This window comes from Muntiacus reevesi, chromosome 3 (genome assembly GCF_963930625.1).
Source record: "Muntiacus reevesi chromosome 3, mMunRee1.1, whole genome shotgun sequence".
NCBI classification, from domain to species: domain Eukaryota; kingdom Metazoa; phylum Chordata; class Mammalia; order Artiodactyla; family Cervidae; genus Muntiacus; species Muntiacus reevesi.
In genome coordinates, this window is record NC_089251.1 from 269651588 (window position 1) to 269723676 (window position 72089).

At 46.6% G+C, this 72089-nt stretch overlaps 1 long non-coding RNA gene and 1 other non-coding gene across 2 annotated transcripts; both read right to left on the reverse strand.

Annotated features, from left to right (window-relative positions):
• Nucleotides 1–19370: 19370 nt before the first annotated feature.
• LOC136163555 (uncharacterized) lies at nucleotides 19371–32227 on the reverse strand. Its single transcript, XR_010662265.1, has 3 exons — nucleotides 31905–32227; nucleotides 30236–30403; nucleotides 19371–19581 (listed from the first exon to the last, which is right to left on the reverse strand). It is a non-coding gene; the product is annotated as an uncharacterized lncRNA (long non-coding RNA).
• On the reverse strand, nucleotides 19438–19544 carry LOC136165590 (U6 spliceosomal RNA). Its single transcript, XR_010662598.1, has one exon. It is a non-coding gene; the product is annotated as a U6 spliceosomal RNA (small nuclear RNA).
• Nucleotides 32228–72089: the final 39862 nt, after the last annotated feature.

Consider the following 72089-nt stretch of genomic DNA (forward strand, 5'->3'; position numbering starts at 1 on the left):
CCTAATCAAATAACTAGTGTCCTTCTAAGAAGTCAGCCAAATGGAGGAAGAGACACACGGGGAGAAGGCTGTTTGATGGCAAAGGCAAAGATTGGTGTCGTTCACCTGCAGCCAAGGAACACCAAAGACTGCTGGCCAGCCACCAAAATTGAGGAAGAGGCAAGTGAGGATTGCTCTACAGATTTCAGGGGAAACACAGTCGTGTCAAAGACTTGATATCAGATGTAGAGGCTCCAAAACTGTGAGACAATAAATACCCATTGTTTTAAGCTACCCAGTTCATGGCAATTTGTTACAGCGGCCTTAAAATCTAATACACCCCACTCTCTCCTTGTGTGTGTGTGTGTGTGTGTGTGTGTGTGTGTGTGTGTGTGTGTGTGTGTGTGTGTGTGTGTGAGGACGTGAAGTAAAGAAAAGAGACTGTCAGGGCTTGAAGAAGAGGAAAGAGATGGGGATGGGCTGCCCACTCCTGTATTCTTTCTGGCAAAACCCCATGGGCAAGGGAACGTGATGGGCAATAGCCCATGGGGGTACCAAAGAGTCTGAGATGTCTGCTAAATGATGATTTAGCAGGCACACATGCATGCAAAATATCATTTAAGCCTGTGGCGCTGATATGCAGCTAGTGATGCATTACTGGAGTGGGTTGCAATGACCTCCTCCAAGGGATCTTTCAACCCAGGGATCAAACCCAGGTCTCTTGCATTACAGGCGGATTCTTTACCATCTGAGCCACCCAGGAAGCACTCAGTTCAGTTCAATTCAGTTGCTCAGTCATGTCCGAATCTTTGCTACCCCATGGACTGCAGCCCACCAGGTTCCTCCGTCCATGGGATTTTCCAGATGAGAGTATTGGAGTGGGGTGCCATCACCTTCTCTGTCCAGTGCTAAAGGTGTTCCTAATCTAGTGAAAAAGGACGGGGATGAACGAGTGATTTCCACAATTCTTGTTTGTTACCTGCACGCCACCTTCGCTCTCTTGCCCCTTTGATTTTTATAACTGAAAACATACCTCTTCCAGGAAGTCCTTACTCTCACACAATTTGGTTAGTTCTTTTCTAATACCTCGCCTTACCTCTTTAAGCTTTATTTCATTCATTGTAAATTCAACAAGTACTATTTGAGTTTCATTTATATTCTAGATATGTGTCTAGGTTATAGCAATAAGAAATATAAACTCATGGGACTTCTATTTTAGGGGAGAGTATAAAACAAACAAACAAAAAAAACAAACTTCAAACAATCAACGAAATAAGTTTCATAGTGGTGAGGGATGGGAAGAGGAAAAAACCACCAAAAGTTATGTTGGGTGAGGGATGGTAATTAGCGATCTCTCTCCAGAGATGACACTTGATCTGAGGCCTTACTGACCACTGGGGCCAGAAGCTATGAGAATCATCCAGGCAGAGCGTTCTAGACAGAAGAACAGCAAATGCAGCAAACCTCTCATTCTTGAGGTGGGAGTGAGACCAGCACATAAAGGACAGAAAGACTAGGTGATGTGGACACCTGGGGAGGATATGTGGGGGGGGTGCAGGGTGGGACAGGAGCAGTTTAGGGGGGACATTGAGGCCATGGTAAGAAACTGGATTTTTACCTCATGGCAGCCCCTCCATCTTGCTGACACTGCCAGAACTCCTCCTCAAACACTTCTAGCTCCTGACTGCCTCGCTGGACATGCTGATTCCACTGTCTTGAAGACACTTGCTCTTGTTCTTTACACATCTAGCTTCTCATCTTTCAGGTTTCAGTTTAAATGTCACCTCAGAAAGGCCATCCTTCCTAAACTAAGTATCCCACCTGCCCTTTCATTAGTCTCCATCATTGCACCTGATCATTTCTTTATGGGCACTGAACATATTTTTCAATTATATATTCATTGCTTCTTCACCATTCAGTTCACTAAACTGAACTCCATCAGGGAGGGAAGATGTTTCACTTACTAGTGAATACTCCATGCCTAGCACCATGCCTGGCATGAATGATCACTCAATATGTGTTTGCTGTTTTTAGGAATGTCGAGTTTGTCAGCACTTAAGTAGCCAGGGGTATACTCCATTGTTTTACACTGGTTTTTAAAAATAAATGCAAATCATTTCTTGTTTATATACCCTCTGCTAGATTATAAATAAGAACTTTGGCAGAGAGAGAGAGAGAGGAAGAGAATGAGATGAAGAGTAGGTGAGGGGTAGTGGGCAAAGATTGTATTTTGCATATATTTGAAGGGCTGGGAGGTGGAAGGCTTCGATTTAGTGAAGCACCTGTTACATGTGTCCTGCGTTTGGCTTAATGGTCACTACAGCCTTGCTAGGTAGTTATCCTTAGTTTTATACATAGCAAACTTGAGAGAGATTAAGTAACTTGCCTAAGGTCCTACATTAAGAGACAGTGCCAACCATAAAGTTCATGCCCTTCCCTTCGAGAGAAACTGGATTTTGAGATGGGTTTGTTTGGTGATTTGATTCTGTGTCATTAGCAGGCTTTTATTAGCCATTTCAGCCACTGCCATTTAAGAATCCCAATCATACTGCTGTTCTTGTATAGGATCTCAGCAAACGGCCTGATGTGAAATTGCTGTCATTTTTTTTTTTCTTTTGGACTCTGGCAGGGTTCATTTGACCATTCCCTCTTCATGTCTTTTTAAAATTTGTATTTCTTTTTATTAATAATGTGTACACATTTGATCAAAGGAAAAGAGGAGATACAGAAAAATGGGTGCATTTCCTAAATGCTAGCTGCATCCCCTTGGTTAGGCTTGTTATTTTATGACTCTTTCATCTAGGTCCCAAGTGATACTTTAGACATCAAAGACAGTTCTCTGGCAAAGAGTGACAGCCTCATCACAACAATCACTTCTCCCATTTGCTCATCAAAATCATACACCATCATTTCCCTCCAAACAATATAGCTGGGGGAAACGATGAGAAAGGATAGGGCTGCTATCCTGTATCCAGGGCCATTCAGGCTTTATATGAAGGCATTCAGTTTTTTTAATATCATTAACTCATGATAGCATACACCTGTCAATCAAACCCAGTTAGTTCATAAGCAAACCAAATAGTAGGTGGGAATACATACTTCAAAAGATTCTTCGATCTTCTATCCCCACTGTAGTAGGACTCCTTCTTGGAATAAATTCTGGAATCAAGGCAATGTCTTTGGTTTCTGTGGGATGCTCTCCTCATGGTTACCATCTGTTGTTGGTTGAATGTAATGTCTCTGTTTTTTAATATGCTGTCTAGCTTGGTCATAATTTTCATCCAAGGAGTAAGCATCTTTTAATTTCTTGGCTGTAGTCACCATCTGCAGTGATTTTGGAGCCCAGAAAGATAAAGTCTACCACTGATTCCACTGTTTCCCCATCTATTTGACATGAAATCATGGGACCGGATGCCATGAACTTTGTTTTCTGAGTGTTGAGCATTAAGCCACCTTTTTCACTCTCCTCTTTCACTTTCATCAAGAGGCTCTTTAGTTCTTCTTCACTTTCTGCCACAAGGAGGGTGTCATCTGCATATCTGATGTTATTGATATTTCTCCCAGGAATCTGGATTCCAGCTTATGCTTCATCCAGCCCAGGGTTTCTCATGATGTACTCTGCATATAAGTTAAATAAGGAGGGTGACAAGATACAGCCTTGACGTACTCCTATTCCTATTTGGAACCAGTCTGTTGTTCCATGTCCAGTTCTAACTGTTGCTTCCTGACCTGCATACAGGTTTCTCAACAGGCAAGTCAAGTGGTCTGGCATTCCCGTCTCTTTCAGAATTTTCCAGTTTGTTGTGGTCCACACTGTCAGAGGCTTTGGCATAGTCAGTAGAGCAGAAATAGATGTTTTTCTGGAACCCTCTTGCTTTTGTGACGATCCAGCAGATGTTGGCAATTTGATCTCTGGTTCCTCTGCCGTTTCTAAAACCAGCTTGAACATCTGGAAGTTCATGGTTCACATATTGTTGAAGCCTGGCTTGGAGAATTTTGAGCAGTACTTTACTAGTGTGTGAGATGAGTGCAATTGTGCAGTACTTTGAGCATTCTTTGGCATTGCCTTTCTTAAGGATTGGAATGAAAACTGACCTTCTTCAGTCCTGTGGCCACTCAATTTGCTGGCCTACTGAGTGCAACACTTTGACAGCATCATCTTTTAGGATTTGAAGTAGCTCAGCTGGAATTCCATCACCTCCACTAGCTCTGTTCATAGTGATGCTTCCTAAGGCCCACTTGACTTCACATTCCAGGATGTCTGGCTCTAGGTGAGTGAGCACACCAAGGTGGTTATCTGTGTTGTGAAGATCTTTTTTTGTACAATTCTTCTGTGTATTCTCGCCACCTCTTCTTAACATCTTCTGCTTCTGTTAGGTAAATACCATTTCTGTCCTTTATTGAGCCCATCTTTGCAAGAAATATTCCCTTGGTATCTCTGATTTTCTTGAAGTCATCTCTAGTCTTTCCCATTCTATTGTTTCCCTCTGTTTCTGTGCACTGATCATTGAGGAAGACTGCCTTATCTCTCTTTGCTATTCTTTGGAACTCTGCATTCAAATTGGTGTATCTTTCCTTTTCTTGTTTCCTTGTGGCTTCTCTTCTTTCCTCAGCTATTTGTAAAGCCTCCTCAGACAGCTATTTTGCCTTTTTGCATTTCTTTTTCTTGGGGATGGTCTTGATCCCTGTCTTCTGTACAATGTCATGAACCTCCGTCCATAGTTCATGAGGCACTCTGTCTGTCAGATCTAGTTCCTTAAATCTATTTCTCACTTCCACTGTATAGTCACAAGGGATTTGACTTAGATCAACAAAAATTTACAACAAAAGTCACTGTTGTAAAACTGATATCACCCAACACATTAATAGAGCTACATAGAAGAAAAATATTATCATGCCGAAGGTGATGAAAAGACGCCTTAAAAACTCAATGCCCATTCTTACTGAAAATACTGGATATAAAAGCACACTTTTTAAACACAATATATTTCAGACCCACAATAAGCCAACACCACCCGATGAGGAAATACTAGATATACTATATTACTAGAGTCAGGGAAAGCCCCATTTTTACCACTGTTACTCATTTTTATCAGTCAACACAGAGAATGAAATTAGAAAGGAATACTACTGGTAGGGGTACAATTAAATAACTAGAATATCCAAAAGAACCAACTAAATATTACTACAACAAGATAATCTAGTAGTTTAGTCAAGTACAAATCATAAAGAAATCTTTCCTTTATATGTACAAAGAGAAACCAGATAAACGATAAAATGAAAGAAAAGATCTTATCTATAATTTTTTAAAAAACAGGTATAAACTGAATAAAGAGTTCAAAACATGTATGAGAAAAACTATGGAACACTTCTGAGAGACACAAAGGTAGATTTCAACAAATGGAAAGACATATCTTGCTTCTGTACTAAAGATTCAGTAGCATAATGATGTTCTTTCTCCCTGAGTTAATTTTACATGGTCCCCAAATAAATACTATATAAATTTTTTTTTTATTTTGTTTGCTACAGCTAGACAACTGGAAAGAAAAAACAAGCAAAAAAAAGGGAAAATATGAAGGGAAGAGCAAGAGTATTCCTATGACATATTAAATAATTGCTGCAAAGCCATTATAAGTAAAAGAGTACGAAGTCAAATGTACTGTATCAGTAAGCTAATTTCTTAGCTCTTATCATTATACTATGGATATATAAGATGTTAACATTAGGAGAAACTAACTGAAGGGTACATAGGAACTCTCTTATTTTTCTCTTTTATAAGTACAAAGTCATTTAAAAATAAAAAGACTTTAAAAAGCTATGATACTGGCAGATCAACCAAGGGAACACATTTTTTTAAATTCCAGAAGTATATGAAAAGTTAGTCATAGTAAAGGTAGCATCTCAAAGACATGTAAGAAGATGAACTTGAAATAAGCGGCAAGCATATGACCCAGCAATCCCACTTCTGGGCATACACACCGAGGAAACCAGATCTGAAAGAGACACGTGCACCCCAATGTTCATCGCAGCACTGTTTATAATAGCCAGGACATGGAAGCAACCTAGATGCCCATCAGCAGACGAACGGATAAGGAAGCTGTGGTCCATATACACCATGGAATATTATTCAGCCATTAAAAGGAATTCATTTGAATCAGTTCTACTGAGATGGATGAAATTGGAGCCCATTATACAGAATGAAGTAAGACAGAGAGATAAAGAACATTACAGCATACTAACACATATATATGGAATTTAGAAAGATGGTAATGATAACCCTATACGCAAAACAGAAAAAGAGACACAGATGTACAGAACAGACTTTTGGACTCTGTGGGAGAAGGCGAGGGTGGGATGTTTCGAGAGAACAGCATCTACACATGTATATTATCTATGGTGAAAGAGATCACCAGCCCAGGTTGCATGCATGAGACAAGTGCTCGGGGCTGGTGCACTGGGAAGACCCAGAGGGATCGGGTGGAGAGGGAGGTGGGAGGGGGGATCGAGATGGGGAACACATGTGTATCCATGGCTGATTCATGTCAATGTATGACAAAACCCACTACAATACTGTAAAGTAATTAGCCTCCAACTAATAAAAATAAATGAAAAATAAATAAATAAATAAGTGGCAAGGGCAGCCATGAGGAAGCATAAGACGGCACCTATCTCTCAAACTGCACATTAGGGTAAGTTATAGAAGAAACAGGGGTTCAAGTGCTAACAACATCACATGGCATTTAAATTACAGAAGAGAGTTGTGTTTGTAATTAAAAATACTTAAATGGAACATACCCTCTTCCAAGGAGGCTATTATAGAGCAACGAACATTTTAATTTCAACTTATTTGTGAAAGGGTAAGGCACATGGAAGGCTTGTTGGACCTCTGAAATGATTATGTCTATTACTACAATAGGGTTAATAAATCAAGTTCTTAGGTTATATCAAACAAATGGGACAGGTTTTTACTGGGAAAAAAGCATAACTACTTTTAATTAAACAGGATACATCCATGAAGTGGAATATTACACTGGCATTAAAAATGAGGTTGATGTATAAACAAACAAAAAGAAGAGAGAAAACAAGAGAGTACAGATCACTACGTCTCATACGGTTCATCCTGTTTTAGTAAAAAATAAAAGGGTTGTAAAAAGATAAAAATGTCATTGAGAAAAAGTACACTGACTGCCTCTGGAAAGGTCTCAGCTCTGCTGAGAAGATGCCTTCCTTTTCATTGTATACGTTTTTGTAAAGTTTGAAGCTCAGAGCAAAAGGTTAGTTTCTTTAAAAGATTGAATATTAGAGACAGACAAGATCCCAAATATATAAAGTGAACACAGTTTAAAGGTGGGGGGAATTGACTCAAGAAAGAAATAGATAATCTTAATAGTTCTACAACTACTGAAAGCTAGAGGAGTTTAAATGTTTCCCCTTTCCTCTGTCCAACACACACAAAAATACCAGATTCAAATGGCTTTATAAACACCTTCTACCAAACATTTGAGAAATGCATCATTCCAACCTTAACAAAATTAAATTATGTCATAGAAGATAATTAGATACAATTGTATTATGTAATTCATGTGGCATTAAGTGAAAATGCAGAATTATCAAATTATTAATACACAAATATCTATAACTAGATAACATATATTATAAATATTTTGTTAAATTATATAAATTATGATAGTTGTATAATTTATATAATCTAATAATTATATAAATTTATTAAATGACAGTGATCATAATAATTATGAATTAAAGTTAAATACATACTGTATTTGTAATATGATACTATCTAGCCAACTAGCCTTGTCTTTTTTTAAATGAACTATGTATGTGCACAGAGAAGACTGAAAGATCACTAAAATGTCAAGGGTCTTCCCTGGGTGTAGAAATGATAAAAATCGTGATTTTTCTAAATTTTATAACACTTCTACCAACTAACACACATTATTTCTGTATTTTTTCCTCCAAAAGTTAAGTACCTCTAGTTTGGACACAATTTGAAATCATCACATTTGAAGGAGAAGAAAAGTAAGGGAGCCAAAGGCAGATTCAGGTACATATATAAATTGTGGGGGAGCCTTTCTTAATACAAATTAATTCAAAATTGCTAGTGCTACTGCAAAAGGGCACAGGAACTCCAATTAAAGATTACTATTCACATACATAGAAAACTGACGCTCAAAGAAATTTCAAGGTTAATTCAGGTCCACCCACAGTGAAGTGGCAAGCCAGTGTTGGTCAAATCCTCATGAGCAGATCATGCTAGACCACCTACCTAGATATACGTACAGTAGGTGCTCTGTATCCTTGGGTTCTCCATTCAACCACTGTGGATTCAACCAGCCACGGGTCAAAACTATACAGAAAAGATCTGGGGAAAGTTCCAAAAGACAAAACTTGCATTTGCCAAGCAGCCTGGCAACTACTTACATAGCACTTACAAGGTTATTATAACAAACCTAGAGACGACTTAAAGTATAATGGGAGGGATATATGTAGACTATATGTAAATACTATACTGTTTTATATTAATAAAAGGGACTTGAGCATCTCTGGGTTTTGATATCCTCCAAGGTCTCAGAACCAACCACTCACAGTTACTAAACGATGACTGTGTTATCTCCCAGAGCAGCTTGTTTCTCCTTCAGAGTCTCATGATTCCTAAAAAGTTACGTGTTCAGTTTGCATTCCCACCAACAGTGTAAGAGGGTTCCCTTTCCTCCACACTCTCTCCAGCACTTATTGCCTGCAGACTCTTGGATAGCACCCATTCTGACTAGCGTGACATGGTACCTCATTGTGGTTTTGATTTGCATTTCTCTGATAATGAGTGATGTTGAGCATCTTTTCATGTGTCTGTTAGCCATCTGTATGTCTTCTTTGGAGAAATGTCTGTTTAGTTCTTTGGCCCATTTATTGATTGGGTCTTTTATTGTTCTGGAACTGAGCTGCAGGAGTTGCTTGTATGTTTTTGAGATTAATTCTTTGCGAGTTGCTTTGTTTGCTATTATTTTCTCGCATTCTGAAGGCTGTCTTTTCACTGTTGGTGGGAATGCAAACTAGTACAGCCACCGTGGAGAACAGTGTGGAGATTCCTTAAAAAACTGGAAATAGAACTGCCATATGACCGAGCAATCCCACTGCTAGGCATACACACCAAGGAAACCAGAATTGAAGGAGACATATGTACTCCAATGTTCATCGCAGCACTGTTTACAATAGCCAGGACATGGAAGCAACCTAGCTGTCCATCGGCAGACGAACGGATAAGAAAGCTGTGGTACATATATACAGTGGAATGTTACTCAGCCATTAAAAAGAATGCATTTGAATCAGTTCTAATGAGGTGGATGAAACTGGAGCCTATTTATACAGAGTGAAGATAGAAAAACACCAATACAGTGTACTAACGCATATACATGGAATTTAGAAAGACGGTAACGATGACCCTATCTATATGCGAGACAGCCAAAGAGACACATGCGTGAAGAACAGACTTTTGGACTCTGGGGGAGAAGGCGAGGGTGGGATGATTTGAGAGAATAGCATTGAAATATGTATATTATCATATGTGAAACAGATCACCCGGACAGGCTTGATGCATGAGGCACGGTGCTCAGGGCTGGTGCACTGGGATGACCCAGAGGGATGGGATGGGGAGGGAGGTGGGAGGGGGGTTCAGGATGGGGGACACATGTACACCCATGACTGATTCATGTCAATGTGCTGCAAAACACACTACAACACTGTAAAGTAATTAGCTTCCAATTGAAATAAATTAATTAATTACCAAAAGAAGTTACGTGTTCAGTTATTATCATCCTAGCACCTAGCGCTGCTCAATAAGCATTTATTGAGTGAATACATTTCTTAAATAATCAGAATAAGTGAAAACAAAAAATCTCAAACAGCTTAGACAGTATCAATAAATTCTCTTGACCCACAACTTTTTATCAATGAGTAACCACAGCTTTCTCTGGAAGATATCTAGAACAAAATCTCTTTAAATGCAAGAGGCATTTCCACATTTTTATGTTCAGTTAGTTAAATAACTAAAACTAAAGATAAACAGTTTCGGGTTGTCTTATGGAGTATGGCTAATCTATCAGGCGTCACTATCAAGGTAATCCTTGAAGGTAGGCATACAAGTAAAGGTAAAAGAAATTTAAAAACTGGAATGACTCAAAAATTAACTCTGTCAGAGTTAATTCTGCTTCACTGCTCTTATATGATATTAAAGACGTCAAACATGTATGCCCTGGTGTTACGGTAGTGAATACGCTATATTACATGGTAAGAAGGACTTGGCAGATGTAACTAAAGTTATTAATTAGCAGACTTTAAAAAAAAGGAGACAAGATTCACTGTCACTCGTTTGGCACTTTCTCTGCATGCCATATGGTAGCCTGCAACCCTAAAGAAGGAACACACTCTAAAGAATGAGCTTACATGGGGAAGATGAGCCCCAGAGCACTGTGACCCTTGCCCTAAAGCTCAGAACAATGGCAAAGTTTGTTTTGGCTCTGTTTGGCTGACATTTATCCAATGCTGGCATTGAAAATATCTGCTTTAGTTAAGACCAGTATGGATGCAATAAAGAACCATGTAGTGACATGAGAAAAAAGATCTTCATAACCCACATAATCACGATGGTGTGATCACTCACCTAGAGCCAGACATCCTGGAGTCCGAAGTCAAATGGGCCTGAGGAAGTCTCACTATGAACAAAGCTAGTGGAGGTGATGGAATTCCAGTTGAGCTGTTCCAAATCCTAAGAGATGATGCTTGCTGTCAAAGTGCAGCACTCAGTATGCCAGCAAATTTGGAAAACTCAGCAGTGGCCACAGGACTGGAAAGGGTCAGTTTTCATTCCAACCCCAAAGAAAGGCAATGCCAAAGAATGCTCAAACGACCACACAATTGCACTCATCTCACACGCTAGTAAAGTAATGCTCAAAATTCTCCAAGCCAGGCTTCAGCAATACGTGAACCGTGAACTTCCAGATGTTCAAGCTGGTTTTAGAAAAGGCAGAGGAACCAGAGATCAAATTGCCAACATCTGCTGGATCACCGAAAAAGCAAGAGAGTCCCAGAAAAACATCTATTTCTGCTTTGTTGACTTGCCAAAGCCTTTGACTGTGTGGATCACAACAAACAGGAAAATTCTGAAAGAGACGGGAATACCAGACCACCTGACCTGCCTGTTGAGAAACCTGTATGCAGGTCAGGAAGCAACAGTTAGAACTGGACATGGAAAAAACCAAAAAACAACAAACAAACAAAAAATGAACTGGACATGGAACAACAGACTGGTTCCAAATAGGAAAAGGAGTATGTCAAAGCTGTACATTGTCACCCTGCTTATTTAACTTATGTGCAGAGTACATCATGAGAAATGCTGGGCTGGAGGAAGCACAAGCTGGAATCAAGACTGCCGGGAGAAATATCAATAACCTCAGATATGCAGATGATACCACCCTTATGACAGAAAGTGAAGAAGAACTAAAGAGTCTCTTGATGAAAGTGAAATAGAGGAGAGTGAGAAAGCTGGCTTAAAGCTCAACATTCAGAAAACGAAGATCATGGCATCCGGTCCCATCACATCATGACAAACAGATGAGGAAACAGTGGCTGACTTTATTTTTCTGGGCTCCAAAGTCACTGCAGATGGTGATGGCAGCCATGAAATTGAAAGACGCTCACTCCTTGGGAGGAAAGTTATGACCAACCTATACAGCATATTAAAAAGCAGAGACATTACTTTGTCAACAAAGGTCCGTCTAGTCAAGGCTATGGTTTTTCCAGTCGTCATGTACGGATGTGAGAGTTGGACTATAAAGCAAGCTGGGCACCGAAGAATTGATGCTTTTGAACTGTGGTACTGGAGGAGACTCGAGAGTCCCTTGGACTGCAAGGAGATCCAACCAGTCCATCCTAAAGGAGATCAGTCCTGGGTGTTCATTGGAAGGACTGATGCTGAAGCTGAAACTCCAATACTTTGGCCACCTGATGTGAAGAGCTGACTCATTTGAAAAGACCCTGATGTTGGGAAAGACTGAGGGCAGGAGGAGAAGGGGACGATGGAGGATGAGATGGTTGGATGGCATCACCAACTCGATGGACATGGGTTTGGATGGACTCTGGGATTTGGGGATGGACAGGAAGGCCTGGTGTGCTGCAGTTCATGGGGTCGCACAGAGTCAGACACGACCGAGTGACTGAACTGAGCTGAACTGAGAGACATGAGAAAGTTACCTTGTAACTTGTAAGGAATAACTCTTACAACCACAGTCAAACTCCTATGATTCAAGTAGGCCAATTCCAGAGCACTATGGTCCTGGACATTTTGACATGGACTTTCCTTGAGAATGGAGGTCACTTCCGTCTTGTTTTTATGTGGCTTTTGGATTAAAATCTTTGCTTGCTCAGCAATACACATCAGTGCCTAGTACTGTGCTGGTTGTATAGTACACTCTCAATAAAGGAGGGGGAGCGTGGCCCTGAGTGGGCCCAATGTAATCACATGAACCCGTAAATGCGGGGCTTCCCTGGTGGCTCAGTAGTAAAGAACTCGCCTGCCAATGTAGGAGATGCAGGTTTGATCCCTGTGTGGGGAAGATGCCCTGGAGAAGGAAATGGCAAGCCACTTCAGTAGCCTTGCCTGGGAAATCCCACAGACAGAGGAGCCTGATGGGCTACAGTCTATGGGGTTGCAAAGTCAAACACAACTTATCGACTAAACAACAATTCTCAGGCTTCGAAATTAAATTAGAATAAATTTCAAATCCCTTACCTCTGCTTACAAGACTGTATAACCTACCTCCTGCTTCCATTCCCACCCTCTTCCCCCACCTCCCCCGTTCTCTCCTCTCTCTAATGCCTTTGCACTGTGTGTCTTTCAGTTCGAGAACTCTGCTCCCAAATCTTCACTGTTATCGTTCAGCTTTGGCATAAATGTCACATCTTCAAAGAGATCTTCCATCGCCATCAAATCAACACTGGTACTGTCCTTAAACCTTCTATCATATACACTGTTTTCTCCTCAAAACATTTAACATCTAAAAGGCTCTAGGCATCTATCTGTTTATTTAATTTTGTCTCCCTCATTATCATTCCCAAACTAGAACATAAATTTCATGAGGATAGGGACCTGGATTCTCATGCACTGCTGTTGCCTTCACACCTACAACAGTGTTTGGGGCACAGCAGACATCCAATAACACTGCTGAATGTATGAATGTAGATGATACAAAGAGGAATAAGATATCAACTTACAAATGTGCACAGGAAAAGTTTTAATACGAGGTAACATCTGTACCAAAGGATGAGAGATTTGATAATTTCTGGCTAGGCAATCAAGAATGAGTTCAGAGAGAAAGTAGCAAGAGAAGTAGCCTTTAAAGATATTTAGGAATTTTAGGGCAGTTTTACATTTTGTCTGGTAGGCTAAAAACTTTAGACATCTTCTTATAGGCAATGAAAAATACAGACATTTCAAATAAGGAAGGATACATGATTATGGCAAGATTTACAAAAGTTAATAGAACCAGTTGATATTTCTTACTTTAGAGAAGAAATAACCAAGCATTATATGCATATACTACTAATTTATAGTTAAAACTAATGACCAAAGACTTTTTCAATTGAAAAACATAACAACAGGAAAAAAAAAACACAAAATTTTACACTCTATAATAAACTTAATTGTTTTAATTAGTCTTATTTTGACAATTTTGACAGCATACTTACTAATTTATGTTTTTAATAAGACAAAGAACTAAAAAATCACCTCTGACAATCATTTTACCAAATTAAAAAATATTCAAACATCTCCTCGTTAGTAAAGGAAACGTTTTTTCTAAATTCTTAATGTGCTCTAATCTGATAAAATTCCACTTTCTGGTCATCCAATGTTTTAAGCAATCTTTTGTCTGGGGAAAAAAAAAATCAAATTCTGATTAATTTTTTTTTAATAAATGTTTAAAGCAGAATTTTATGTCTCCCCATGTGTCTTTTTAAAATCATGTCTTGTTGTCTTGTTTAATGTTTTCAGCTTTGATCTTTACTAAAAACCTAAAACAGCTATAACACTGCTCCCAAAGGTACAATTTACAATACAAACTTAGAAACCCTCCTCCATAAAGATGAGATGTCAACACTAAAGAGTTCAGGGACTTAAATTACCAAAACAGCACCAAATGTTTACGGTATCACTGTGAATTCAAGAAAAAGGAGCACACAGAATGAGTTTTTAAAAAATAGCCTTTTTTCCAAAACACAATTAAAACTACCATCACCTTAACATTTAAAATACTTAGATCACTTGGCCAATCATTTCATCAGTTTATAGCACACAAAAGAGCCCTGGAAATACATTTGATTTGATAAGAAAAAGTCCAATTTTTAAATTGACATTAAAGACAAAATCTACTGTATATGCAAGAATAAATTTATGGCGTAACAATGATGTTTATTTATTAGAACCTCAAACCAAATACTTGGGTCAAGACTTTTATTCTTACACGGTATCCTCAAGTTCTTACCTTGGATGAGAAAACAATGACCTTTTCAATACCCGATATACTGAAGATAGCATTGCCTAATACTACCATTTCCTGCTTTTTTTAATGTCGTCCCTCTCTCCTGCATAATGCTGAATTTTAGCATGTAAGGCAATGTATAGCCTATGAAATTATTTCATTTCTGAGTATCTGAAGATAAATGTTTTCTATTACAGGGTAAACAATCCAAATTTATTCTTAAGTAAAATGACAAAACCAAATCTACCTGGCATTACTGGATTGTGTCAATCAAATCAGAAACCTCTGGGTCACTTGCACTACTCAGAGTAGATCTAATACACAGATTCATTTTAGGGATTGAGAGAATGAATCACAGTAAGAGTTCAACATGAACACTTCACACTATGAAAGTGAAAGAGAGAAAGGAAAATCAAGGCAAACTAACAAATTTAATTCCTTCTTTCAATATAGATAAATATTTTTAAAACTGAAACTTATATTTACTTCATAAATCTTTAAAAAAACTTTCTTTGCCAAGTCCCGTAAGATCGGTAGAATTGTAGTGCTTCTACACTGCTTCTCTTCTATTAAAATAGAAAAAGCAGCACTGCTTCTATCAAAGATCAATACCCTAACGTGGGCATGGAGTCCAACTACTCCTGTCTTTGCAAGAAAACCACTGACTAACCTCTCTCTCTCCCGTATAGTCAGTTTCTCCTCTTCTACTGAACCACTATCATGAACAAATGTGCTCTATTATTACACATCTTAAGAAATTCCTCAGGACTTCCCGATAGCTCAGATGGTAAAGAATCTGACTGCAATGCAGGAGACCTGGTTTTGATCTCTGGGCCAGGAAATTCCTCTCCTGACCTCAGCTCCCCTTCACCTCCCCCGCCCCACCAATTAGATATGACCATTTCTTTGTTCTACTCACAGCAAAACTTCTTCATCTAGTGGCCTTCATTTCCTATCTCTATTTTCTCACCTTTAATTTACTCTTTAACCCACCCTAATCCTAAACAATCTCCTGAAACTCAATTGTCAAGGTCACTAATGACTACCCAGTGGCCTAATTCCATTGCCTCATCTTAGTACAGTAACCTCTTCAGGAACATTAGACCAAGCAGACCACTCTCTTCTACTTGAAGTAGATGTCTTCTCTTGTCCTCTACTTGTTCTTCTGGCTTTCCTCCTCCCTCTGATTTCCTCTATTGGTTTGTTTTGTCTCTTCAGGCGTCTTTTAAAACATGAGTGCCTGAGGACTTGTACCAGGACTGCTTTCTCTCCTGTTTTCTCACCTACTCCCAAGGCTTTAACGTCAATAACCTCAGACATGCAGATGACACCACCTTTATGGCAGAAAGTGAGGAAGAACTAAAGAGCCTCTTGATGAAAGTGAAAAAGTTGGCTTAAAGCTCAACATTCAGAAAACTAAGATCATGGCATCTGGTCCCATCACTTCATGGCAAATAGATGGGGGAGCAGTGGAAACAGTGGCTGACTTTATTTTGGGGGGCTCCAAAATCACTGCAGATGGTGATTGCAGCCATGAAATTAAAAGACGCTTGCGCCTTGGAAGGAAAGTTATGGCCAACCTAGACAGCCTATTAAAAAGAAGACATTATTTTGCCAACAAAGGTCCGCGTAGTCAAGGCTATGGTTTTTCCAGTGGTCATGTATGGATGTGAGAGTCGGACTATAAAGCAAGCTGAGCGCCGAAAAATTGATGCTTTTGAACTGTGGTGTTGGAGAAGACTCCTGAAGAGCCCCTTGGACTGCAAGGAGATCCAACCAGGTCATCCTAAAGGAGATCAGTCCTGGCTGTTCATTGGCAGGACTGATGCTGAAGCTGAAACTCCAGTACTTTGGCCACCTCATGCAAAGAGTTGACTCATTGGAAAAGACCCTGATGCTGGGAGGGATTGGGGGCAGGGGGAGAAGGGGAAGACAGAGGATGGGATGGTTGGATGGCATCACTGACTCGATGGACATGGGTTTGGGTGGACTCCAGGAGTTGGCGATGGACAGGGAGGCCTGGCGTGCTGCAGTTCATGGGGTCGCAAAGAGTCGGACACGACTGAGTGACTGAACTGAACTGAATGATGTTAAATCTCGAATTTAAATCCTAACCCTCTTCTGTGAATATCCAACTATCTATCTGATATTTCACTTGGATACATTTAAAATAAACAGATACCTGATTCACAAATTTCCTGGCCCTCTCCCTATGAGATTTAAATCTTCAAATACCTACTCCTCTGAAGATTTCTGTCACAAAGAATACAGGGACAATTTTTTTTTCTTCTCTTACAGGGGCAGCCTTGCTCTTCCACACTATTACAGCAGCCTGAGTATGTATGTGCTAAGTCACTTCAGTCGCGTCTGACTCTTTCGACCCTATGGACAGTAACCCACCAGGCTCCTCTGCCCATTGGATTCTCCAGGCAAGAATGCTGGAGTGGGTTGCCATGTCCTCCTCCAGGGGATCTTCCCAACCCAGAGATTGAACCTACGTATCTTACATATCCTGCCCTGGCAGGTGGGTTCTTTACCACTCACACCACCTTATTTTGTGAAGAGTATAGTCAGAATTCATTATTTTCTGAATAAAAATGCCCTATATACAGTGAGGGTTCTGAATGACACCTGGATCCAATGGCTAGATTAAAGCAGTAACATCAATAGATAAGGCAGGCAAGATCTCAGCACCACATTAAAGCTCGAGGATGTATTCTACAATTTCTAAGAGGAAGCCAGAATACTAATTCTTTAGATATTCCCAGATTACGTGAATGTTGTTCTTATCAGGCATCAAATACAACAAAAAATAAATCACTGTGAAAACGTTGGCAATCAAACAGGCATTTTCCTGAGCAATGCATAATAGAAAAGTATGCAGCACCCTAAAAGCATTACTTTTTTGAATAAATTCACCTTGAGATTACCAAAAACAGCAGTTGTAAGATCGCTGATCCAATGCTTATTTAAATGGGGAGTGGCACCAGAGCCACTTTCAAAGACTATCCTTAAAAATCTTTAAATTCTGATATGCAAGCTTTAGCACAGTGTTCACCTATGCTGAACAGAGCTGACCTGAGTGACCAGTGGCTTCCCAGTGGCTCAGCGGTGAAGAATCCACCTGCCAATGCAGGAGACGCAGGAGACTCGAATTCGGTCCCTGGGTCAGAAGATCCCCTGGAAGAGGACATGGCAACCCACTCCAGTATTCTTGCCTGGAGAATCCCAAGAGCAAAGGAGCCTGCTGGGCTACTGTTCACAGGGTCACAAAGAATTGAACATGACTAAGCACACATGAGTGACCAATAAAACATTGCAGAAGCGTGTGACTTCTGAGGCTACGTCACTGTAAGACACTGTGGCTTCTACCCTGGTCCCTTGGATTGCTTACTGTGGAGCCAGCCTCTGGGTTATCAGGACACTCAGGCCACTCAGGTAACCTTATGGAAAGGTCAACATTTGGGTCCCAGGATGGCCTTTCCATAAGGTTACCTGAGTGTCCTTACAATGACTACCAACTTGCCAGCCAGATGAGTGAGTGAATGACCCCGGAAGCCGATCCTCTAGCCCTACTCAGCACTTGTTGCTCATGTAGACAGAGAATAAGCAAAATACACAGATTCTTTCACCTTACTGTAATCCATAACAGAAATTCCTCCTAACCACCCCCTTGAATAACTAGCAAATGAGCCATCCTTGTCAGAATTTCCCCAATTATCTTAACCACGGGACCACTTCTGTTAAAACCCAAACCAGTAGGATTTCGAAACTGAAGGACTGGCTAATCAGACTGAAGCAGAAAGCTGTTTATCCTCTTCCAGTATCTGCTTTGTAACTTTTGAAGTAAAAAAAAAACTGTTCTGGAGCTTGAATGAGAGTTATCATTATGATTTAAAATGCATGTTCTAGAATGCTACCTTGTGATGAAGACACAAATTAGAGTTTACCACAGTAGTGTATATATTTGCCCACCTAACAAGCTGAATTTGCAAAATTTGGGTTTCTGTGGACTACAGTGTGAAAAGCTAATCAAGAAACTGGTCACAGTGATTACACTGTTACCTGTGTTAATCACACAGTGATTGCTTCTGTGAAGGGGACATGTGTAACTAAGAGACAGGGATGAAAAGTCAAAGTGTGAGTCGTTCAGTTGTGTCTGATTCTGTGACCCCCATGGACTATAGCCCACCAGACTCCTCTGTGCAGGAAATTCTCCAGACAAGAATACTGGAGTGGGTTGCCATTCCTTTTCCAGGGTGTCTTCCCAACCCAGGAACTGAAGCAGGGTCTCCTGCATCGCAGGCAGGTTCTTTTCCGTCTAAGCCACCAGGGAAGAGACAGGGACAGCATATTTATTTTCATTTCGTTTTCTCTTGCAGGTTTTGATATGTATACTGCACGCCGGTAATATCTGCTCAAGAATATAAATCTTTAAGTCTCTTCCTGACAAAACTACATTTTTTAATGTTTAAAATAAGAGAAACCTAAAACAACTTCAGTACTTATTCAAAATCATGCTCATTACTTTTTAAATTCAACCAAGTAAGACATTATCTCAGTATCTTATTAGTGCCTACATTTGAAGCAAGTTACATGTTACAATGCTAGAAACACCCAAGATGATACGACAAGAAACAATCAGGCTTTGATAACATAAAAGCAGAATATGATTTTTTATTTTTTTTTTATTTTTTTTTAAATATTATTTTATTAGTTGGAGGCCAATCACTTTACAACATTTCAGTGGGTTTTGTCATACATTGACATGAATCAACCATATAGTTACACGTATTCCCCATCCCGATCCCCCCTCCCACCTCCCTCCCCACCCCACTCCTCAGGGTCCTCCCAGTGCACCAGGCAAGAGCACCTGATTCATGCATCCCACCTGGGCTGGTGGTCCGTTAAAAATATGGAACGCTTCACGAATTTGCGTGTCATCCTTGCGCAGGGGCCATGCTAATCTTCTCTGTATCGTTCCAATTTTAGTATATGTGCTGCCGAAGCGAGCACAGAATATGATTTTTTAAAACCACGTATGTAGATCAGCCTTAGAAAACAATAAAAAGAAAACTGGTGTTGTTATATCAATCCCAGACAAACTAGACCTTCATGCAAAAAGCACTTTCAGAATAAAAGTGGAATACTTCGTAACAGTAAGTCACTAAGCAGATATAACTATTACACATTTCTATCCAAATACTAGGCTTCCCTGATGGCTCAGCAGGGGAAGAATCTGCTGGCAACGCATGAGACACAGGAGATGTGGGTTCAATCCCTGGGTCGAGAAGATCCCCTGGAGAAGGAAATGGCAACCCACTCCAGTATTCTTGCCTAAAAAATCACAAGGACAGGGGAGTTCGGAGGGCTACAGTCTAAAGGGTTGCAAAGCGTCAGACATGACTGAGCAACCAAGCACAGTGTATATATATATGTTCATCTACTAGCAATGTCTCAAATAAATAAAGCAAAAGCTGAGAGAATACAAGGGGAAATATCTACAGTGGTAAATGGGATATTTTAATACACTCTTGTCTGTGTAATTGATACAAGCAAACAAAAGGTCACTTATGACCCTGAAGATTTGAAATACGGAATTAACCAGCAAGATCCAATGTAAATATATTAGAACACCACATTCAATAGCTATAGGGAAAAAATAATATACTGGGGCCACAGTGCAGATCTCAAATGTTAAAGGTCTGAAATCACAGACCTTTGAAACACTGAGATTGTTCTCTGATGACATTGCTATGTTGTTAAGCGTTCTCTGATGACATACCTTATGTTGTTAGAAATAAAAGACATTTGAAAACAACTAGAAAATCTCCATGTGTTCAGAAATCGAGAAATATAATACATTCAAATTATCCAAGTGTTAAAGTAGATACCAGTGAAAATTAGAAACCATTTTAAAGTGAATTATAAAAGTACTATATATTAAAATTTGAGTAATGTTGCTAGCTGAAACAGTACTTAGAGGGAAATGCTCAGCCTTAAATGCATATATTTAAAAGGGAGAAATGCTGAAAAGTAGTGATCTACAAGAAGTTAGCAAAAGAACAAAAAAGTAAATCCCAAAAAGTAGAAGGAAGGAAATAAAGAGTGGAAATCAATGCAATAGAGAACAAATATATAATAAAAAGAAAAGGAATCAGCAAGATTCAAAATTTGGTTCCTTTGAATGACTACTAAATTCCCAGGGAGACTGAATGAGGAAAAACAGAAGGTAGTTTTAGCCTATAACAGATACAGTAAGATAATTCTTTACTGCAACCATTAAACGGATACTAATATTTATTATAAATAATTTTATGCTAGTAAATTTAAAAAGTTTAGATGAAAAGGACAACTTCTTAGGGGGAAAACTACCAAAATAATCAACAGAAAATCTGAGAAGGTTAAAAATTAAAAATCAAAGGAGTAATTAAAAATCTTTCCACAAAGAAAATTACCAGCCCAGATGGCTTCTCGGCCAGATTCTCACAGAAATTTAATGGAACAATTCAGTCCTACTTAAACTTTTTCAGAATAGAAAATGAGGGTCAGCTCATTTTATAAGGCTAGTATGAGATAACCGCTGATTTCAAATCCTGACAAGGACAATATAGGCCACCTCACTGATACAAAACTATTAACAGAATATCAAACTGAATCCAGAAATACATAAAAAGAGTAATACTGTAAAACCAAATTAGGTTTACCTCAGAAATCAGGTTAGGTTTAAGATTTTAAATAATATGTAATTCAATATATTAACATAGTGAAGGAGAAAAGTCATACAGTAATGAAAAGCTGCAACAACAACAAAAAAAGCATTAAATTCAAACAAACAGAACAAAACACAAAATTCTTAGTAAACCGGTACAGAAGGGAACTTCTTTAAACATGATGAAGGGTTTCACAGAAACAAAACAAAACGAACTTGAGCAAACAGGCCTGGAGGGAAATGCTGAAAGCTTCCTCTTGGAGACCGGGAACCAGAAGGGCAGGAGCTCTGGGGTGGCGGCAGCGCTGTGCGTCTTGACCTGAGCAATAAGTTCATGTGTGTTTGTGTGTTTGCAGTAACATGTAAAGTTCTCCATGGTGCTTTTATATACACCTTGAAATATATATTAAAGATAAAAAAGAAAGAAATATTTGGAAATAAAAGGCTAACCTAGCCTATCACTCAAGCTTGGCAACTCCGTAGGTCCTCACCTCCCCACCACCACCCAGCTACCGTTACTTTCAAACCAGTTAACATTTATTGGGCTTACAAGACATGGTACAATGTGGCAACATGTATCATGAACCTTAACAATGTCTAAGATGAAACCTTATTCCATTACATTACTCCAGTGCCAATCATTCCATTCTAAGGAAAAAGACAAAGAGAAAAAAATCCATGTGTTAAGACATTCACTGCCCACATGATGATAAAATAGAAAACCTAAACTAAATAACCAACTCCAGGAAACAATTAAGAAAAATAATTTTTACAATGGGATTATACAGTCAATAAAAATAAGATTTATCAAATATTCCAAGAAATGAATATAACCTAATTTTTAAAAAATTAGACATATACACATGTTTACACTGTAACAGGGGGAAAAAGTCATAGGCACAAAGAAGAAAGTGAAAGACAGAGGGAAGAAGAGAGGGACAGAGGGTACTGAAAGCGGGAGGGAAGGGTTGGGAGAGACGAAAACTCAACTGGTTTTCTTCATATGTTGAGCTTATGAATGTCATCTGTACTTCTGCATTTCCTGAATTTTCTTTAATGACTACAGAAAACTTTAGTAATGGGGTACATAAGAGCTGAAGAAAATAATCACAAACCTAAGTAAAGTATCCTAAATATTTTAAGAAGTTCCTTCAAAGGGTAACTTTAAAATTTCAACTTTTATCTCAGTACCATTTTATTCAGATAAATTATTTAACATTTAAATTGTGTTAAGTCTATCATATGCTAGTTACTTAGCACAGAGAGAACTTTAATCATAATTAGTACTTAAAATAATATAACTTAAAAATAATAATTAGATTTCCAAAGATATATCATCTCCAATTTTCTGGCTAGAAAGTGAAAAGTGAAAGTGAAGCCACTCAGCTGTGTCCAGCTCTTTGCGACCCCATGGACTGTAGCCTACGAGGCTCCTCCATCCACGGAATTTTCCAGGCACGAGTACTGGAGAGAGTTGCTGTTTCTTTCTCCAGAGGATCTTCCCCACCCAGGGATCAAAGCCGGGTCTCCTGCATTGCAAGAAGATGCTTTTACCATCTGAGCCACCAGGGAAGTTCCCTTGAGGCTTCCCTGTGGCTCAGCTGATAAAGAATCCGCCTGCAATGTGGGAGACCTGGTACAGTCCATGGGGTCACAAAGGTCAGACACGACTGAGTGACTTTCTAGCTAGCTGCTGCTGCTGCTAAGTCGCTTCAGTCGTGTCCAACTCTGTGCAACCCCATAGACGGCAGCCCACCAGGCTCCCCCATCCCTGGGATTCTCCAGGCAAGAACACTGGAGTGGGTTACCATTTCCTTCTCCAAAGCACAAAAGTGAAAAGTGAAAGAGCAGTCGCTCAGTCGTGTCTGACTCTTCACGACCCCAGGGACTGCAGCCCACCAGGCTCCTCCATCCATGGGATCTTCCAGGCAAGAGTAATGGAGTGGGGTGCCATTGCCTTCTCCAGACTTTCTAGCTAATAAAATCAAGTCCTTAAATGACCTTCAGAACTCCCCTTGGTCTACCCTGCCCACACCTACCCTCTGACCTGCCCTGCCACACACCCCCCACCCCCGCTTCAGCCACGGCCTCCCACATGCTGCTCTTCCAACATGCCAAGGACATTTCCACGTTAGAAGCTGCTGCTTGCTCTACCCGAACATTTCCTTCCAGATAGTTCCATGGCTTAATCCACTTCACTCAGAAAAGGGCTTCTCAAAAAGCCTTTTCTCACCAAACTACCTGAAGTATTACAGTATCCTGTTACTTTTTAATCCCCTGAATCTATCTTATTCTGCTTCAAAACCTGTGAGCTCCCTGACGTGTGTGTGCGACTGAGTGTGCACACATGAATAATGTCTATGCCCCTCGCTGATATTTAAGCTCAGGAAGCACAGCTCTACTTTGTTTACCATTGTGTCACATGACTGCCAATAGCAGGCTTTCAAAAATACTTGTTGAAAGAACAAAAGATGGTAACTGGTTTTAGTTTTGCTGAGAAAATAATGATGGAACACTACTAGAATTCAGTAAAGCTTTCAAATGAATTCATTCTCAATCACAAGAGCATGACACACATACTTTGGTGGTAGGAGTACAACGTTCACAATTCAGGGTTCAGTAACAGGAAGGAATGGGGACTTCTTATGTTTCTCTGCCCCTTTCCATATCCTTCCTTCCTCTCATTCATCCATAAATGGTTACTGTGTACCACTAAGTCAGAGAGTATTCTACACATTAAGAACACACAGACAATTAAGGCAAGTTAATGCATGAGACATATGAGCATAATAACCATAGAACATGGCATGCAACAGAGTTCTGTGAAGTTGTAACATAACAGAGGAAGTAATCCACTTTTAGGGGCAGGTGTTCAGGGAAGTTTCAACAGTGATGACATTCAACAAACACTTGCAAAACCAAATAACAAAAGATATGCTTCATTTTACTTTACATATGAAATGAGAGTATTAAGTCTGAAAGTGCTACAGTAATTTGCTACCATGAGATAAGCTCGCTTGAGAGCGAAACCAAAACAAGAGGAATGCCAGAGCAGGACCAGAGAAACTAAGCCAAGTCCTTGATGATTTCAGACTGGATGAAGCCCCAGATGAAGTTCAAGGACAAGACCTAATCATGCCCTTTACTGTGTAGCCAGTCTGAATTTGGTTTTCTGTCACTTGCAATATAAGTATACAGAGGAATCTCAGCGAATTCTTTGGAAAAAACCAAAGCATTTGTTTTTTCAGTGTACAGGGGCACTATTGGTATTCTGGAAGGGACAATTCTTGTTTTGCGGGCAAACATCACAGGACACTTGGTATATCTCGTCTCTACCAGACCCACAGATTTCCAAACACCACTCATCTTCAAGAAGAACCACAGGTCTATTCCCTGTTAGTTGCTACCTGTATCCATTCCTCACAGTGCACGCGTAAATGTTCTTAACAACAACCTTAAAAGAACTGGGATATACCACTCAAATATACTAATTTTATATAGTAATCCATTTTAATTAGTCATTCATGACTATCTAAATGACTGATTCAGTCCTAAGCACAGCTTATACCTGCTCTTGAGATAAGCAGTGCTTTAAGAATGCCACTACTATCTGAAAATTCTCATTCATTTAAGCTTACTTCTCCATACAATATTATCAATATATGTCACTGACAATGTTGGTTATCTTCCCTGTAGCCATTCATTTAATTTCTTCCTAGACTGAAATGCTAGATATTGGTTTTTCTAGTCCCCTTGCAACTAGGGCATAAGTAATAAGGCCAAAATGAAATCTGATACAGGCTTTCTGTAAAAGGTTTACTTGCTTCATCAAGAGATGAGAGGGCAAACTTCCTCCCGTCTTTGGTGGTTGTGTCAGAATGTGATGCCTGGAGCAGAAAGAGAAACATGCAACTATGAAAGGATAAACCTGAGCACAAAGGTCGCCACACTACAGATAAAGATGGAAAGCACTTGGATTCAATCTAGAGGGGAAGCCAGTCTGAGCAGGAACCCAAATGGGAGGGCAGTTTAGAGGAAACGGAAACACAGAACCTCTGTGCTGACTGAGGACTGAGGACTGAGCAAAGCCAAGCTTATGCACAAATTGCCCTTTAAACTAATCCTACCTATGCCTTTGCCAATTACCTGAGCTAATACACTTCTTCTGTTTTTAAATCCTATTTGCATCCTAACTGATACAGGAAACAGCTATGTTTAGGGGAAAGAGCAAAATCGAGACACTGCAGGGAATGTAAAGAAACTTTCAGACGTAAGAGAATCAGGAACTATAAAGCCAAGAAACAAGAAATCAGATCATTTCATTCCTATGGAGTATATTTCAGAAGTGGTCTAAGAAAACCTGGATGATTGAGATAAGGCCGTTAGCTTTGGTAATTAGATCATCAAGATGACTTTTTAAAAACCAATTTCGGTGCTGCGATGGTAAGGGAAGTCAGAGTGCAAAGGAAAGAATAATTTACACTGTTAAGAACTCCATAATGCACCAAACCCTTGGAAAGACATGTAACGTGTGTTAAACTCCGTCGATTACAACTCTGTGAGGTAAGGATAACATTCTGTGGTGTCCTTAGTCGCTCAGTCTTGTCCGACTCTTTGTGACCCCATGGACTACAGCCCACCAAGCTCCTCTGTCTATGCTGACTCTCCAACAAGAATACTGCATTGGGTTGCCATGTCTTCCTCGTATAACATTCTACTTTACAGACAAAGAACACAGCCTGAGTAGTAAGTTGCCCACAGCCACACAGACAGTAACTGGTTTCAGTAGACTTCAAAATCAGATCTTTGAAGCTTAAAAGTAAATGTCCTTCCTACTATACCCCTTCATGGATCACAGACTCGTTGTGGTGAAGGGGCTTGTGTAACTCAGTGAAGCCATGGGCCATGCCGTGCGGGCCAGCCAAGACAGACGGGTCCTGGTGAAGAGTTCCGACAAAACGTGGCCCACTGGAGGAGGGAACGGCAAACCACTCCAGCAGTCCTGCTGCGAGAACCCCACGAACAGCATGAGGCAGAAAAATAAGACACCGAAGATGAGCACCACAATCAAAAGGTGTCCAATATGCTCCTGGGGAAGAGTGGAGGGCAGTCGTTAGTTCCAGAAAGAATGAAGTGGCTGGACCAAAGCGGATATGACGCTCAGTTATGTGGATGTGTCTGATGGTTAAAGTCAAGTCCGACGCTGTAAAGAGCTATTGCTCTTTTTTTGCATGGGAACCTGGAACGGCAGGTCCGTGAATCAAGGCAAATCGGATGTGGTGAAGCAGATGGCAAGAATGAACATCTTAGGAATCACTGAACTAATATGGATGAGAATGGGCGAATTTAATTCAGATGACTGTTATGTCTACTACTGTGGCCTAGAATCCCTTAGGAGAAAGGAAGTAGCCCTTAAAAGTCAACAAGAGTTCTAAATGCAGTACTTGGGTGCAATCTCAGGAAAAAAAAAAAATAATCTAAGTTCATTTCCAAGGCAAACTGTTCAATATCAGTGTTATCTTAAGTCTCTGCCCCAACCACTAATGCCAAAGAAGCTGAAGCTGAACAGTTCTGTGAAGTAGAACTGCTGTAGTTCTCGAACTACACCTTCTAGAACAAACACCAAAAAAAAAAAAAAAGGATGTCCTTTTCATCACAGGGGATTGGAATACAAAATAGGAAGCCAAGAGACACCCAGAATAATAGGCAAGTTTTGCCTTGGAGGGCAAAAGCAGGGCAAAGGCTAACAGAGTTTTGTCAAAAGAACACGCTGGTCATAGCAAACACCCTTTTCCAACAACCAAGAGACAGCTATACACACGGACATCACCAGATGGTCAATACCAAAATCAGATTATGTTCTTTGCAGCTGAAGATGGAAAAGCTCTACACAGACAGCAAAAAGAAGACCTGGAGCTGTCTGTGGCTCAGGTCGTGAGCTCCTAATAGCAAAATTCAGGTTTAAAGTGAAGAACGTAGGGAAAACGACTAGGTCATTTAGATACGACCTAAATTAAATCCCGTATGATTATACAGTGGAGGTGACAAATGGATTCGAGATGAGATCTGGTAGAGAAAGTGTCTACCAGATTCGTAAAACTGAAAGAGGTTCATATATGAGTTTATTGAAAGAGATTCATATGTTTTATATGAGTTTATATACGAGGTTCATCACTGGAAAGAGGTTCGTAACATTGTATAGGAGGCAGTGACCAAACTAGTCCAAGAAAAAGAAATGCAAGAAGCTTAAGTGATTGTCTGAGGAGACATTAGAAAGAGCTGAGGAAAGGAGAGAAGTGAAAGGCAAGGGAGAAAGGGAAAGATATACTCAACTGAGTGCAGAGATCCAGAGAATACCAAGAAGAGATAAGAAACCCTTCTTAAGTGAACAATGCAAAGAAAACAACACAATGGGAAAGACTAGAGATCTCTTCAAGAAAACTGGAGGCATCAAGGGAACATTTCATGCAAGGATGGACACCATAAAGGACAGAAATGGTACACACCTAATAGAAGGAGAAGATATCAAGAAGAGGTGGCACGAATACACAGAGAACAGTACACCAGTCACTGTGGTCACTCACCCAGAGCCAGACATCCTGGAGCGTGAAGTCAAGGGGGCCTTAGGGAACATTACTACCAACAAAGCTAGTGGAGGTGACGGAATCCCAGTTGAGCTATTTGAAATTCTAAAGGATGATGCTGTTAAAGTGTTGCACTCAATATGTCAACAAATTTGGAAAACTCAGTAGTGGCTACAAGACTGAAAAAGGTCACAGTTTTCATTTCAATCCCAAAGAAAGGTAATGTCAAAGAATGTTCAAACTACCATACAATGGCACTCATTTCACATGCTAAAAAGGTTACGCTCAAAATCCTTCAAGCTAGGCTTCAAAAGAATGTGAACCTAGAACTTTCAGATGTACAAGCTAGGTTTTGAAAATGCAGAGGAACCAGGGAGCAAACTGCCAACATTTGTTCGATTATAGAGAAAGCAACAGAATTCCAGAAAAACGTCTGCTTCTGCTTCATTGACTGCGCTAAAGCCTTTGAATGTGTGGATCGTAACAAACTGTGGAAAATTCTTAAAGAAACACCAGTACCAGACCACCTTACCTGCCTCCTGAGAAACCTGTATGCAGGTCAAGAAGCAAGTTAGAATCGGACATTGAACAACTGACTGGGAAAGAGTTATAATAAAGCTGTATCTTGTCACCCTGCTTATTTAACTTCTACGCAGAGTACATCATGAGAAACACTGGGTTGGATGAAGCACAAGCTGGAATCAAGACTGCTGGGAGAAATATCAATAACCTCAGATATGAAGATGATATCACTCTAAGGGCAGAAAGTGAAGAGAAACTAACGAGCCTTTTGATAAGGGTTAAAGAAGAGCATGACAAAGTTGGCTTGAAACTCAGCATTCAGAAAACTAAGATCATGGCATCTGGTCCCATCACTTCATGGGAAATAGATGGGGAAACAGTGGAAACAGTGTCAGACCTTTATTTTTGGGGGCTCCAAAATCACTGTGGATGGTGACTGCAGCCATGGAATTAAAAGATGCTTGCTCCTTGGAAGAAATGCTATGACAAACCTCAACAACATACTAAAAAGCAGAGACATCACTTTGCCGACAAAGGTCCGTCGAGTCGAGGCTATGGTTTTTCCAGTGGTCATGTATGGATGTGAGAGTTGGACCATAAAGACTGAGTGTCAAAGAATTGAGAATTGTGGTGCTGGGGAAGGCTCTTAAGCGTCCTGGGACTGCAAGAAGATCAACCAATCCTAAAGGAAATCAACCCTGAATATTCACTGGAAGCACTGATGCTGAAGCTGAAGCGCCAATACTTTGGCCACCTGATGCGAAAAGCCAACTCACTGGAAAAGACCCTGATGCTAGGAAAGACTGAAGGCAAAAGGAGAAGGAGGTGGTAGAGGATGAGATGGCTAGGTAGTGTCACCGACTCAATGAACATAAATTTGAGCAAACCCCAGGAGGTAATGGAGGACAGAGGAGCCTGCCATGCTGCAGTTCTTGGTGTTGCAAAGAGTTGGACACAACTGAGCGACTGAACAACAACTACACCAGGCTCCTAGGATTAAAGAATAAAAATACAGTGGCACAGCAGGCTCAAAATTCAGACTGGCTTCTGTGAGCTGCACGGCACACAGCACGGTGTTTGGCAGCCCTGGCAAAGGTATATTTAAGCATGCATGGAGGCTAGAGAGGGCAAAACTTAAAAAGGAGTGATCATGGATAATTACTGAGAAAGAAAGATAAAGAGGGATGATCATGGACACATCTGGAGAAGGTTGCTCTTGAAGAAAAGGAAGGACAATTCCTTCTTTTCAGAGAAGAGTAAATAAAGAAATGATATCAGGATAGAAAAGATTATACCTCAGATGCTTGAGATTTTTCTCAGGAAAGGAAAAGATCAAGTTATTTGCTATAAACACTTTCATGAAGTAAGACCAAAAAAAACCCCTCACAATCGACATTATAGATCTGGAGGATAACAGAACACTAACTGGTATGAAAACAATCCAAAATCCTCACACAACTGTCTCTTGTATCCTTCAGGGATCAAGATAGTGATTAGGCCTGTTCAGAACTGGGCACTAGAAAGATAAATTGACATAAAGTTAAGTATTCTAAGGTATCAATGATGGGCTGGTAAAAACTGATGACCATGGGATCCTGGTGACTAGGGGAGGCAAATGAAAAGAGCAGTAGGCTAAAGAATTGAATGAATAGACACAAAGACGGGAGGGTTCCTAAAGACAGGAAGAGGGGAAGAAAGAGAGAGAGAAAACGGGTTCCATAAGTGTGGAAGAGTGCTTGTTTGTGGTCAGACAGGTCTTGACACAATGCCTCAGGCAATGAGCTACTGCCTAGGGCTGAGCACTACCCCGTCAGCTAAAAGCACAGAATTGAGAGACAAGTGCCTGTAAAAACACGCAGTCCTCGGGTGCAGGAAACAAACAGGCTTACCTGGTGGCGCTAGTGGTAAAGAACCCACCTGCCAACGCAGGAGACAGAAGAGATGTGGCTCTGATCCCTAGGTCGGGAAGGTCCTGTGGAGGAGGAAATGGCAACCTGCTCCAATATTCGTGCCTGGAGAAGTCCCATGGACAGAGGAGTCTGGCTGTCCTGTGGAGACTGCAAGGAGATGGACGTGACTGAAGCGACTTAGCATAGCACAGCAACAAACAAGTGAATGAATCTGCCCGTACAGGAATCAAACACTTAAAATATCTCCTCTCCTTTTAAAATGAACAATTCTATCTCCAAATTTAAGAAATTCATCAAGAGGCTAAAAGTCTACAATAAAGGTTAAGGCAGATGTGTGTCAGGAGGTAGAACAAAAAGTTAAATCTGTCAGGCCAATTGTAACCCACCTGTTAAAAGACTTTTAGCATAAATTTCCAATAAGGCAACAACAGTCTGTGCTTTAGAAACTCTGGAGAGCACCTAGCATGGCTTCAAAAAAAGGATATCACTCAATTTAATTTTAAAAGCTCCACCCATTGCAATCTCAGTGGATACACTACCATTTATACTCATAGCTTCATTTTTCACCATTCTGCTGCTCTTGACACATTATCCAATTACAGGAAAAAATTGGGAAAAATCAGACATGGCAACCTCCACTACCACATCCCTCCTTCAGTTTGCACTTTTTACACCATTAATTCTGACTACTCTTGCCCTAGTAATAAATGAAGAAGAAATGACACTGGCACAATCTAAATTTTGCAGAAAATATCAAGTACAAGAAAGATTGCCAAGTAGTACTAATAACAATTGAGAACCCAAGAAATTTGAGAAGTTTCAAGTTTAAAAAGCGTTTTCTCCATTTCAGTCCTTTCCAAATAAAACAAAGGGCTTGGACAACACAAGATTGTGAAGCTTCAACGGATGATTTAGCCTAACAGTGAATAAAAGAATCACTAAAATCGCTTATCCTTTCTTGGGCTATTACATTTCTTACCCTCACAAAGCCTTCTTTTAAAACCAGGACCACTTCTCAATTCTTTCCCTGGATCTAGTATACATATGTCCCTCCGTCCGCCCCCCCCCCTCCAAAAAAAGGTTAGAGACCGAAGACTCGCTGTAGTCAGAAAAGGATTAATTTAGATGAAGAATCACTTGCCGTCACTGGCACCATTCCTCAAAACCATCAAAGTCTCCTGGGGGCTGGATCCCCCCGACAAGATGAACAAAATCCACTGGCGTCTGGATAGCAAGCTTTTCTCTGTAAGTCTATAAGCCTGGGAAAGCTTTCCAGACAGTTAAAAAGACTTCTCAAGGAAGCAAAAGGTCGAGACCAGGAAGATGGGGAGGTGACTAAAACAGGCAGACGACCCACCCACCTAACGCAAAGGAGGGACCGCTTGCAAGGGCTGACGCTTCAGCAGGAGGCAGGAAAGGTTGCGGAGGGCGGCCGGCGCTGCGACCCCCGGCCCCTGCGTGGGAATGGAGGGCACGCAAAGTCAGGGGCCAGCCGGAGGCCTGGAGCGGGGCGCGGAGAGGGGGCGGGACGTGGAGACAAAGCAGCGGTGGACTCCGGCTGAACACCACCAGGGTCTGAGCCACGGCCGGGCAAAGCCGAGAACGCTTTGCCCCAAGAGGAGACACCGAAGCTTGCAGCTTCACCCACCTGCCAGACGCTCGCCCCGCGGACAGAAGCACGGACGCAGCCCGGGCGCTTCCTCTCCTGCCGGACACAGCCCCTGCCGCCGCCGGAGCTCCGGGCCCGACAGCACAGGGCGGTAGCGAAGTAGGCAAAGCGGCGACCGCACTCGAGCAGACGGGGGTGTACGTAGGGGGCGCCGGGGGGCTCGGGAAGGCAGCTCTGTGCTTGACCTTCCTCACCGGTGGCCAACGGCGCTCCCTGGGAACAGCATCCCGCCTCGGCCCGCTGCAGCGGCCGGGCTTCCTGCGGCCACAACCCGCCCCCGCGCTACTCGGCCGCCGCCATCTTGTCGGAGGCGGGAAAGACCGCACTGCGCAGGCGCGCGCCGACGCTGCCGGCTCCCCGCCATAACGCGCAGGCGCGGGGGGCGCGGGGCGCTTCCCACCCCACCCCCCACCCCCACCCGCCGAGGCCGTCTTCCGCAAAGCCGTCTGCTCCCTCGCACGGGTGCTGCCAAGCTTAGTGGCCAGCCACAAACTGCACCGCAGCCGAGTTAATAGACCCTTCTGCGCACCTCACAGTCAGTCATTGTGTAAAACCCTATCTGTGTGCCAGGTCCCGGGACAGGCGCTGGTGAAAGATTAGTAAAACGCGGATTCAGCGCTAACTGCCACTGCTGCTAAATCGCTTCAGATGTGTCCGACTCTGTACCACCCCATAGATGGCAGGTCACCAGGCTCCCCGGTCCCTGGGATACTCCACGAAAGAACACTGGAGTGGGTTGCCATTTCCTTCTCCAATGCATGAAACTGAAAGTGAACTCGCTCAGTCATGTCCGACTCTTACCAACCCCGTGGAATGCAGCCCGCCAGGTTCCTCCGTCCATGGGATTTTCCAGATGAGAGTATTGGAGTGGGGTGCCATCGCCTTCTCCGTCCAGTGCTAAAGGTGTTCCTAATCTAGTGAAAAAGGACGGGGATGAACGAGTGATTTCCACAATTCTTGTTTGTTACCTGCACACCACCTTCGCTCTCTTGCCCCTTTGATTTTAATAACTGAAAACATACCTCTTCCAGGAAGTCCTTACTCTCCCACAATTTGGTTAGTTTTTTTCTAATACCTCGCCTTACCTCTTTGAGCTTTATTTCATTCATTGTAAATTCAACAAGTAATATTTGAGTTTCATTTATATTCTAGATATGCTTCTAGGTTATAGCAATAAGGAAAATAAACTCATGAGACTTTTATTTTAGGGGAGAGTATAAAACAAACAAACAAAAAAACAAACTTCAAACAATCAGCGAAATAACGTTTGATAGTGGTGAGGGATGGGAAGAGGAAAAAAACACCAAAAGTTAATGTTGGGTGAGGGGTGGTAATTAGCGATCTCTCTCCAGAGATGACACTTGATCTGAGGCCTGACTGACCACTGGGGCCAGAAGCTATGAGAGTCATCCAGGCAGAGCATTCTAGACAGAAGAACAGCAAATGCAGCAAACCTCTCATTCTTGAGGTGGGAGTGAGACCAGCACATAAAGGACAGAAAGACTAGGTGATGTGGACACCTGGGGAGGATATGTGGGGGGGCGGGGTGGTGTCAGAGGCAGTTTAGGTGGGACATTGAGGCCATGGTAAGAACTGGATTTTTACCTCATGGCAGACCCTCCATCTTGCTGACACTGCCAGAACTCCTCCTCAAACACTTTTATCTCCTGACTGCCTCGCTGGACATGCTGATTCCACTGTCTTGAAGACACTTGCTCTTGTTCTTTACACATCTAGCTTCTCATCTTTCAGGTTTCAGTTTAAATGTCACCTCAGAAAGGCCATCCTTCCTAAACTAAGTATCCCACCTGCCATTTCATTAGTCTCCATCATTGCACCTGATCATTTCTTTATGGGCACTGAACATATTTTTCAATTATATATTCATTGCTTCTTCACCATTCAGTTCACTAAACTGAACTCCACCAGGGAGGGAATTTGTTTCTCTTACTAGTGAATACTTCTTGCCTAGCACCATGCCTGGCATGAATGATCACTCAATATGTGTTTGCTGTTTTTAGGAATGTCGAGTTTGTCAGCACTTAAGTAGTCAGTGGTATACTACATTGTTTTACACTGGTTTTTAAAAATAAATGCAAGTCATCTCCTGTTTATATACCCTCTGCTAGACTATAAATAAGAACTTTGGCAGAGAGAGAGAGAGAGGAAGAGAATGAGATGAAGAGTAGGTGACGGGTAGTGTGCAAAGATTGTATTTTGCATAATTGCAGGGCTGGGAGGTGGAAGGCTTCGATTTAGTGAAGCACCTGTTACATGTGTCCTGCGTTTGGCTTAATTGTCACTACAGCCTTGCTAGGTAGTTATCCTTAGTTTCATACATAGCAAACTTGAGAGAGATTAAGTAACTTGCCTAAGGTCCTACATTAAGAGACAGTGCCAACCATAAAGTTGATGCCCTTCCCTTCGAGAGAAACTGGATTTTGAGATGGGTTTGTTTGGTGATTTGATTCTGTGTCATTAGCAGGCTTTTATTAGACATTTCAGCCACTGCCATTTAAGAATCCCAATCATACTGCTGTTCTTGTATAGGATCTCAACAAAGGGCCTGATGTGAAATTGCTGTGATTTTTTTTTTCTTTTGGACTATGGCAGGGTTCATTTTACCATTCCCTCTTCATGTCTTTTTAAAATTTGTATTTCTTTTTATTAATAATGTGTACACGTTTGATCAAAGGAAAAGAGGAGGTACAGAAAAATGGGTGCATTTCCTAAATGCTAGCTGCATCCCCTTGGTTAGGCTTGTTATTTTATGACTCTTTCATCTAGGTCCCAAGTAATACTTTAGACATCAAAGACAGTTCTCTGGCAAAGAGTGACAGCCTCTTCACATCAATCACTTATCCCATTTGCTCATCAAAATTATACACCATCATTTCCCTCCAAACGGGATAGCTCGGGGAAACTACGAGAAAGGATAGGGCCGCTATCCTGTATCCAGGGCCATTCAGCCTTTACATGAAGGCATTCAGATTTTTTAATATCATTAACTCATGATGGCATACACCTGTCGATCAAACCCAGTTAGTCCCTAAGCAAACCACGTAGTAGGTGGGAATACATACTTCAAAAGATTCTTCGATCTTCTACCACCACTGTAGTAGGACTCCTTCTTGGAATAAATTCTGGAATCAAGGCAATGTCTTTGGTTTCTGTGGGATGCTCTCCTCATGGTTACCATCTGTTGTTGGTTGAATATTCACCCACTCTTCAAAAGATATGTTGAATTCCTAACCTCAAATACTGAACAATATGAGCTTATTTGGGAATAGGGTCATTGCCGATGTAATTAAGTTCAAATGAGGCCATACTGGAGTAGGTGGACCCCTAATCCAATAACTAGGGTCCTTATAAGAAGACAGCCAAATGGAGGAAGAGACACACGGGGAGAAGGCTGTTTGTTGGCAAAGGCAAAGATTGGTGTCGTGCACCTGCAAGCCAAGGAACAACAAAGACTGCTGGCCAGCCACCAAAACTGAGGAAGAGGCAATTGAGGATTTCTCTACAGATTTGAGGGGAAACACAGTCGTGTCAACAACTTGATATCAGATGTAGAGGCTCCAAAACTGTGAGACAATAAATATCCATTGTTTTAAGCTACCCAGTTCATGGCAATTTGTTATAGCGGCCTTAAAGTCTAATACACCCCACTCTCTCTTCGTGTCTGTGTGTGTGTGTGTGTGTGTGTGTGTGTGTGTGAGGCCGTGAAGTAAAGGAAAGAAACTGTCACTGCTTGAAGCAGAGGAAAGTGATGAGGATGGGCTGCCCACTCCAGTATTTTTTCTGGCAAAACCCCATGGGTAAAGGAGCGTGATGGGCAATAGCCCATGGCGTACAAAAGAGTCTGAGATGTCTGCTAAGTGATGACTTAACAGGTACACTTGCATCCAAAATATCATTTAAGCCTGTGGCGCTGAAATGCAGCTAGTGATGCATTACTGGAGTGGGTTGCCATGCCCTCCTCCAAGGGATCTTCCCAACCCAGGGATCAAACCCAGGTCTCTTGCATTACAGGCGGATTCTTTACCATCTGAGCCACCAAGGAAGCACTTAGTTCAGTTCAATTCAGTTACTCAGTCATGTCTGAATCTTTGCTACCCCATGGACTGCAGCATGCTTGTCCATCAACAAGTCCTGCAGTTTTCTCAAACTCATGTCCACTGAGTCGGTGATGTCATCCAACCATCTCATACTCTGTTATCCCCTTCTCTTCCTGCCTTCAACCTTTGCCAGCACCAGGGTCTTTTCAAATAAGTCAGCTCTTCACATCAGGTGGCCAAAGTATTGGAGTTTGAGCTTCAACATCAGCCCTTCCAATGAATATTCAGGACTGATTTCCTTTAGGATGGACTAGTTGGATCTCCTTGCAGTCCAAGTGACTCTCAAGAGTCTTCTCCAACATCACAGTTCCAAAGCATCAATTCTTTGGTGCTAAACTTTCTTTATAGTCCAACTCTCACATCCATACATGACTACTGGGAAAACCATAGCCTTGACTAGACAGACCTTTGCTGGCAAAGTAATGTCTCTGTTTTTTAATATGCTGTCTAGCTTGGTCATAATTTTCATCCAAGGAGTAAGAATCTTTTAATTTCTTGGCTGTAGTCACCATCTGCAGTGATTTTGGAGCCCAGAAAAATAGTCTACCACTGATTCCACTGTTTCCCCATTTGTTTGCCATGAAATGATGGGACCAGATGCCATGAACTTTGTTTTCTGAGTGTTGAGCATTAAGCCACCTTTTTCACTCTCCTCTTTCACTTTCATCAAGAGGCTCTTTAGTTCTTCTTCACTTTCTGCCACAAGGAGGGTGTCATCTGCATATCTGATGTTATTGATATTTCTCCCAGGAATCTGGATTCCAGCTTATGCTTCATCCAGCCCAGGGTTTCTCATGATGTACTCTGCATATAAGTTAAATAAGGAGGGTGACAAGATACAGCCTTGACGTACTCCTATTCCTATTTGGAACCAGTCTGTTGTTCCATGTCCAGTTCTAACTGTTGCTTCCTGACCTGCATACAGGTTTCTCAACAGGCAAGTCAAGTGGTCTGGCATTCCCGTCTCTTTCAGAATTTTCCAGTTTGTTGTGGTCCACACTGTCAGAGGCTTTGGCATAGTCAGTAGAGCAGAAATAGATGTTTTTGTGGAACCCTCTTGCTTTTGTGATGATCCAGCAGATGTTGGCAATTTGATCTCTGGTTCCTCTGCCGTTTCTAAAACCAGCTTGAACATCTGGAAGTTCATGGTTCACATATTGTTGAAGCCTGGCTTGGAGAATTTTGAGCAGTACTTTACTAGTGTGTGAGATGAGTGCAATTGTGCAGTACTTTGAGCATTCTTTGGCATTGCCTTTCTTAAGGATTGGAATGAAAACTGACCTTCTTCAGTCCTGTGGCCACTCAATTTGCTGGCCTACTGAGTGCAACACTTTGACAGCATCATCTTTTAGGATTTGAAGTAGCTCAGCTGGAATTCCATCACCTCCACTAGCTCTGTTCATAGTGATGCTTCCTAAGGCCCACTTGACTTCACATTCCAGGATGTCTGGCTCTAGGTGAGTGAGCACACCAAGGTGGTTATCTGTGTTGTGAAGATCTTTTTTTGTACAATTCTTCTGTGTATTCTTGCCACCTCTTCTTAACATCTTCTGCTTCTGTTAAGTCCATACCATTTCTGTCCTTTATTGAGCCCATCTTTGCAAGAAATATTCCCTTGGTATCTCTGATTTTCTTGAAGTCATCTCTAGTCTTTCCCATTCTATTGTTTCCCTCTGTTTCTGTGCACTGATCATTGAGGAAGACTGCCTTATCTCTCTTTGCTATTCTTTGGAACTCTGCATTCAAATTGGTGTATCTTTCCTTTTCTTGTTTCCTTGTGGCTTCTCTTCTTTTCTCAGCTATTTGTAAGGCCTCCTCAGACAGCTATTTTGCCTTTTTGCATTTCTTTTTCTTGGGGATGGTCTTGATCCCTGTCTTCTGTACAATGTCATGAACTTCCGTCCATAGTTCATGAGGCACTCTGTCTGTCAGATCTAGCTCCTTAAATCTATTTCTCACTTCCCCTCTATAGTCATAAGCGATTTGATTTAGGTCATACCTGAATGGTCTAATGATTTTCCCTACTTCCTTCAACTTAAGTCTGAATTTGGCAATAAGGAGATCATGATCTGAGCCACAGTCAGCTCCCAGTCTTGTTTTTGCTAACTGTATAGAGCTTCTCCATGTTTGGTTGCCAAGAATATAATCAATCTGATTTCGGTGTTTACTATCTGGTGATGTCCATGTGTAGAGTCTCCTCTTGTGTTGTTGGAAGAGGGTGTTTGCTATGACCAGTGCTTTCTCTTGGCAGATCTCTATTAACCTTTGCCCTGCTTCATTCTGTACTCCAAGGCCAAATTTGCCTGTTACTCCAGGTGTAACTTGGAGTAACTTGCTCCTTTTGCATTCCAGTCCCCTATAATGAAATGGACATCTTTTTTGGGTGTTAGTTCTAGAAGGTCTTGTAGGTCTTCATAGAGCCGTTCACCTTCAGCTTCTTCAGCATTCCTGGTTGGGGTATAGACTTGGATTACTGTGATGTTGAATGGTTTGCCTTGGAAATGAACAGAGATCATTCTGTCATTTTTGAGACTGCACCCAAACATTTCGGGTGCTTTTGTTGACTATGACGTTTCTTCTAAGGGATTCCTGCCCACAGTAGTAGATATCATGGGCATCTGAGTTAAATTCACCCATTCCAGTCCATTTTAGTTTGCTGATTCTTAAAATGTCGATGTTCAGTTTTGCCATCTCCTGTTTGACTACTTCCAATTTGCCTTGATTCATGGACCTAAGATTCCAGGTTCCTATGCAATATTGCTCTTTACAGCATCGGACCTTGCTTCCATCACCAGTCACATCCATAACAGGGTGTTGTTTTTGTTTTAGCTCCGTCTCTTCATTCTTTCTGAAGTTATTTCTCCACTGATCTCCAGGAGCATATTGGGCACCTACCAACTCAGTGACTACATCTTTCAGTGTCCTATCTTTTTGCCTTTTCACACTGTTCATGGGGTTCTCGAGGCAGGAATACGGAAATGGTTTGTCATTCCTTTCTCCAGTGGACCACGTTTTGTCAGAACTCTCCATCATGAATGGTCCTGCATGGCTCATAGTTTCATTGAGTTAGACAAGGCTGTGGTCCATGTGATTAAATTAGTTAGTTTTCTGTGATTGTGGTTTTCAGTCTCTGCCCTCTGATGGAGAAGGATAAGAGGCTTATGAACACTTCCTGATGGGATAGACTGACTGAGAGGGTGCTAGGTCTTGTTCTGATGGCCAGGGCCATGCTCAATAGATCTTTAATCCAATTTTCTGTTGATGGGTGGAGCTGTGTTCCCTCCCTGCTATTTACCTGGGGCCAAACTATGGTGGAGGTAATGAAGATAATGGTGACCTCCCTCAAAAAATCTCATGCATGCACTGCTGCAGTCCATGCCCCTAGCCCTGCAGCAGGCCACCGCCAACCCATGCCTCTGTCAGAGACTCCGGGACACCCAGAGGAGAGTCTCCTGTGGGGTTACTGTTCCCTCCTCCTGGTTTCTAGTGCACAAGGCTCTATTTTGCCCGCCAAGAGTCTGTTTCCCAGTCCTGTGTGAGTTCTGACAGCTCTGTGGTGGGGTCAATGCTGACCTCCTCCAAGAGGGCTTACACCACACCCACACCCAGAGCCCCTGTCCCTGCGGCAGACCACTGCCGACCCGTACCTCCACAGGAGACGCCCAAACACAGTTCTGGCTCAGTCTCTGTGGGATCCCGGTATCCTGGTGTGCACAAGGTTTGTTTGAGCCCTCTGAGCATCTCTGGCAGGAACGGGGTTTGATTCTAAACGTGAATTTGCCCCTCCTACTGTCTTGCTAGGGCTTCTCCTTTGCCCTTCGACGTGAGGTATCTCCTCATAGCTGCTCCAGCGCCTACTGTCTTATGGGGGTTTCTCTGACCCTGGACGTGGTGTATCTCCTTGCAGCCACTCCTGTGACCTAAATCAAATCTCTTACGATTATACAGTGGAAGTGAGAAATAGATTCTAGGCATTAGATCTAATAGAGTGCCTGAAGAACTATGGACACAGGTTCATGACATTGTACAGGAGGCAGGGAGCAAGACCATTCCCAAGAAAAAGAAATGCAAAAAGGCAAAATGGTTGTCCAAGGAGGCCTTACAAATACCTGTGACTAGAACAGAAGCTAAAGGCAAAGAAGAAGAAGAAAGAGATACCCATTTGAATGCAGAGTTCCAAAGAATAGCAAGGAGAGATAAGAAAGCCTTCTTCAGTGACCAGTGCAAAGAAATAGAGGAAAACAAAAGAATGGGAAAGACGAGAAATCTGTTCAAGAAAATCAGAGATACCAAGGGAACATTTCTTGCAAAGATGGGCACAATAAAGGAAAAATTGTATGGACCTAACAGAAGCAGAAGATATTAAGAAGAGGTGGCAAGAATACACAGAAGGAAAAAAAAAAGAATACACAGAAGAACTGTACAAAAAAGATTTTCACAACCCAGATAATCAGGATGGTATGCTTACTCACCTAGAGCCAGACATCCTGGAATGTGAAGTCAAGAGGGCCTTAGGAAGCATCACTACAAACAAAGCTAGTGGAGGTGATGGAATTCCAGTTGAGCTATTTCAAATCCTAAGAGATGATGCTGTCAAAGTGCTGCCCTCAATATGCCAGCAAATTTGGAAAACTCAACATTGGCCACAGGACTGGAAAAGGTCAGTTTTCATTCCAATCCCTAAGAAAGGCAATGCCAAAGAATGCTCAAAGTACTGCACAATTGCACTCATCTCACACGTTAGTAAAGTACTGCTCAAAATTCTCCAAGCCAGGCTTCAACAATATGTGAACTGTGAACTTCCAGATGTTCAAGCTGGTTTTAGAAATGGCAGAGGAACCAGAGATCAAATTGCCAACATCCACTGGATCATCGAAAAAGCAAGAGAATACCAGAAAATTGTCTACTTCTGCTTTATTAACTATGACAAAGTGTTCCACTCTGTGGATCACAACAAACTGTGGAAAATTCTGAAAGAGACCGGAATACCAGACCACCTGACCTGCCTGTTGAGAAATCTGTATGCAGGTCAGGAAGCAACAGTTAGAACTGGACATGGAACAACAGACTGATTCCAAATAGTGAAACGAATACATCAAGGCTATACATTGTCACTGCACTTATTTAACTTATATGCACAGTACATCATGAGAAACACTGGGCTGGATGAAGCACAAGCTGGAATCAAGATTGCTGGGAGAAATATCAATAACATCAGACATGCAGTTGACACTACCCTTATGGCAGAAAGCAAAGAAGAACTTAAGAGCCTCTTGATGAAAGTGAAAGGGAAGTTCTACATCTGAATAAATTTGAGTATTAAAGATTTAGGTAAGTAGCAAAGAGATTGAACTTTTTCTCCAAAGCTGAGAGGAAGATTCTAGAGTGAAAACCAGAATATGTATTTCAGATATTTCAATTCTGTTTCAGCTTGGTACTTGTTTGCTAAGTAGCTTATTTCCTCCTCAAATCCATTACTGGTCATTCCTGGTTGAGGGTGTTCTCTCCTTCCCAGATCCGAGGTCTCCCGTGGGCAGTGACAGGGTTTGCTGGACTCATGCCACATCTTCCTCATCAGATACATACATGAGGGCAGAGCCTGTGACTCATTCTTCTTTGTATCTATCCCCTAAAAATTTCTGGAACTGGACACACCCAAGTAAACAAGATCAGCAAAATCTGATCATTTTAGAACTTGATGTAAACCATGAATATCTGTTATACCATTCTCACTGCTTTGGTGTATAATTGGAAATTTTCATAATAAAAAGTGTTATAAAGGACATCCAAGAAACTTCTGCTTCAAGATAGCCAACTAAGTACAAGTATTTACATCCTTCTCTATGCATCCCAGTAAAATGTCAGCAGCAGGGCTTAATTTTCAATGAAACTAATGAGGGTTAAGCTTCAAAGCCCCCCATTTACACACGCCCTTTCCAAGGCCCTGGAAGGTGCCTTAGTAATATGTTCATGTGTTTGTATTGTTCTCCTTTATCACAGTTCTCCTTGTGTCTGATAGTATTAGAGTGGTTGGAGTAATTTTGAGGTTCCAGTTAAAGGGAAGTTTAGTTTGAAATACAAGTTGTTAGAATTGAGTAGGAGGATATTTATATGATTCACAGTCACTTATGTAAGTAGCATTTTATTGTTAACCATTGCTGTAGAAGAATAGCTTCCAGCTATCTGCCTCCAGCCCACTGTCTGCTCTCCCAGGATTGTAACACCAAGGTGCAGGGCCAGAGGTTCTGTGGCAATACGAACACAGCCTATGTTATCTGTACCAGAAGTATGTATAGAGCCAGAAGCTATTTGTGGGAAATTATTCCAAATTTTATAATTCCTATAAATGAAACCTAATAGAAGCATCCCCAAATGTGACTACAATCTTAAAAAAAAATTACAAGTTGTCAAGCTGGGGGGAAAAATGAAAACTATCAGCAATAAAAAATTTTTTGATCAACCATAGTTGAAGAAAAACTGAATGATCTGTTCAGTTGATACAAATACGATAAAATAACTGTCACATGCAAAGAAAAGAAAAGAGCATCTAGACAAAAAGTGTAAGAAAAAAGTATTATAGAAATTGTATCAGGTAGTAAAATAATAAACCTATTATGTTCTTTCTTGGGTTTTGTGATGTTTGTTGATTTTCTGTTAGCATTCCAAGATGTGTAATTTGTTGTGGTTCTTTCCTCATTCTAAATAAATACTTAACTTTCATACTTAAATTTGTATTCACATTTTATATTTTTTCTCTTAATAGGGACAGAAAAATTCATCTCCCATAAGGCATGGACCCCTGAAATTATAACTGGGGACTTCAAAATCCCTCTCTCAGCAACTGATAGAACTAAAAATCATAAAATGAGCAAAGATATAGAAGACCTAAGCAGTACAATAAAACAGTAGGATCTAAAGGACATTTATAGAACACTCTACCCACAACAGCAGAATGCACATGTTTTTTCTTCAAGCACCAATAATAGACCAAATGCTAGGTCAGAAAACAAATGTTAACACATTTAAGAATTGACATAAGTATGTTCTCTGACCCTTATGGAATTGAATTAAAAATCAATGAAAGGCAACTGGAAATTTTCCAAATACTTGGAAATTAAACACCACACTTTAAAATCATACCTTGTTTGAATTTCCTGGCAGTCTCTTGGTTAGGACTCCACTTTCACTGCCAAGGGCCTAGGTGCAATCCTTGGTTGGGGAATTAAGATCCCACAAACCACACCGAACACACACACACACACACACACACACACACACACACACACACACACACACACACACATATACCTTGTCAAAGAAGACCGAAAGAAAATTTTTAAAAATAAACAAAAAATAAAAACCCACAGAACTGAATGAAAACAAAAATACAACATATCAAAATTTCTGGGTTGTTGCTAAAGTAGTACTAAGAAGGTAATTTACACATTAAATATTGCTCAGAAAAATGTGACATATTACATTAGGAAAGTCTCATATCAATAACCTCAAGAAGTTAGGGAAAAAGAGCAGAAATCAATGACATTAGAAAACAAAATAAAACAAACAAATGCAATAAAACACTAGTTAATAGACTTCTAGCAAGACTGCAAAATAGAAAATAAAAAGACATAAATCATCAATATCAGTAATGAAATGGCTTATCATTATAATTTCTGCAATCTTTAATAAGGGAATACCATAAACTTATAATTCAACAACTTAGAATAGACCAATTCTACAAACTACCAAAGCTCAAACAAGATGAAATAGAGTAGCCCTATAACCATTGAAGAAATTGAACTTGTCACTGTAATTCCCTGGGAAAAGAAAGGGAGAAGACTTCTTTGGTGGTCCAGTAGTTAAGAATCTGCCTGCCAATGCAGAGGACACAGGTTCGATCCCTGGTCCAGGAAGATCCCACATGTATGGAGCAACTAAGCCTGTGTGCCAGAACTACTGAAGCCTGTGACCCCTAGAGCCTGTGCTCTGCAAAGAGAGAAACCATCGTGAAGAGGAGCCCCTGCTCACTGCAACTAGATAAAGCCTGGGGCCAATAAGTGTTCATAAAAGGGAGTACATCCATGAATGTTAAGAATGGGAGAGTGTTCCATCAGTTTGTGAGAGATGTTGACAGATACCTGTAAGACAAGAAGTGAGAGAAGAACAAGGTGGAGCAAACACTCCAGCCCAGAACAGAAAGACAGGAAGACTGCGGTGAAGGATCACAGCAGAGGTAGTTGCTAGTGCTTCCTGGAGAAGTCTAGCAAAGATACAGGTTTGCTAGTCATAGTTACAAGAAATGGGAGATGCAGCACTGTCAACACTAGTGTTTCCCAACCATTTTTTTTTTCCCCAACCATTTTTATGTCATGGCACATGTGGGAAATAATAGTATATGTAAGGCATGGTTTTAAGAAACTGATTCTCAGATCACCAAATTTCATGACTTTCTCTCTAAAACTGATTTACCTGAGAAGGCATCCTGACTTATACATACTGGTTCTTGGTCAACTTTATTTTCACAATAGCTCTCTCACCACTTTACCAAAGAGGAACAAGCATTTCTCAGAGATTCATTGCCCTGAATGCCAAGCAAAAGAATAATTTAACATTTATTAATGCTCTATTAATGTCCCCAGTCTGTCTCATTTCAACATTGATTTCTAACAAATGTGACTTTTTGTGCTAGTAATTTTTCTTTAATCAATAAGAATAATTTTAAAACATTACCTTATGCTTATGAAAATAAAAGTATGAGACATTAACTTTGTTTCTAGCGGAGAACTATGATAGAATTATCCGTGATTTTCAGACGCTTCCACTTCTGGATAAGATGAAGTAGCAAGTAGCAGGCACACCCTCCAGCTTTAAACAGCCCCGAGCTGGGGAAGTGTGTGAAGCGATGGTTTTGGCCTTTCGCTTGTTTTGAGGTGCTGGACACCTGGCGGTGGAGGACAATGAGCCTGAAAGGTAGGAAGCAAGTGCCTTAGACGTTTCTCTGGCTTGTTTGCTCCAAGGAGGCCAGCTGCCACGCTGCGAGAGGCTCTATGCAGGGGTCTGTATAGCGAAGAACAGAGGAGGCTCCTGGCCAAAGGCAGCAAAGAACTGAGGCTCTTAGTGCAACAGGTCACAGGGAATGTAATCCCTCCAGCAATCATGTGAGTGAGCCTGGAAATGGATCTTCTCCCATCAAGCCTTCAGATGCTACCACAGCCCTGGTCTTCACAGAAAGACCCTGAATAATAGTGAAAGTAAAGTCGTTCAGTCGTGTCTGACTATTTGGGACCCTATAGACTATACAGTCCATGGAATTTTCCAGGCCAGAATACTGGAGTGGGTAGCCTTTTCCTTCTCCAGGGGATTTTCCCAACCCAGGGATCGAACCTGGTCTCCTGCATTGCAGGCAGATTCTTCACCAGCTGAGCCACAAGGGAAGCCCCCTGAGTCATAGGCAGCCAACTAATTCATAAACCATGCTCAACTTCCCAACCTATCAGTTCCATTCAGTTCAGTTTGGTCACTCAGTCATGTCCAACTCTTTGCAACCACATGAATCGCAGCATGCCAGGCCTCCCTGTCCATCACCAACACCCGGAGTCTACCCAAACCTATGTCCATCGAGTTGGTGATGCCATCCAGCCATCTCATCCTCTGTCATCCCCTTCTCCTCCTGCCCCCAATCCCTCCCAGCATCAGGGTCCTTTCCAATGAACCAACTCTTTGCATGAGGTGGCTAAAGTACTGGAGTTTCAGCTTCAGCATCAGTCCTTCCAATGAACATCCAGGACTGATCTCCTTTAGGATGGACTGGTTGGATCTCCTTGCAGTCCAAGGGACTCTCAAGAGTCTTCTCCAACACCACAGTTCAAAAGCATCAGTTCTTCAGCGCTCAGCTTTCTTCACTGTCCAACTCTCACATCTGTACATGACCACTGGAATAACCATAGCATTGACTAGACGGACCTTTGTTGGCAAAGTAATGTCTCTGCTTTTAAATATGCTATCTAGGTTGGTCATAATTTTCCTGACCTACAGAAGTTGTGAAATAATCGCTATTGTTTTTAGCTGATAAGTCTTAGAGTAATTTGTTACACAGCAATAGATTAATTCAGGAAGACCAACCCCAAAAGAGATGGGATCAATTTCATTTCTAACACTGCTGGAATTGGCCAAAGAACAAGCTTAAAATTCTTTATCACATAGCTAATTACACATTTTAATTCTTTTTCTTCTATTTCTTGTACCCATTTCAACTTTTCATTCATGATAGAATAAACTGCCCTTTTTCTAAGCTGCATCTATTCTTTAAAGTTTTCCAACTAAAGTGATTAAATGTAATAAAGTAAGCAGCTAGAGATACTTGCTTTTCCATCTGATGATAGAAAAAAAGAAAAGAAAACACTCCATCTGGGTAGAATTTGATAATTAGCCATATCCAATTCCTGGACATCTGGCTTTCAAATGAAACTGAACATAGTAATGTCTGTTTCCCAGGGCATTCTTTTTACTGAAAATGCGATTTATTGTTTTGGTCTTTAAAAGGATAACATCAATGCACTTTAGCATATCAAGTGAACAAAGATTTGTCTCAGTTCTTTTTACATATTACCATCGTGTTGCATATTTATTGTAGAAAATTTGTAAACTACAGAAAATTACAAGAAGGAAAAATAAAATCTCACCATCCAAGATAACTGTTCACATTTTGATGAAAATCTTTTCAGATTTGGCTTTAAAAATAAGAGGAATTTCAGAATAACAATATTTTCCTTCAACAACAAGTTCTCATTAAGGACACAATATTTTAATGGATGAAATTTAATGAAGAATGTCAAACCATTATTCCACTGAAATTCATATCCATTTTTCATATAAAGTGTAGCTTATGACAATGGATATTTTAGCCCTGACAATCAGTCTGAGTAGCTCAGGAAAATATCACATAAGGCTGGAGCAGCCCTGGCAGCACATTGAGGGTAGCAGGGCTCAGAGAAGCAACATATGTCTGCACGCGCTCTCCCTTCACGCTGCCTCTGCTGCTGTGGAATCTGTGTGTGTGTGGTAGGGGGGTGGCGGGGGGCTCGTGGCCTTGCACTTGAATCCTTAATGAACTGGAGCCAACTCAAAGAAGTGCCAGAGAACTGATTGTTAAATTTCAGGAGTTTTGTGAGCTAGCTCTAAAACAAAGTCATTATTAAAAATTAAAGGATGTACGCTTTCAGTTAAATAAATTCTATTCAAAGCTAAGGCCATAAATACATACAAGTCATCATTTTTAATCATTTACATTTTGCTGGCGTCTGTGTTCCTGATGCTGTTTCTGTCTACTGCATCTACATTGCAGAAATGGGGTATAATGGTGTGCTGGAGGACGTCTCTTCATCCAGTGTTTTCACCTTGGTAGTCTGGAATCCTTCAGGGTGAGAGTATTTAAATCATGGAAACAGAAGAAAGCTCCAAATTTGGGCTCACATATTTTTGTTGATTGTATAGTGACAGAGAAAATGTTAACAATGTAGAATAAAATTCTTAAAATGTTGTGTCTATAACTGTTGCACTGTGACCAGCACAAAGTTCAAGGAACTATTCCTCCAGTACTCAAAAACTATCATCAAATGAATCCAAGTCACTCAGGTCACTGATTAATGACCTGATTAAGTCAGGATCCAACACATATCTCTTGTTGTTTCACTTTCATCTCAATCATTAATGTTAATGAAAATATCAGCCAAGATTCTTGCAAAACCACATTTGTTTATTATTTACAATGGCATGTTGGCTACAGACAAGAAAGGGAAAGTTGCTCAGTCGTGTCCAGCTCTTTGCGGCCCCGTGGATTTCCCCCATGGGATTCTCCAGGCCAGAATACTGGACTGGGTACCTATCCCTTCTCCAGCAGATCTTCCCGACCCAGCAATCAAACCAGGGTCTCTTGCATTGCAGGCAGATTCTTTACCAAGTGAGCTACTAGGGAAACCTACAGATACCAAAGTTCAGCAAAACTCAGTGAAACATTTGATGGAAATCAACTGGTTATATGGAATTGACACTAAAGAATGATGTAAATTTTATTAGGATTTGCAAACTATGTGTTCTATACCCTTTATATCAGTAGAGTTTAAAATAAATCTGCATGTGTGTTAATATGTGTGCTTCACAAAGCTGGTTGTTAATCATTTACTAATACACTTTTGACCAGAGCAAATGCTTCCATTTGTCCCACTCACCATAGCCTCTAGCAGATCCCTTTCAGCTACACACAGACTGATAAATAGGGAAAAGAAGTGAAGGAAAAGAGCTAGTGGAAAGCAGAAAATGGAGGAAGAACAAGAAGAGAAAGAAAGAAAAAAAGAAAGTTCTCCCTGTCTTGTCTTTCATCATCAATCAGCAGCTCTCTACAAGATAAGAGACAAACCATTGCACAACTATTGTGACCTGGAGTCACAAATATTCATGGGATTAGCTGGTGACCCTATTTTTAGAGAGCTAAGGAGCCAGAAGTCTTCAGCAACAGTGACCATGCTAACACTCGGTCAGAGGTCATTTTAGGGTTTTTAGCTTGTTTTTCACATTAAAAAAAAAATAAAGGTATAATTTATATACAGTAAAAGTCACCATAGAGTACAGTTCTATGAGTTTTGATAAATGCATACAGTCACACAACTACCACTGCAATCAAGACATAGAACATTTCCATCATCTCCCCAAATTCACTTGAGCCTGTTTGTGACCAACCCCTCTCCCCATCTCTAGCCACTTTCCTACCCTCTTGTTTTGTTTTCCAGAATGACACTAAGACGGACTCATACAGTATGTAGCCTTTTGAGGCTAGCTACTTTCACTTAACACGGTGTATTAGAGAGCAGAGTTAAGCTCACAACAAAATTAAGAGGACAGTACAGAGATTTCCCATATAACCTCAAGTACTCCCTACATGAATCATCTTGCCCATTATTACCATCACTCATGAAAATGTTACATAAGTTTGTTACCAAGTATGAATCTCCAGTGACACAGCACAGCCACCCAAAGTTGGCATTTACCTTAGGGGTCATTCTTGGTACTGTACATTCTGTGGGTTTGGATCAATGTATAGTGACATACAGCCATAACTAGAAGATCATACGGAGGATTTTCATGGACATTAAAACTCAGTGCTTTGGTTGTACCTCCACCAGGGGCTGTCCTGGTGGCTCAGCTGGTAAAGAATCTGCCTGTAATGTGGGAGACCTGGGTTTGACTCCTGAGTTAGGAAGATCCCCAGGAGGAGGAATTGGCTACCCACTCCAGTATTCACACCTCGGAAATTCCATGGGCAGAAGAACCAAACAGACTATACAGTCCATGGAGTCGAAAAGACTCGGACATGACTGAGTGACTCACACACACACACACCCTCACCGTCCCTCAAGAAACAATGATGTTTCTCAACAGAGTTGCCTTTTCTAGAATGTCATATAGCTGGAATTATATAGTATGAAGCTCTTCCAGATTGTCTTCTTTTACTTCAGTTCAGTTCAGTCTCTCAGTTGTGTCCTAGTTTTTGCAACCCCAGGAACCGCAGCATGCCAGGCCTCCCTGTACATCACCAACTGCCAGAGTCCACCCAAACCCATGTCCATTGAGTTGGTGATGCCATCCAACCATCTCATCTCTTACTTAGTTATAAGCATAATGTTTCTTTCGTGTCTGTTAATGATTTGGTAGTTTGTTTCTTTTAGTGCTGAATAGTATTCCTTTATATGAATTATTACAATTAATTTATTCATTCATTTACTGAAGTACTTCTTGGTTTCTTCCAAGTTTTGGCAACTATGAATAAAACTGCTATAAACATCTGTGTGCAGGTTTTTCTGTGGATTTAAGTTTTTAACTCTGCTGAGTAAATACCAATATGACTGATGGATTGTATAGTAAGAGTATGTTAAGCTTTGTAGGAACCTGCCAAGCTGTCTTCCAAAGTGGCTGCACCATTTTGTATTCCCATCAAGAATAAATGACAGTTCCTATTGTTCTACATCCTTGCCAAAATTTGGGGTTTTCAGTGCTCCAGATTTGGTCCTTTTAATAACTATATGGTGGCACTTGTATCTTTTGTTTTTAAGTTTAGAGAATTCTTTACATATCCTGGATACAAATCTTTTAATTGATGTGCATTTAACAAATACTTTCTCCCAGTCCGTATCTTGTATTTTCATTTTAACAGTCTCTTTTGAAGAGAAGTTTAACATTTTGAAGTCTAAATGATCAGATGTTGGTTTTTTTTTTTAATAAAATATGTTTTTGGTGCTCTATCTAAAAAAAACTTGCCGGTGAAATGACAGCCTTCAGAATGGGAGAATATAATAGCAAATGAAGCAACTCAGAAAGAATTAATCTCAAAAATATACAAGCAGCTCCTGCAGCTCAATTCCAGAAAAATAAACGACCCAATCAAAAAATGGGCCAAAGAACTAAACAGGCATTTCTCTAAAGAAGACATACAGATGGCTAACAAACACATGAAAAGATGCTCAACATCACTCATTATCAGAGAAATGCAAATCAAAACCACAATGGGGTATCATTACACACCAATCAGGATGGCTGCTATCCAAAGGTCTACAAGCAATAAATGCTGGAGAGGGTGTGGAGAAAAGGAACCCTCTTACACTGTTGGTGGGAATGCAAACTAGTACAGCCACTATGGATAACAGTGTGGAGATTCCTTAAAAAACTGGAAATAGGACTGCCATATGACCTAGCAATCCCATTCCTGGGCATACACACCAAGGAAACCAGAATTGAAAGAGACACATGTACCCCAATATTCATCACAGCACTGTTTATAATAGCTAGGACATGAAGCAACCTAGATGTCCATCAGCAGATGATAGGATAAGAAAGCTATGGTACATATACACAATGGAATATTACTCAGCCATTAAAAAGAATGCATTTGAATCAGCTCTAATGAGGTGGATGATACTGGAGCCTATTATACAGAGTGAAGTTAGAAAGAAAAACACCAAATACAGGATATTAATGCATATATATGGAATTTAGAAAGATGGTAATGATAAACTTGTATATGAGACAGCAAAAGAGACAGAGATGTATAGAACAGTCTTTTGGACTCTGTGGGAGAGGGCGAGGGTGGGATGATTTGAGAGAATAGCATTGAAACATGTATATTATCAAGCGTGAAACAGATCGCCAGTCCAGGTTCAATGAATGCATGAGACAAGGTGCTCAGTGCTGGTGCCCTGGGATGACCCTGAGGGATGGGGAGGGAGGTGTGAGGGGAGTTCAGGATGGGGGACACATGTACACCCAAGGCTGATTCATGTCAATGTATGGCAAAACCACCACAATAATGTAAAGTAATTAGCCTCCAATTAAAATAAATAAATTAATTTAAAAAATAAAAAAGCTTGCCTCACTCAAGGTCACAAAATGGTTTTCCTATGAATTCTTCTAGAAGTTTTATAGTTTATAAGTTGTATAATACATTTATGTCTACCATCTATTTTTGCTTATAGGACAAGAGAAGAGTAGACTTTCCTTTTTTGTTATTGTTATTCGACATGAATGTTGTAAACTACTCACTGCTTTCCAGGGTTTAGTAAATTCGTGAGGCAAGAAGCTTGGAGGAAGGCTCAGGTCCAGTCTTGTTCGACTTGAACTAGAGGGAATGGGAAGGCAGGCTAAGGGAATGATGCCAAGGAAGAGAGGCGTTGCTTCCTTTCACTCTAGTTGCAGGAATAAAAGGCTTTAAGAAAACTATTAAAGCAAGAAAAGTCTTCTATAACAGGACTCTGTCTTTCCTCCTATACTAGTTCACCCTCCCCTCTTTTAATGATTTGGTAGTTTATTTCCTTTAGTGCTGAATACTAAACTAACACACACACACACACACAAACAAGTGTTAATAATCTAGTATTCTGAGGCAGAAGAGAGATTAATTATCTTTGTCAAAACATTTTATCCTGGGACATAGATTGGAGGCCACTTTAAAATACAATAGCTTCATCTTTTCTTTTGTTGGCAATTTCATTTCCCAAGTAATAGGTTGTTTCCTTTTTAACAGAATTTTCTTTCACCTAATCCTTTAAATTGTACCTGCAACCAAACAGTATGTGAGTACAAAGGTGAGCACATATTAATTCTAAAATTGATTCCATTCATTGAATGTTTCACTTTTCTCAAATGCTTACTATAGTTTATGTTTCAAACCCTTTTACTGATCCATGCTGTCTCAGTAAAACATTGAGAGCATAGCATTACATTAATTTCGACAGCAACTAATATCATAAATCCCAGATTATGGCTTTGTTAATAAATGTAGCAGATGGGAGATGGAGCTGAGAAAAACAAAGCTCCCTTCAAACAATGGTGTTTGAAAAACAGCTACTAAAATTGATAGATGAGGAAGTACAGTCGTAGCTTCAAACAAACTTTCATAATCTTTACCTAAATTTCTTATTTACTTCTAAGAAATGTGCTTAGGACCAAAATCTCATTTCATAAATTAACTCACAGGAGTTACATATGAATGAACAGGGGCTGTCTTCACATTGCAAGGGCCTGGAGCCCGAACAGCCTGGTCAGAGGGAAGGGGCCAGCAAGGGGGTCGATGCCCAAGGCCTCTTTGGTCCAGCAGCCTCAGGGCAGCAGTGAGAGCAAGAGGCCCACTGTTCCCCTAGGTTGGCCCTGCCCCTTCCCACACAGCCGGTGCAGCTGGGCTTGCCCAGGAGCTGCCTGACAGACTCTGGCTCACCCGAGCTCTCTGACGGTGTAGGGGGAAGGAACAGACGTGTGCATGTGGTTCTGTTCTTAGCCTGGGAGTGTGGAGCCCCTAGCTGGCCCCCAGGCTCAGGGGCAAGGGCCCTGAGAGAGGACCACTGCGAAGCACTTTTCTCCCATGCTTGGAGGCAGAGTGCGAGGCTTGCAGATAACGCGGGCCTCCCTCGGGGAGGGAGCGGTGGCCTGCCGGCGAGAGGGCTTGCAAACCAGCCTTTGGAGGCAGCCGGGGAGGTCTTCCAGCGGCAGAGGGCCGGTTCTGCTCAGAGGACCCACAGGCCAGGGGCAGGTCACAGCATGGACCTTGCCCCAGGCCAGCCTTGACCAGACTTTCCTGGCCTCCGGGGGTACAGCCCCACGAAGGGGCAGGCTGTGGGGAGTGTGTCCAGACATGCCCAGGCGCCTCCCCAGGCTCATTCCCTTAGCGCCTTTCCCCTGGAGCATAGGCCTCATTTGAGGCCTACTTGGAGGGGAGGTTTCTGGCAGGGGCTCTCTCCACACTGCAAGGGCCTGGAGCCCGGACGGCCTGGTCAGAGGGAAGAGGCCAGCAAGGGGGTCGATGCCCAAAGCCTCTTTGGCCCAGCAGCCTCAGCTGAGCAGGGAGAGAAAGAGGCCCACTGTGTCCCTAGGTAGGAACTGCCTCTTCAAACACAGGAGGTGATGGTGGGCTTGCCCAGGAGCTGCCTGAAAGACTCTGGCTCATCCGAGCTCTCTGACGGTGCAAGGGGCAGGAACAGACGGGTGCATGTGGTTCTGCCTTGTCCTGGGAGTGTGGAGCCCCTAGTTGGCCACTAGGCTCAGGGGCAAGGGCCCTGAGAGAGGATCACCACGAAGTGTTTTTCTCCTGGGCTTGGGAGCAGAGTGCCTGGCTTGAGGGAAACGCGGACCTCCCTTGGGGAGGGAGCAGTAGCCAGCCGGCGAGAGTGCTTGCAACCAGGCCTTTGGAAGCAGGCGGGGAGGTCTTCCAGCGACAGAATGCCGGTTCTGCTCAGAGGCCCCACAAGCAAGGATCAGGTCCCAGCATGGTCCCTGCACCAGGCCAGACTTTCGGAGACTTTCCTGGCCTCCGGGCAAACTGCCCCACGAAGGGGCAGGCTGCGGGGATTGTGGCCAGACATACCCAGGCGAAACCCAGGCTCATCTGCGCTTGTGACCTAGTGGCTCAGTGGGCCTATTGCTCTCATTGCTGCCGTGAAGCTGCTGGAGAAAAAGGCTTTGGGCATCCAACCCGTTGCTCCCCACTTCCCTCTCACCAGGCCGTCTGAGCTCCAAGCACTTGCAGTGTGGAGACAGCCTCTGCCAGCACCTCCCCTCCGAATTGGTTTCAAAAGAGGCCTAGGCCAGGGGAAATATGCTAGGGGATGAGAGACTGGGGAGGCGACCAGGTATGTCTAGACACACACCCCGCAGCCTGCCCCTGCAAGGGGCAGCAGCCCCAGAAGCCAGGGAGGTCTGGGCAAGGCTGGCCAAGGACACGGGTCTTGCTGGGTCCTTCCCATGGCCTGTGGGGACTCTGAGCAGAACCTGCCCTTTCCCGCAGGAAGACCTCCCCAACTGCCTCCAAAGGCCGGTTTGCAAGCATTCTCGCCAGACTGCTGCCGCTCCCTGCCAAGGGAGGCCTGCTTTTCCCGCAAGTCACGCACTCTGCTCTTAAGCCCGGGAGAAAAGTGCTTCGGGGTGGTCCTTTCTCTGGGCCCTTGCCCCTGAGCCTGGAGTCAAGCTTGGACATCCACATAGCCAGGAAGAGGTAGAATCACAAGCATATGTTTGTTCCTGTCCCCTGCACCTTCCAAGGACTTGGTTGAGCCAGAGTCTGTCAGACATGTCCTCCGCAGCCCCAGCAGGACTGCCTGTGTGTCAAGGGGCAGAGCTGATCTAGGGGCAGAGTGGGCCTCTTGCTCTCCCAGCTGCCCGGAGGCTGCTGGGCCAAAGAGGCCTTGGGCATCCACACACTTGCTCCGCACTTCCCTGTGACCAGGCCGTCTGAGCTCCAGGCTCTTGCTGTGTGAAAACAGCCCATGCCAGCACCTGCCCTCCGAGTAGGCCTTAAATTAGGCCAAGCACAGGGGAAATGCGCTAGGGGGTAAGAGACTGGGGAGGCGACCAGGCATGTCTGGACACACTCCCCGCAGCCTGCCCTTCATGGGGCAGCAGCCCTGGAGGCCCGGAAGGTCTGGGCAACCCTGGCAAAGGGCAGAGACCATGCTGGGTGCTGCCCCTGGCCTGTGGGTCCTCTCAGCAGAACCACCCCTTTCCCGCATGAGGACCTCCCCGGCTGCCTCCAAGGGCCGGTTGCAAGCATTCTCGCCGGATGCCGCACCTCCCACCCCAAGGGAGGCTTCTTTTGCCCGCAAGTCGCGCAATCCGCTCCCAAGCCGGGAGAAAAGCACATCGGGGTTGTCCTTTCTCTGGGCCCTTGCCCCTGAGCCTGGAGTCAAGCATGGAAGTCCACACTCCCAGGCTGAGGCAGAACCACATGCAAATGTCTGTTACTGCGCCCTGAACCTTCCGAGAGCTCGAGTGAGCCAGAGTCTGTCAGGCAGCTCCTCGGCCACCCCAGCAGCACAGCCTGTGTGTCAAGGGGCAGAGCCGACCAAGGGGCAGAGTGGGCCTCTTGCTCTCCCAGCTGCCCTGAGGCTGCTGGTCTAAAGAGGCCTTGGGCATCCACCCCCTTGCTCCCCACTTCCCTCTCAGCAGGCCGTCTGAGCTCCAAGCCCTTGCAGTGTGGAGACAGCCTCTGCCAGCACCTCCCCTCCGAGTAGGACTCAAAAGAGGCCTAGATCCAGGGGAAATGCGCTTTGGGTAAGAGACTAGGGAGATGACCGGGCATGTCTAGACACACATCCCGCAGCCTGCCCCTTCATGGGGCAGCAGCCCCAGAGGCCAGGAAGGCCTGGGCAAGGCTGACCAAGGGCAGGAAACTTGCTGGGTGTTTCCCCTGGCCTGTGGGGACTCTGAGGAGAACCAGCCCTCTCCCGCAGGAAGACCTCCCCGACGGCCTCCAAAGGCCGGTTTGCAAACATTCTCGCCAGACTGCTGCCGCTCCCTGCACGAGGGGGGCCTGCTTTTCCCGCCAGTCGCACACTCTGCTCCGAAGCCCGGGAGAAAAGCGCTTCGGGGTGGTCCTCTCTCTGGGCCCTTGCCCCTGAGCCTGGAGTCAAGCTTGGACATCCACATTGACAGGAAGAGGCAGAATCACATGCATACATTTGTTCCTGCCCCCTGCACCTTCCGCGGGATTGTTTGAGCCAGAGTCTGTCAGACACGTACTCCGCAGCCCGAGCAGGACTGCCTGTGTGTCAAGGGGCAGAGCCGACCTAGGGGCAGAGTGGACCTTTGTGACGGAGTTGTGGCCAGCAGATGAGAGGTCTTGCAAACAGGCCTTTGGAGGCTGCTGGTGAGGTCTTCCAACGGCAGAGTCCTGGTTCTGCTCAAAGGCCCCAAGGCCATGGTCAGGTTACAGCATGGACCCTGAACCAGGACAGCCATGACCAGACCTTCCTGGCCTCCGGGGGTACTGCCTCACGAAGGGGCAGGCGGTGGGGAGTGTGTCCAGACATGCCCAGGCACCTCCCCAGGCTCATTCCCTGAGCGCCTTTCCCATGGTTCCTAGGCCTCATTTGAGGCCTGCTTGGAGGGGAGGTTTCTGGCAGGGCCTCACTCCAAACTGCAAGGGACTGGAGCCCGGACGGCCTGGTCAGAGGGAAGAGGCCAGCAAGGGGGTCGATGCCCAAGGCCTCTTTGTCCCAGAAGCGTCAGTGCAGCATTGTGAGCAAGTGGCCCTCAGTGCCCCTAGGTCGGCCCTGCCCCATCACACACAGGCATTGCTGCTGGGCCTACCCAGGAGCTGCCTGACAGACTCTTGCTCACCCAAGCTCTCTGACGGTGCAGGGGTAGGAAAATACTTGTGCATGTGGTTCTTCCTTGGCTGGGTGTGTGGAGCCCCTAGCTGGCGCCCAGGCTTGGGGCAAGGTCCCTGAGAGAGCGCAACCCCGAAGCGCTTTTCTCCCGGGCTTGGGGGCAGAGTGCGCAGCTTACGGGAATTGCCGGCCACCCTCGGGGAGGGTGCTTGCAAACTGGCCTTTGGAGGCAGCTGGGGAGGTCTTCCAGTGGCAGAGTGCTGGTTCTGCTCAGAGGCCCCACAGGCGACAGGGAGGTGCCAGCATGGACACTGCCCCAGGAGAGCCTTGTCCAGACCTTTCTGGCCTACGGGGGAACTGCCCCACGAAGGAGCAGGCTGCGGGAACTGAGTCCAGACATGCTCAGTCACCTCCCCAAGCTCATTCCGTGAGCGCTTTTCCCTGGTGCCTAGGCCGCATTTGAGGCCTAATTGGAGGGGAGGTTTCTGGCAGGGCCTCTCTCCACACTACAAGGGCCTGGAGCTCTGATGGCCAGGTCAGAGGGAAGAGGCCAGCAAGGGAGTCGATGCCCAAGGACTGTTTGGCCCAGCAGCCTCAGGGCAGCAGGGGAAGCAAGTGGCCAACTGTGCCCCTAGGTCGGTCCTGTCCCGTCACACACAGGCGTGGCTGCTGGGCTTGCCCAGTAGCTGCCTGACACACTCTGGCTCACCCGAGCTCTCTGATGGTGCAAGGGGCAGGAAGATACGTGTGCATGTGGTTCTGCCTTGGCCTGGGTGTGTGGAGCCCCTAGTTGTCCCCAAGCACCAGGCCAAGCGCCTGACAGCGGACAAACCCGATGCGCTACTGTCCTGGGCTTGGGACCAGAGTGGGTGACTTGCGGGAAAAGCGGGTCTCCCTCGGGGAGAGTGCTTGCAAACCGGCCTTTGGAGGCAGCCGGGAGGTCTTCCAGTGGCAGAGCGCTGGATTTGCTCTGTGGCCCCACAGGCCAGGGGCAGGTACCAGCATGGACCCTGCTCCAGCCCAGCCATGCTCAGACCTTCCTGGCCTCTGGGGGTACTGCCCCATGAAGGAGCAGGCTGTGGAATGTGTGTCCAAACATGCCCAGGCGCCTCGCTAGGCTCATTCCATTAGCTCCTTTTCCCTGTTGCCTAGGCCTTTTGAGGCCTACTGCAGGGGAAGTTTCTGGCAGGGGCTCTCTCCACACTGCCAGGGTCTGGAGGACAGATGGCCTGGTCAGAGGAAAGAGGCCAGCAAGGGGGTCGTTTCCCAAGGCCTCTTTGTCCCAGCAGCCTCAGGGCAGCAGGAAGAGCAAGTGGCGCACTGTGCCCCTAGGTAGGCCCTGCCCCTTCACACAGAGGCGCTGCTGCTGGACTGCCCAGGGGCAGCCTGACAGGATCTGGCTCACCCGAGCTCTCTGATGGTGCAGAGGGCCAGAAGAGACGTGTGCATGTGGTTCTGCCTTGGCCTGGGTGAGTGGAACACCTAGCTGTCCCCAGGCTCCGGGGCAAATGCCTGAGAGAGGAACACACCGAAGCGCTTTTCTCCCAGGCTTGGGAACAGAGTGCGCGGCTTGTGGGAAAGACGGGCCTCACTCAGTGAGGAGAAGCGGCCAGCTGGTGAGACTGCATGCAAACCGGCCTTTGGAGGCGGCCGGTGAGGTCTTCCAGCGGCACAATGTTGATTCTGCTCAGAGTACCCACCGGCCAGGGGCAGGTCCCAGCATGGACCCTGCCAAGGCCAGCCTTGACCAGACCTTCCTGGCTTCCGCGGGAACAGACCCACGAAGGGGCAGGTGGCAGGGAGTGTGTCAAGACATGCACAAAAGCCTCCCCAGTCTCATTCCCTTAGCGCCTTTCCCATGGTTCAGAGGCCTCATTTGAGTGCTACTTGGAGGGGAGGTTTGTGGCAGGGGCTCTCTCCACACTGCAAGGGCCTAGAGCCCGGACGGCCTGGTCAGAGGGAAGAGGTCAGCAAGGGGGTCGATGCCCAAGGCCTCTTTGTCCCAGCAGCCTCAGGGCAGCAGGGTGAGCAAGTGGCCCACTGTGCCCCTTGGTCGGTCCTGACCCTTCACACACTGGCGCTGCTGCTTGGCTTGCCCAGGAGCTCCCTGACAGACTCTGGCTCACCCGACCTCTCTGATGGTGCAGGGGACAGAAAGAGTCCTGTGCACATGGTTCTGCCTTGGCCTGGGAGTTTGGAAGCCCTAGCAGACCCCAGTTTCAGGGGCAAGGCCCTGAGAGGGGACCACACAAGAGCTTTTTTCCTGGGCTTGGGAACAGAGTGCATGGCTTGCGGGAATCGCAGTCATCCCTCGGTGAGGGAGAGGTGGACTGCCGGCGAAAGAGCTTGCAAACCGGCCTTCGGAGGCTGCCGGGGAGGTCTTCCATCTCCACAGTGCTGGTTCTACTCAGAGGCCCCACAGGCCAGGGGCAGGTCCCAGCACGGACCCTGCCCAGGCCAGCCTTGACCAGACATTCCTGGCCTCCGGGGGTACTGCCTCACGAAGGGGCAGGCGGCGGGGAAAGTGTCGAGACCTGCCCAGGCACCTCCCCAGGCTCATTCCATTATGCCTTTTTCCTGGTGCCTAGGCCTCATTTGAGGCCTACTTGCAGGGGAGGTTTCTGGCACGGGCTCTCTCCACATTTCAAGGGCCTGGAGCACAGAAGACCTGGTCAGAGGGAAGAGGCCAGCAAGGGGGTCGATGCCCAAGGCCTCTTGGTCCCAACAGCCTCAGGGCAGCAGGGTGAGCAAGTGGCCCACTGTGCCCCTTGGTCGGCCCTGACCCTTCACACACTGGCGCTGCTGCTTGGCTTGCCCAGGAGCTCCCTGACAGACTCTGGCTCACCCGACCTCTCTGATGGTGCAGGGGACAGAAAGACTCGTGTGCATGTGGTTCTGCCTTGGCCTGGGAGTGTTGAGCCCCTAGCTGGACCCCAGGGTCAATGGAAAGGGCCCTTAGAGAGGACCACCCCGAAGCGCTTATCTCCCGGGCTTGGGAACAGAGTGCACAGCTTGCGGGAAGCGCGGGCCTCCTTTGAGGAGGCTGCTTGCAAAGCGGCCTTTGGAGGCAGCCGGGGAGGTCTTCCAGCGTCAGAGTCCTGATTCTGCTCAGAGGCCCCACAGGCCACGGGCAGGTTCCAGCATGTGCCCTGCCCCAGGCCAGCCTTGACCAGACCTTCCTGGCCTCTGGGGGGTACTGCCCCAGGAAGGTGCAGGCAGCAGGGCATGAGTCCAGACATGCTCAGGCACCTCCCCAGGCTCATTCCATTAGCGCCTTTTCCCTGGTGCCTATGCCTCATTTGAGTCCTACTAGGAGTGGAGGTTTCTGGCAAGGCTCTCTCCACACTGCAAGGGCCTGGAGCCCGGACGGCTTGGTCAGAGGGAAGAGGCCGGCAACGGGGTCAATGCCCAAGGCCTCTTTGACCCAGGAGCCTCAGGGCAGCAGGGAGAGCAAGTGGCCCACTGTGCCCCTAGGTCGGCCCTTCACACACAGGCGCTGCTGCTGGGCTTGCCTAGGAGCTGCCTAAAAGACTGTGGCTCACCCGAGCTCTCTGTCGGGACAGAGGGCAGGAAGAGCCATGTGCATGTGGTTCTGCCTTGGCCTGGGTGTGTGGAGCCCCTGGCTGTCTCCCAGGTTCAGGGGCAATGGCCTGAGAGTGGATCACCCTGAAGCAGTTTTCTCCCAGGCTTCGGAGCAGAGTGCGCGGCTTGCGGGAAACGCAGGCGTCCCTTGGTGAGGGAGAGGCAACCATGCGGCGAGAGTGCTTGCAAACCGGCCTTTGGAGGTTGCCGGTGAGGTCTTCCAGCGGCACAGTGCTGGTTCTGCTCAGAGGACCCACAGGCCATGGGCAGGTCCCAGCAAGGACCCTGCACCAGGTCAGCCTTGACCAGACATTCCTGGCCTCTGGGGGTACTGCCCCACAAATGGGCAGGTGGCGGAGAGTGTGTCCAGACATGCCCAGGCACCTCCCCAGTCTAATTCCTTTCGCGCCTTTCCCATGCTTCATAGGCCACATTTGAGGCCTACTTGGAGGGGAGGTTTCTGGCATGGCCTCTCTCCAACTGCAACGGACTGGAGTCTGGGCGGCCTGGTCAGAGTGAAGAGGCCAGCAAGTGGGTTGATTTCCAAGGCCTCTTTGTCCCAGCAGCCTCAGGGCAGCAGGGTGAGCAAGTGACCAACTGTGCCCCCAGGTCAGCCCTGCCCCTTCACACACAGGCACTCCTGCTGGGCTTGCCCAGGAGCTGCCTGACAGACTCTTGCTCACCCGAGCTCTCTGACAGAACAGAGGGCCGGAAGAGATGTGTACATGTGGTTCTGCCTTGGCCTGTGTGTGTGGAGCCCCTAGCTGTCTCCCAGGCTCATGGGCAAAGGCCTGAGATGGGACCACACAAGCGCTTTTCTCCCAGGCATGGGAGCAGAGTGCGCGGCTTGCGGGAAACGTGGGCCTCCGTCGGTGAGGGAGAGGCAGCCAGCCTGCGAGAGTGCTTGCAAACCAGCCTTTGGAGGCTGCTGGTGACGTCTTCCAACGGCACAGTGTTGTTTCTGCTCAGAGGCCCCACAGGACAGGGGCAGGCCCCAGCAAGGACCCTGCCCCAGAACGGCCCTGACGAGACCTGCCTGGCCTCTGGGTGTACTGCCCCACGAAGAGGCAGGCTGCAGGGAGTGTCTCCAGACATGCCCAGGCGCCTCCCCAGTCTCATTCCCTGAGCACCTTTCCCATGATACCTAGGCCTCATTTGAGGCCTACTTGGAGGGGAGGATTCTGGCAGGGCCTCTCTCCACACTGCAAGGGACTGGAGCCCGGACGGCCTCATCAGAGGGAAGAGGCCAGCAATGGGGTCGATGTCCAAGGCCTCTTTGGCCAAGCAGCCTCAGGGCAGCAGGGTGAGCAACTGGCCGTCAGTTCCCCCAGGTCGGCCCTGCCCCATCACACACAGGCGCTGTTGCTGGGCTTGCCCAGGCGCTGACTGACACACTCTGGCTCACCTGAGCTCTCTGACGGTGCAAGGGGCAGGAAGAGACGTGTTCATGTGGTTCTGCCTCGGCCTGGGTGTGTGGATCCCCAGTCGTCCCCAAGGCAATTGGCCAAGAACCTGAGAGCAGATGAACCCGATGCGCTATTGTCGTTGGCTTGGGAGCAGAGTGCGTGGCTTGCGGGAAATGCGGGTCTCCCTCGGATAGTGTGATTGCAAACTGGCCTTTGGAGGCAGCCGGGGAGGTCTTCCAGTGCCAGAGTGCTGGAATTGCTCTGTGGCCCCACAGGCCTGGGGCAGGTCCCAGCATGTATCCTGCTCCAGACCAGATTGGCCCAGACCTTCCTGGCCTCTGGGGGGTACTGCCCCATGAAGGAGCAGGCTGTGGGGTGTGTGTCCATACATGCCCAGGCGCCTCCCCAGGCTCATTTTATTAGCGCCTTTTCCCTGGTGCCTAGGTCTCATTTGAGGCCTACTTGCAGGGGAGGTTTCTGGCACGGGCTCTCTCCACACTGCAAGTGTCTGGAGGACGGATGGCCTGGTCAGAGGAAAGAGGCCAGGAAGGGGGTCGATGCCCAAGGCCTCTTGGTCCCAGCAGCCTCAGGGCAGCAGGGTAAGCAAGTGGCCCACTGTGCCCCTAGGTCGGCCCTGCCCCTTCACACACAGGCTCTGCTGTTGGGCTTGTCCAGGAGCTGCCTGACAGACTCTGGCTCACCTGAGCTCTCTGATAGTGCAGGGGGCAGGAAGACTCGTGTGCATTTGGTTCTGCCTTGGCCTGGGAGTGTGGAGCCCCTAGCTGGCCCCCAGGCTCAATGGAAAGGGCCCTGAGAGAGGACCACCCTGAAGCGCTTTTCTCCCGGGCTTGGGAGCAGAGTGCCCAGCTTGCGGGAAGTGCGGGCCTCCTTTGGGAAGGGTGCTTGCAAACCAGCCTTTGGAGGCAGCCGGGGAGGTCTTCCAGCAGCAGAGTCCTGGCTCTGGTCAGAGGCCCCACAGGCCACGGGCAGGTTCCAGCATGTGCCCTGCCCCAGGCCAGCCTTGCCTAGACCTTCCTGGCCTCTGGGGCGTACTGTCCCACGAAGGTGCAGGCGGCAGGGCGCGTGTCGAGACATGCTCAGGGACCTCCCCAGGCTCATTCCATTAGCACCTTTTCCCTGGTGCCTATGCCTCATTTGAGTCCTACTAGGAGTGGAGGTTTCTGGCAAGGGCTCTATCCACACTGCAAGGGCCTGGAGCCCGGATGGCTTGGTCAGAGGGAAGAGGCCCGCTAACCATTGGCCCTTTGGGGGTCAATGCCCAAGGCCTCTTTGACCCAGGAGCCTCAGGGCAGCAGGGAGAGCATGTGGCCCACTGTGCCCCTAGGTCGGCCCTGACCCTTCAAACACAGGCGCTGCTGCTGGGCTTGCCCAGGAGCTGCCTAACAGACTGTGGCTCACCCGAGCTCTCTGACGGTGCAGAGGGCCAGAAGAGCCGTGTGCATGTGGTTCTGCCTTGGCCTGGGTGTGTGGAGCCCCTAGCTTTCTAGGGGCTAGCTTTCTCCCAGGTTCAGGGGCAATGACCTGAGGGAGGATCACCCTGAAGCGCTTTTCTCCCAGGCTTCGGAGCAGAGTGCACGGCTTGCGGGAAACGCAGGCGTCCCTCGGTGAGGGAGAGGCAACCATGCGGCGAGAGTGCTTGCAAACCAGCTGTTGGAGGTTGCCGGTGAGGTCTTCCAGCGGCACAGTGCTGGTTCTGCTCAGAGGACCCACAGGCCAGGGGCAGGTCCCAGCAAGGACCCTGCACCAGGTCAGCCTTGACCAGACATTCCTGGCCTCTGGGGGTACTGCCCCACAAAGGGGCAGGTGGCGGGCAGTGTGTCCAGACATGCCGAGGCGCCTCCCCAGTCTAATTCCATTCGCGCCTTTCCCATGCTTCATAGGCCACATTTGAGGCCTACTTGGAGGGGAGGTTTCTGGCATGGCCTCTCTCCAACTGCAACGGACTGGAGCCCGGATGGCGTGTTCAGAGTGAAGAGGCCAGCAAGTGAGTTGATGTCCAAGGCCTCTTTGTCCCAGCAGCCTCAGGGCAGCAGGGTGAGCAAGTGACAAACTGTGCCCCTAGGTCAGCCCTGCCCTTTCACACACAGGCGCTCCTGCTGGGCTTGCCCAGGAGCTGCCTGACAGACTCTTGCTCACCCGAGCTCTCTGACGGTATAGAGGGCCGGAAGAGACATGTGCATGTGGTTCTGCCTCTGCCTGGGTGTGTGCATCCCCTACTTGTCCCCAAGGCAATTGGCCAAGGGCCTGAGACTGGATGAACCCGATGCGCTATTGTCCTGGGCTTGGGAGCAGAGGGCGTGGCTTGCGGGAAATGCGGGTCTCCCTTGGGTAGAGTGCTTGCAAACTGGCCTTTGGACGCAGCCGGGGAGGTCTTCCAGCGCCAGAGTGCTGGATTTGCTCTGTGGCCCCACAGGCCTGGTGCAGGTCCCAGAATGGATACTGCTCCAGACCAGCCTTGCTCAGACCTTCCTGGCCTCCGGGGTTACTGCCCCATGAAGGAGCAAGCTGTGGGGTGTGTGTCCATACATGCCCCGGCGCCTCCACAGACTCTTTCAATTAGCGCCTTTTCCCTGGTGCCTAGGCCTCATTTGAGGCCTACTTGGAGGGGAGGTTTTTGGCAGGGGCTCTCTCCACACTGCAAGGGTCTGGAGGACAGATGGCCTGGTCAGAGGGATGAGGCCAGCAAGGGAGTCGATGCCCAAGGCCTCTTTGTCCCAACAGCCTCAGGGCAGCAGGAAGAGCAAGTGGCCCACTGTGCCCCTAGGTCGGCCCTGCCACATCACACACAGGCGCTGCTACTGGGCTTGCCCAGGAGCTGCCTGAAAGACTCTGCTCACCCAAGCTCTCTGACGGTGCAGGGGGCAGGAAAAGACATGTGCATGTGGTTCTGCCTTGGCTGGGTGTGTGGAGCCCTTAGCTGGCTCCAGGCTCAGGGGCAATGGCCCTGAGAGAGGACCACCTCGAAGCGCTTTTCTCCCGGGCTTAGGAGCAGAGTGCACAGCTTCTGGGGAATGCGGGCGTCTCTCGGGGAGAGTGCTTGCAAACTGGCCTTTGGAGGCAGCCAGGGAGGTCTTCCAGCGGCAGAGTCCTGGTTCTGCTCAAAAGCCCCACAGGCCACGGGCCGGTTCCAGCATGGACCCCGCCCCAGGTCAGCCTTGTCCAGACCTTCCTGGCCTCCGGGGGAACTGCCCCACGAAGGGGCAGGCTGCAGGGAGTGTGTCCATACATGCCCAGTCGCCTCCACAGACTCATTCCATTAGCGCCTTTTCCCTGGTGCCTAGGCCTCATTTGAGGCCTACTTGGAGGGGAGGTTTCTGGCAGGGGCTCTCTCCACACTTCAAGGGTCTGGAACATGGATGGCCTGGTCAGAGGAATGAGGCCAGCAAGGGGGTCGAATACCAAGGCCTCTTTGGCACAGCAGCCGCAGGGCAGCAGGGTGAGCAAGTGGCCTTCAGTGCCCCTAGGTCAGCCCTGCCCCATCACACACAGGCGCTGCTTCTGGGATTGCCCAGGAGCTACCTGACAGACTCTGGCTCACCCGAGCTCTCTGACGGTGCAGAGGGTAGGAAAAGACGTGTGCATGTGCTTCTGCCTTGGCCTGGGAGTGTGGAGTCCCTAGCTGGCCCCCAGGCTCTATGGAAAGGGCCCTGAGCGAGGACCACCCCGAAGCGCTTTTCTCCCGGGCTTGGGAGCAGAGTGCGCAGCTTGCGGGAAGCGCGGGCCTCCTTCGGGGATGGTGCTTGCAAACCGGCCTTTGGAGGCAGCCAGGGAGGTCTACCAGCGGCAGAGTCCTGGTTCTGCTCAGAGGCCCCACAGGCCACGGGCAGGTTCCAGCATGGACCCTGCCCCAGGCCAGCCTTGCCCAGCCCTTTCTGGGCTCTGGGGGGTACTGCCCCACGAAGGTGCAGGCCACAGGGCGTGTGTCCCAACATGCTCAGGCACCTCCCCAGGCTCAGTCCATTAGCGCCTTTTCCCTGGTGCGTATGCCTCATTTGAGGCCTACTAGGAGTGGAGGTTTCTGGCAGGGGCTTCTCCACACTGCAAGGGCATGGAGCCCGGATGCCCTGGTCAGAGGGAAGAGGCCCACAAAGGGGTCAATGCCCAAGGCCTCTTTGGCCCAGTAGCCTCAGGGCAGCAGGGAGAGCAAGTAGCCCACTGTGCCCCTAGGTCGGCCCTACCCCTTCAAACACAGGTGCTGCTGCTGGGCTTGCCCAGGAGCTGCCTAACAGACTGTGGCTCACCCGAGCTCTCTGACGGTGCAGAGGGCCGGAAGAGCCATGTGCATGTGGTTCTGCCTTGGCCTGTGTGTGTGGAGCCCTTAGCTTTCTCCCAGGTTCAGGGGCAATGGCCTGAGAGAGGATCACCCCGAAGCCCTTTTCTCCCAGGCTTCGGAGCAGAGTGCACGGCTTGTGGGAAACGCAGGCGTCCCTCGGTGAGGGAGAGGCAGCCAGCCAGTGAGAGTGCTTGCAAACCGGACTTTGGAGGTTGCTGGTGAGGTCTTCCAGCGGCACAGTGCTGGTTCTGCTCAGAGGACCCACAGGCCAGGGGCAGCTCCCAGCAAGGACCCTGCACCTGATCAGCCTTGACCAGACATTCCTGGCCTCTGGGGAACTGCCCCACAAAGGGGCAGGTGGCGGGGAGTGTGTCCAGACATGCCGAGGCGCCTCCCCAGTCTAATTCCATTCGCGCCTTTCCCATGCTTCATAGGCCACATTTGAGGCCTACTTGGAGGGGAGGTTTCTGGCATGGCCTCTCTCCAACTGCAACGGACTGGAGCCCGGACGGCCTGGTCAGAGGGAAGAGGTCAGCAATTGGGTTGATGCCCAAGGCCTCTTTGTCCCAGAAGCCTCAGGGCAGCAGGGGGAGCAAGTGGCACTCAGTGCCCCTTGGTCGGCCCTGCACCTTCACACACAGGTGTTGCTGCTGGGCCTGCCCAGGAGCTGCCTGACAGACTCTTGCACACCCAAGCTCTCTGACGGTCCAGGAGGAAGGAAAAAACTTGTGCATTTGCTTCTTCCTTGGCTGGGTGTGTGGAGCCCCTAGCTGGCACCGAGGCTTGGGGCAAGGGCCCTGAGATAGCACCACCCCGAAGGGCTTTTCTCCCGGGCTTGGGAGCAGAAGCTTACGGGAATCGCGGGCCACCCTCGGGGATGGTGCTTGCACACTGGCCTTTGGAGGCAGCCAGGGAGGTCTTCCAGCCGCAGAGTGCTGGTTCTGCTAAGAGGCCCCACAGGCCACAGGGAGGATCCAGCATGGACACTGGCCCAGGAGAGCCTTGTCCATACCTTCCTGGCCTCCGGCGGAACTGCCTCACGAATGGGCAGGCGTCGGGGCATGTGTCCAGACATGCCCAGGCACCTCCCCAAGCTCATTACCTGAGCGCCTTTGCCATGGTTCCTAGGCTTCATTTGAGGCCTACTTGGAGGGGAGGTTTCTGGCAGCGCCTCTCTCCACACTACAAGGGCCTGGAGCCCGTACAGCCTGGTCAGAGGGAAGAGGCCAGCAAGGGGGTCGATGCCCAAGGCCTGTTTGGCCTAGCAGCCTCAGGGCAGCAGGGGAAGCAAGTGGCCAACTGTGCCCCTAGGTCGGTCCTGTCCCGTCACACACAGGCGCGGCTGCTGGGCTTGCCCAGTAGCTGCCTGACACACTCTGGCTCACCTGAGCTCTCTGACGGTGCAAGGGGCAGGAAGATATGTGTGCATGTGGTTCTCCCTTGGCCTGGGTGTGTGGAGCCCCTAGTTGTCCCCAAGCACCAGGCCAAGCGCCTTAGAGCGGACAAACCCAATGCACTACTGTCCTAGGCTTGGGAGCAGAGTGCGTGACTTGCGGGAAACTCGGGTCTCGCTCAGGGTGAGTGCTTGAAAACCGGCCTTTGGATGCAGCCGGGAGGTCTTCCAGCGGCAGAGTGCTGGATTTGCTCTGTGGCCCCACAGGCCAGGGGCAGGTCCCAGTATGGACCCTGCTCCAGCCCAGCCATGCCCAGACCTTCCCGACCTCTGGGGGTACTGCCCCATGAAGGAGCAGGCTGTGGAATGTGTGTCCATACATGCCCAGGTGCTTCCCTAGGCTCATTCCATTAGCGCCTTTTCCCTGTTGCCTAGGCCTTTTGAGGCCTACTCGGAGGGGAGGTTTCTGGCAGGGGCTCTCTCCAGACTGCAAGCGTATGGAGGACGGTTGGCCTGGTCAGAGGAAAGAGACCAGAAAGTGGGTCGTTTCCCAAAGCCTCTTTGGCCCAGCAGCCTAAGGGCAGCAGGGAGAGCAAGTGGCGCACTGTGCCCCTAGGTCGGCCCTGCCCCTTCAAACACAGGCGCTGTTGCTGGGCTTGCCCAGGAGCTGCCTGACAGACTCTTGCTCACCCGAGCTCTCTGACGGTACAGAGGTCGGGAAGAGACACGTGCATGTGGTTCTGCCTTGGCCTGTGTGTGTGGAGCCCCTAGCTGTTTCCCAGGCTCATGGGCAAAGGCCTGAGATGGGACCACATAAGCGCTTTTCTCCCAGGCATGGGAGCAGAGTGCGTGGCTTGCGGGAAACGTGGGCCGCCGTCGGTGAGGGAGAGGCGGCCAGCCTGCGAGAGTGCTTGCAAATCAGCCTTTGGAGGCTGCTGGTGACTTCTTCCAATGGCACAGTGTTGTTTCTGCTCAGAGGCCCCACAGGACAGGGGAAGGCCCCAGCAAGGACCCTGCCCCAGACCAGCCTTGACCAGACCATCCTGGCCTCTGGGTGGACTGCCCCACGAAGAGGCAGCCTGCAGGGAGTGTTTCCAGACATGGCCAGGCGCCTCCCCAGTCTCATTCCCTGAACACCTTTCCCATGACACCTAGGCCTCATTTGGGGCCTACTTGGAGGGGAGGAGTCTGGCAGTGCCTCTCTCCACACTGCAAGGGACTGGAGCCCAGACGGCCTCGTCAGAGGGAAGAGGCCAGCAATGAGGTCGATGTCCAAGGCCTCTTTGTCCCAGCAGCCTCAGGGCAGCAGGGTGAGAAAGTGGCCCTCCTTGCCGCTAGGTCGGCCCTACCCCATCACTCACAGGCGCTGCTACTGGGCTTGCCCAGCAGCTGCCTGACAGACTCTGGCTCACCCAAGCTGTCTGACGGTGCAGGGGGCAGGAAGAGACGTGTGGATATGGTTCTGCCTTGGCCTGGGTGTGTGGAGCCCCTAGCTGTCCCCCAGGCACTGGACCAAGGGCCTCAGAGCGGACGAACACGATGTGCTATTGTCCTGGGCTTGGGAGCAGAGTGTGTGGCTTGCGGGAAACGCGGGTCTCCCTCGGGGAGAGTGCTTGCAAACCAACATTTGGAGCCAGCCACGGAGGTCTTCCAACTGCAGAGTGCTGGATTTGCTCTGTGGCCCCACAGGCCAGGGGCAGGTCCCAGCATGGAACCTGCCCCAGGCCAGCCTTGCCCAGACCTTCCCGGCCTCTAGGATACTGCCCCATGAAGGAGCAGGCTGCGTGGAGTGTGTCCAGACATGCTCAGGCACCTCCCCAGGCTCATTCCATTAGCGCCTTTTCCCTGGTGCCTAGGCCTCATTTGAGGCCTACTTGGAGGGGAGGTTTCTGGCAGGGGCACTCTCCACACTGCAAGGGACTGTAGCCCGGATGGCCTGGTCAGAGGGAAAAGGCCAGCAAGGGGGTTGATGCCCAAGGCCTCTTTGGCCCAGCAGCCTCAGGGCAGCAGGGAGAGCAAGTGGCCCACTGTGCCCCTAGGTCGGCTCTGCCCCTTCACACACAGGCGCTTCTGCTCCTTGCCCAGGAGCTGCCTAACAGACTGTGGCTCACCCGAGCTCTCTGATGGTGCAGAGGGCTCGAGGATACGTGTGCATGTGGTTCTGCCTTGGCCTGGGTGTGTGGAGCCCCTAGTTGTCTCCCAGGCTCAGGGGCAAAGGCATGAGAGAGTAACACCCCAAAGCGCTTTTCTCCCAGGCTTGTGAACAGAGTGCGCGGCTTGCAGGAAAGGTGGGCCTCCCTCGGTGAGGCAGAGGCGGCCAGCCGGCGAGAGTGTTTTCAAACCGACCTTTGGAGGCAGCAGGTGAGGTCTTCCAGCGGCACCGTGCTGGTTCTGCTCAGAGGCCCCACAGGCCAGGTGCAGGTCCCAGCAAGTAGCCTGCCCCAGGCCAGCCTTAACCAGACCTTCCTGGCCTCCGGTCGTACTGCCCCACGAAGGAGCAGGCTGCGTGCTGTGTGTCCACACATGCTCAGGCGCCTCCGCAGTCTCATTCCCTTAGCGCCTTTCCCATGATTCCTAGGCCTCATTTGAGGCCTACTTAGAGGGGAGGTATCTGGCAGGGGCTCTCTCCACACTCCAAGGGTCTGGAGCACGGATGTCCTGGTCAGTGGGAAGAGGCCAGCAAGGGGTTCGATGCCCAAGGCCTCTTTGGTCCAGCAGCCTCAGGGCAGCAGGAGGAGCAAGTGGCCCACTGTTCCCCTGCATCGGCCCTGCCACTTCAACCACAGGCACTCCTGCTGGGCTTGCCCAGGAGGAGTCTGACAGACTGTGGCTCACCCGAGCTCTCTGATGGTGCAGAGGGCCGGAAGAGGCGTGTGCATGTGGTTCTGCCTTGGCCTGCGTTAGTGGAACCCCTAGATGTCCCCCAGGCTCAGGAGCATAGGCCTGAGAGAGGAACACACCGAAGCGCTTTTCTCCCAGACTTGGGAGCAGAGTGCACGGCTTGCGGCAAACACGTGCCTCCCTCGGTGAGGGAGAGGCGGCCAGCCAGTGAGAGTGCTTGCAAACCGACCTTTGGAGACTGCCGGTGAGGTCTTCCCGCGGCACAGTGCTGGTTCTTCTCAGAGGTCCCACAGGCCAGTGGCAGGTCCCAGCACGGACCTTGTCGCAGGCCAACCTTAACCAGACCTTTCTGGCCTCAGGAGGTACTGCCTCACCAATGGACAGGCGGCGGGGTGTGTGTCCAGACATGCCCAGGCACCTACCCAGTCTCATTCCCTTAGCGCCTTTCCCATGGTTCCTAGGCCTCATTTGAGGCCTAATTAGAGGGGAGGTTTCTGGCAGGGCCTCTCTCCACACTGCAAGGGCCTGGAGCCTGGACGGCCTGGTCAGAGGGAAGAGGCCAGCAAGGGGGTCGATGCCCAAGGCTTGTTTCTCCCAGCAGCCTCAGGGAGGCAGGTTGAGCAGGTAGCCCACAGTCCCCTACGTGGGCCCTGACCCATCACAGACAGGCGCTGCTCCGGGGTTTGCCCAGGAGCTGCCTGACAGACTCTGGTTCACCCGAGCTCTTTGACGGTGTAGGGGGCAGGAAAGCACGTGTATATGTGGTTCTTCCTTGGCCTGGGTGTGTTGCGCCCCTAGCTGTCCCCTAGGCTCAGGGGCAAGAGCCCTGAGAGAGGACTACCCCGAAGCATTTTTCTCCCGGCCTGTGAGCAGAGTGCGCAGCTTGCGGCAATTGTGGGACTCGCTCGGGGAGAGTGCTTGCAAACTGGCCTTTGAATCAGCCGGGGAGGTCTTCCAGCAGCAAAGAGCTGGTTCTGCTCAGAGGCCCCACAGACAACAGGCAGATTCCAGCATGGAACCTGTCCCAGGCCAGACTTGCCCAGACATTCCTGGCCTCCGGGGAACTGCCCACGAAGGGTCAGGCTGCAGGAAGTGTGTCCAGATATGCTGAGGCACCTCCTCAGGCTCCTTCCCTGAGTGCTTTTCCCCGGTTCCTGGGCCTCATTTGAGGCCTAGTTGGAGGGGAGATTTCTGGCAGGGGCTCTCTCCACACTCCAAGGGCCTGGAGCCCGGATGGCCTGGTCAGAGGTAAGAGGCCAGCAAGGGGGTCGATGTCCAAGGCCTCTTTGGCCCAGCAGCCTCAGGGCAGTAGGGAGAGTAAGTGGCCCACTGTGCCCCTAGGTCGGCCCTGCCCCATCACACACAGGCGCTGCTGCTGGGTTTGGGCAGGAGATGGCGTGACAGACTCTGGCTCACCCAAGATCTCTGACAGTGTAGGGGGCAGGAAGAGACATGGTCATGTGATTCTGCCTTGGCCTGGGTGTGTGGACACTTGCTCTGCATTTCCCTGTGACCAGGCTGTCTGAGCTCCAGGCTCTGACTGTGTGAAAACAGCCCATGCCAGCACCTCCCCTTTGAGTAGGCCTTAAATTAGGTCAAGCTCAGGGGAAAAGCGCTAGGGGTAAGAGCCTGGGGAGGCGACCAGGCATGTCTAGACACACACCCCGCAGCCTGCCCCTTCATGGGGCAGGAGCCCCGGAGGCCCGGAAGGTCTGGGCAACCCTGGCCAAGGGCAGAGACCATGCTGGGTGCTGCCCCTGGCCTGTGGGTCCTCTCAGCAGAACCACCCCTTTCCCGCATGAAGACCTCCCCGGCTGCCTCCAAGGGCCGGTTGCAAGCATTCTCGCCAGCTGCCGCACCTCCCACCCCAAGGGAGGCTTGTTTTTCC